Source organism: Thermobia domestica, chromosome 6 (assembly GCF_964235325.1).
Source record: "Thermobia domestica chromosome 6, izTheDome1.hap1.1, whole genome shotgun sequence".
Classification (NCBI taxonomy): Eukaryota; Metazoa; Arthropoda; class Insecta; order Zygentoma; family Lepismatidae; genus Thermobia; species Thermobia domestica.
In genome coordinates this window covers 47368131-47440219 of record NC_137459.1, presented here as the reverse complement: position 1 = coordinate 47440219, position 72089 = coordinate 47368131, and positions in this window count along the sequence as shown.

The window sequence follows — 72089 nt, the reverse complement described above, 5'->3', positions numbered from 1 at the left end:
TATTATTATTATTATTATTATTGTTGTTGTTTTATTTATCACTAATGTTGCCTACCTTTATTTGCAATGCAATGTGTTACTAAAAAGCAAATCAAATAACACTCCTCGCCATTCAGGCTCCCGAACTCGAAATACATGATTTACAGTTCTCTGTGTTAGAGGAAAGCACATTTATTATATTATTCTTTCAAATAACACGTTTAACAAGTTACTTCACTCTCAATGTGTAATTTTATATTATCACTAATAATCATCTTGTTCCGGTACGAAAAGAACCCCCTTCTACAAAAAAAAAAAAAAGCCTGACCGTAGCGAAAGGGCGTGAACCTGCTTTAGACGATTAATCGGGTCCAATATTTCAATAAGTCTCTGCACACAAATATTTCAGTAAAAGAAGAAATGTTATTCAAACTTTCTTAATACCTATTTATGGGCGAAATTTGGTTCCCTTGGAAGTTTTTAAGAGTTTGAAGGGCCACTATTTTGAACATTTTCATCTGATTATTCTGGTTAACGAACTCAACAAGATATTTCAACAATTAATGTTTGTGTCAAGTTTCGTCTCAATCCGCTGAAAATTAGGGTGGTTAATGCATTCACAAATAGCGTTATATATATATACAGATAGATAGATAAATAGACACACAAAGGAAGAGAGAAAAAGTGTTTTGCTCCCTTCTCGCACCTGTGGTGCGTCAGAGCTAAACCGGGCCCCTTTGCAAAACTTATTGAGCAGCCTAACCTAAACAGAAACCTCTTACTTGCTAACGTAGAAACGTGGTCGGGAGGTGTAAGGCATGTAGAAATTGTATTTTTAATAACCATGAGTATGGATTCGAACACTCCACTTCCATGTTTTTCTTTTTACTTTTTGCAGCTACATCGGAACGTTCAAATTTTATTCTTTACTAATTGCAAATGGCGTTTACATTCAACATATGAGGAATTTTGGTGGCATTTGTTCGGCTTTTCTTCTCTTTCAAAATTAAGACAAGAATAAAAGCAATACGCAAAGACGAAAAGTATTATCAGTACTAAACATTGCCAATAATAATTGCTACGAAAAACTAAATAGACCTCTTTTACCATCTCAGGAGCTGCATGTATTATTAACAAAAATTTTTAAAAACGTCCTCCCCGAAGATTCGAACTGGCGACCTTTGCATTTGTAAGCCAGCACCTTAACCACTACACCAAGATCACGGCGTGGTGAACGTTTAGTTGTCGGCGTATTTGTTGTATTTATGTTTTATGTTCTCACTTCGATAATTTTTACTCTTTTTTCTAAGTTTAACAGCTGTTTCTGGTTTTCTCTTTCGGCGTCGTCCTTTATTTACACTATGCACTATTCGTGTTCACAGCTTGTGCCCCTCTGCAGTGTCTTATTCAGATTAAACTTTTCTTTTTGCCCCTTAGTAAACATTTGATTGATTTAATTCTCATACTCTCCACGGATGGCGCGCAGGAATGCCAGACTCGAAAAATAGGTGTACATTTACTTTCCTGACAGATAATACCTGAATACGTTTCACTTTCAACTGGGTCCCCATTTGACTCTTCTAAAATATCGTCGCCACTATCAACATTTACACGTTTTCGTCGTTTCCTTGAAGGGTGATTTTCCATTATAAAGATGTTTTTATACCACCAAAAGCGCTTGTAGATAACAAAAGAACTCACAACACAATACGACCCAATTCTTTTGGTTCGTTCGCGCTTATAGCAATGTTGCATTATCGCATTTTATCAACTTTCGCTTTCAACTTATATAGTGTTGCCATATCTGGAAAATAAAATTACTGACAGATATAGGGCCATTCCTACCATCTCCCACCAAACCTATAGGGCCATCCTACCACACCAGTGTTTGAATTAAACTTCCGAACTAGAGGGGGATGTTTTTGATAAATATATAGAAAGAAAATACTTATTCCATGTAAAAAGATCATATTTCTGCGAGCCGGACCGGGGATTTCCCCGCCATCCCCCAACATTAATCGCTAGCAGTAATGTGAAAAAGACAGAAACAACAGAAATATCACATTTCGCAGCAATAGGGAGTCTTATTCGCTTTTCAGATCAAAAACAGAAGTTCATGTATTCGTGCGCGCCCGCGTGTATGTGTTTGTGTAGCAAAATAAAGTCCTAAATCGATGCTGTAATAAATTTCCAATTTACAAAGCTTTTCCAATTTACAAAGTAAAGAAGGCTTTAATTCTGAAAATCAACCTTGAATAATAATAAATCTCATAAAATGTCTATTGCCCCAATCACTTTTTTGTTCATTAAAGCCTTCATGTTTTGTTCATTTTTTGTTCGAGACATTAACGCTCAACTTAGAAAACTCAATAAATGTAAAATCACTAAATATACAATTACATGTAATTCATAAATGTTGCGAGACTGCTAGAAGTCTCGTCTCGCATGGTTTAGTCTCGTCTCGCGTCTCGCATAAAATTTTCAGTCTCGTCTCGTGTCTCGTCTCGCATTTGCGAGACGAGACGCGAGACGATACGAGACTTCTCGCGTCTCGCGTGCATCTCTAATTACGTGTGATGTTTCATATATATATTTGTATATGCGCCAGGGGCGCCCATAAAAGGTTTATGGCAAAAGTGCGGCATTGTTATTTTAGGGGGAGATATGAAGTAATCGAGCTTGAGCAGATGATTGTACAGTTGCAAGAGAAAAATGGAGGATTAGGCATTACGTCAGTGTCAGGGGAGAAATTACTGCCTTAAAAATGTTTAATCTGCATTTTAAAACTTTTCAGTGTACTTGATCCGAGTGACATTCCTTGATTTCTTTTATTGTCGGGGGAGGGAGCAGTACGTACATGTGAGTGGGCCCCCTAGAAAGTACTTTCCCTTCCTAGAAAGTAAAACAAACCTTCCTCTCCAGTGAGATTTCAGGGAGTGGCCCGGAGGAAAACATTCCTCCGGAGCTAAGAAATTCTTTCCCTCGGAACATATTTCCGACAATGCTTAGCGAGGGTTACTTTTTTTTTTTACGTAACTGCTTTCATCCCCATGCACTTGTAATTCAGTCCTCTCTGGATGACCTGTTCCGAAATAAGCGGTTCTCCTTGTGTAGCTAAACTGTGTGTCATTGTTGCACAAGATCTTGGGTTTGATTTTCAGTGAGTTCCCTGGTTCGATCCCAGCTCGCGCCGTGTGGACTTTGTGGTGGACAAACACCGTGCTCGTGGGTTTTCTCGGGGTTCTCCCGTTTCCTCCCACTTTATTCATTCCACCGTTTCACTCATCTCTCATTATCACCGTCTCCTTTAGCCTAACCGGCATAACCGTGGGACGTTAAACTTAAAGATTTCATTTCATTTTTTTTCACTGAGAGTCAAATGCAATCCAGTAGTTCATATTCTACTTTAAACTGTAGGTCCTATTCTAAATAGACTCGCTGCTGAAAAAGAGCATAGACAAAAATCAACCAATCTAATAAAGAGCAAGTCCTTATCCGACGAAACGTAGAGGGCCGCGGTGGCTCAGTGGTAGAGCGTTCACCTGTGGTGCTAGGGGTCCCGGGTTCGATCATAGCTCCCGCCATGTGAGCTTTGTGGTGGAGAAACACCGTGTGCGTTAGTTTTCTCGGGGTTCTCCCGTTTCCTCCCACTTTCTTCATTCCACCATTTCACTCATCTCTCATCATCACCTAACCGGCATAATCGTGGGACGTAAAACTCAAAGATTTCATTTCATTTTTTCTGTTCAGCATAAAACAAGTTCTCTAAAGGTGCTATGTATTGGCGTCCATAATGTATTTGAAAACAGGAAATTGAGAAAAGTTCCCTCCAAATATACCTGCCATCAAATTTGGTACCCTCTGGAGTGGTCCCAGATATAAGCACACGATCCAAATGTATCTTGAAAAATACTACAGAGGTTAAAAAATGAGTGTATCAAGCTTCGTTTTGATATATGGAATAGATATGGGAAATGTTGTATACCAATACGCTATGTATATACAAAACCGAACCGATGACTTGATCTATAAAGAGAACACAATATAAAAAGTATAAACGCTATACTATCTATTGAGATATCAAGAATTGTTCAACGTTTGCTTTGGAAAAGAATGTGCACTGCGGGCCATGCATGCGCTTTTTTTTTGTCATAGGTGTCCAAACTCACGAGCTCGGGCTCGCGAGCCCACTCGTCTTCAGCTGGGCTCGGGCTCAATAATTGAGCGCGAGCCCGAGCCTCAATTATATAAGTGAGAGCGAGTCCGAGTGAGAGTGAGGCCAGTCAAGAGAAGTAAGTGCAAACGCGAGCCCAGGTTGGGGAAGTGATTGCGAGCCCGAGTGAGCGCGAGTGCATTGAGAGAAGTGATCACTAGCGCGTGCTCAGTCAAGAGAAGTGAAAGAGAGTTCGAGTGAATGCAAGCCCATTCAGAATTAGTGAGCGCAAGCCATTTCGACAGAATTGAGTGCGAGCCCATGTGATCGCATGCCCAGATTGGAGATATGATAGCGAGTCTAGTTGAGAGAAGTGACCGCGACATCGATCCCGGTTGAGGGAAGTAAGCGCGAGCCCAATTGAGTGCGAGCTCAGTTGAGAGAAGTGAGCACGAGTCCGAGTGGACGGGAGCCCCTTAGGATTAGTAAGCGCAAGCCCTAACTAGTAAGATTAGAGCAAAACCATCATGAAATGTACTCTTTTTACGGCTGACGTCATTGAAAAGGAAAGTGCTAACCAAACCAAATTCACAGATCTGGCTGTGTACTAAATTCAAATTGATGGCTCCGTCCAACGAGTTTTTTTTATAACATAAAGATACAGATCCAGTATTTAAGAAACGTAACAGTTCTTCTTGTTTTGATGCTTCCATGGGTAAATATCTTGCTGATAAATATATATTCTTATCACTACGATTCCTAATCCAAACTTTGTAGAGATCATTTGGCTAGCTAAGATTCTGTTGTAAATCGGTAAATGATTTCATCACATCACGTGAGTTTAGAAACTGCAGGCAAGTAGCCATGAAGAATACTATCTCGAACGATGATGCAAAACTGATGACGTTGCATTACCATGTTCTGACTTGTACTATTGCATCATGATAAACAGTGTTGCCAGATGGTTTTGTTCTAAACAGTTACGAAACGGTTCTTTACCAATGAGTGCACAAACTTAAAAATTTGAAACCAAAATTTTCCAAACAAAAATTTCAAACATACATTTCGAAACAAAAATTTCAAACAAAAAAAATTTCAAACAAAAATTTTGAAACAAATTTTACAAACAAAAACTTGGGGAACGACAAATTTCAAACAAAAAAATGTCGAACAAAAGTTGAAACCAAAAAATTTCAAACAAAAAAAAATAAACAAGATTTTCAAACAAAATTTTAAAACGAAAAAAAAAAACAAAAATTTCCAAAAAAATTGAAACGAAAAAAAAATCATAAAAAAATTCCAAACAAAAAATTTTCAAACTAAAGAAATTACGTTTCACGGTTAACCGTCAAACTTTATCCCGTTTTAACTATTCGATTAACAAATAAACGGTTTTGATCATATTTATCAGTGAGTGTAAAATGTTGAACGAAACCAAGATTTTTAAACATTAATTGATAAATGTTAAACTAAACTTAAAACTGAATGCAGCAAAGATTTGATAATCATCAACCAGTCAGGTTACAAGAAAGATAGTGACCAGCCAATCAGATTGCACGAAAGATAGTGATCAACCAATCAAATTGCATCAACAATAACTTTGACAGTGTCAGATTACATCACCTTGTTACTAAATTTCAGTGTTGTAGCATGTATTGCCTTTAGAGTATGAGTCATAAGATTCAATAAGGTTAGCTATCAGATTTCTAAAGCTCAAGGTCAAATCAACCACCACCAATGATCTTAGACTATGAGCTGTGACTAAAGTTCAAAGTATTGTTTCAAATTTCGCGCCTCATGCTAAAATTCTGTTTATCACAATTCCCAAATTTAAAGAATACTTCTCTCGATATACCTAAGTCTTAGAATTAATCATATCATTATATGTTCAATAAGGTCAATAATGTCCGTCAATTGTTTACCTTAGTAGAGCCAACTGTTTTCTAGAAGTGTGTACTCAAACTTAAGAAGTACTATAACAAAGGAAATGAATCCCTGTACACTACCTCATAAGGTCAATCACGTGGTATATCGTATTGCTTACGTTTATCTTTGGCGGGAATAATAAAACCAATGACGTAATTTCATTTTGACAATTCTCAAATTATCCTACAAAGTTTCAATGTATCAATGTTGTGGACTGCTAATCCCATCATAGGTCAATAACAGATCACGTGACCATACTCATATTTGACAATGATTTACCCAAAGAATGATAAATCACCCAATTCTAAGAACAATTACCAATTATTAGTTTAACAATAAGAAATGTACCCCTCCCAAAATTTAAGATTGGCACACAAATACACCTCTGTCTTATGAAAATGTAATAAATCCTGTAGTTATTCAATAATAAAGCCGGTCAATAACCATTAAAATTTGAATATTTGTCCATAAGGGGGACACCAACTTGTTATTTGATAATTCCCAAATTTAAGGAATGGTTCTATGTACCACAACATTAAAAGGGAGCATAAAAATATAAAGGTAATAAACCTCTGTATACATTCATCCTTATCAGTGGGTTCATTTTAAGTCAATAATCGAACACATGGTCATACTAATTTCTGGTAATTTTTACCCATGAAAGGGAACGAAATTTATAAGAACCTATATTATTATACCAAATTGGGCAATTTCCTAACTTTAACAATGTATCTCTACCAGAAGCATCGATGTTTTCATGCCTTATAAAAGAAAATAAACCCCTGAACACATTCATATGTTCATATAAGGTAATAAAACCACATCAAAGGGGGTCAATAACCTCCGAAATTTGAGTTTTTAACAATTTTTTACCCATAAAAGGGAACAAAAATGGACCACTCAAATTTATACTAATACATATTAGGGTCCTATAGTACTATATTAAATGTTTACATTTGACAATTTCCAAAATTTAAGGTGGGGAGCCAATGTACTCCTTCAATTTTTTAACGGACGCACCAATACATCTATATCTTAAGAAATAGAAGAGACCCCTATACATGTCAATATAATCATATAAGGTAATAAGACCTCATCAAATGGGGTCAATAACCTCCGAAATTTGATTTTTGGTAGCTCTTTCTTTTCATGAAAGGGCCTGTAGAATGTTTCTGGTCTCAATTATTCCCACATAACAAGAATAACCAAATATGTAGTTGGTTCGAAATGAGTTAAAGTATCACTATTTGACCTTAAGGGGACAATCGTGATTTAAATATTCATAAATCAAAAGAGATGTGAAAGTTGAGCGTTAAAATAAATCCGATAATTCCGGCAAAAAAATTTTATATACAACCTAAAGATAGCAATAAGACTCCTTATGTAACATTTTCAAAGCTAAGAGGGTTTACGTATAAGTAGTACCTCTGACAGCCCCGCATTTCACGTCGTCAGCGCCCTTCATCCTGACAAGTGGGCAATTTACTTATCCACAATGACATTTTAGCCATTCCAGTAACATAAATATCTAAGTTTCGGTTTGGGAGATCATGCTTCGGTGAACCTTGACTATTACAATCAGCAGCTATTACGAAATTAGAACTTATTTCTGTACTAGATAATATTGGTAACTATCGCTTTCCGTCTAGAAGACGGAGGATGTATGATATCGCAGGAAATATTTGATAAATAAAACTTAGATTGTTAGTATTTAGAAGCAACATTTAAGACGATCAGTTACCTTAAATATGCTAACGCTTAACCGAGAAAACCCGACAGGCATAATCAAGTGGTCTGCGGCAATAGGCTGTGGATCGTTTGCTGTGAGTGTCGTGGATTCAAATCCCACTTCGGGCACGGGGTTTTTAACTCTTCTCGTTTACTTCTATGTCTGTGTGGTGTCGTAACGATTACAGTGTAATCCGTGCAAATCTTTCAGCAGGTTAAATAGACATAATTTGGTAAAAATTGGTTACTTTAAAAAAACAGTGGTTAGCGCGTGCCTTGGGTATCCGTGGTCATGAGTTCAATTTCCGGAGAGGCACTCAAAAATTTCGGTGTTGACCCAGCATCGTGAGGACAATCGGGAAGTTATCTGAAGTAGTGGGCTTTAGTCTAGAAAGCCGATATTAGGGACTTTGGGTGTCGTTCCGCTGACCACGCATCTCCACTTTTAGCGTAAACCAAAAGAGATGTGAAACGTAAGCCTGCTGGCAGCGAGCAAGGGACTGTCGTGCCAAGAGTTTAGTTTGTTTTAATTATCGTAAATGCTTTCTTTATTATAAAAGTTTATTCAATATTTTCTTTTCAACTAGTTTGCGAGACTCAGAGATAGTTACTTGTTTTCTCTTTAATTCATGGTCATAGTTAGCACAACTAATCACTAAGGAAAAAACAATCTTTTCAATAAATTCATCTCGCGTCCTTCGCAGCTCTAAGTTTAGTTATTTTTAGTTTTTATTTAGTTGAAGGGTGTTTTATCATTTTCCGCTTGTTTTTCCTATGTGTTTTCTATATCTACCTATGTTTCTTTGCATGGTCGTTACGCCTATAAGCACGTGTTTAGTGTGTTCGTGTAGAAAAGCGGGACTTTTTCCTGATACTTTAGAAAGTAAGAGTGCCCTATATCAGAGAATTTTATATGTATTGTAAGGGAATACATCTGTAATGAAGTCATAATTACTCAGTTTCTGCATTGTACATAGTTTCCTCATCCTCATTAATCTCTCCACCCTTGCTTGATCAATTCCAGCTCTAGTATTCTCTCTTGAGCAAGGCCCATTTAATGGTAGATGGGACCAGGGGGACTGAAGTTTCATGTAATCCCTCTTAACTGTAACATCAGCAATACTGAAAGTAGGGTTTAATTTTCACCCATTTTTAGAACATTACGTTAATTATTAGCTAAGTAATAATAATAATATGGAGCGAGCTTAGTCTAGTTGTTAGGATTCATGCTTCGCAATTGGGTAATACCTGGTTCGAATTCGGAGACTGACCATCCTGACTGAGGATTTTCCACGGATTTGACACGCCAACCAGTCTATATTTTTTTGTTGTATCTTCGAAGTGAAATATATTCATTATTACATTTGTTGATGGTTGGACTCTAGTGAGTCAGAAACTACAATTAATAAAGAGCTTATTTTGTCTATTATTCCTGCGATTGGAAGGGCCTTATTTAAATGATGTTTCATTTGCATACGAGAAAATAGTAAAGTTTATTTTCTAAGAATATAATAATTGTTTTCAATGTGAGGCTAACATTAAGTTTTGAAGAGGAGTTAAACCGAAGAATTTGTTACCATTTACATCAGTTTTCAGACAGTTAAGTTCGGTATACTCTAAAATGGGAAGAAGTGAAACTGGGAAACATTTTACTAAAGAGACTTACAGAGAAAGTGCAACATGTAAATATTGCAAGGTTAAAGTAAAATAAAGAACAAAGGTAGCACAAGTATGTTATGGAATCATTTGAAAGCATTATATTAGTGAATCCGTAAAAAGTTTGACGAATTTTAGATATTCAAATTTATCACCACAATTTCAGATGTAGGTTTGGATACGAATCAAGATCTGAGATCTGGATCTAGGTCCGGATCCGGATCTCATTGGGTCCGGAATATCTGGATCAGAAAATATATGTCCATCCCTACTTGACATGTGCAGCGTGACACGTGGAACACATGTTGGATGTTTACAAAGTTAACAACGAGTTTGTGAATTTCACATTCCAATACCAAAAGTTTCAGTTAAATATGATTAACAACAGCCACGCTAGATATGTTAATATCATGAAATGTTTATGCGGATAGCCTGTGCTGTTACTATGTATTTAAAAGTTATTTATCTTTTTCAGTTAAAATTTGATTTATTTTCTTTTTTCAGTTTGAATTTTCAACTAAGTTTGAAATTGAACCATCTATTTTTCAGTTTGATTGTTCAACACAATATATTCAAAAGTTCCTGTAACTCAGTTACCTGAGATTCATAAGATGATATTTAAATTATACTAAAGTGTTTACTAGGTAGCAGTTGCGATAAAAACAATCTACAATACAAAAATATATTCTGCATGCTTCTAATTTAATTTTCCATTACTTTTAGTCTAATTATTCAAGGTTTCTCTCAATATTTCTGAAGACATGATTTGCATACACTAAACATAGTTATATCTATGTCGCCATACAATTAATCAAAATAGAAGCGATATACATTTAGAAAAAACAAAGTTTTACCGCGTTTGTTCTTATAGTGCAATGTATGTTTTCTTTCTAAATTAAAATCTAAAATGGACATCACAAACTTCCTACTTTGTTCAATTTCCTGTTTCGAGCAGGGATAATTTAGTTTGTTTTACTCACTATTATATTGAAATATTTTATTTTCCGCAAGAGTACTCTAGTTTACAAAAGTAATTTCATTATTATTGTTGTTATATTGACAGGAATGCATCCATATTCATGAAATAATTTAATTTTATTTCTATGGAGATACAACCATTTGACTTGTTTTCTTCTTTCTTTCCTCGTGTTTGAACGTTTAGTATGGAAGGCATAAAGCCCGACATATGAAAGAACTGCTTTTAGTTCTCCGTTTAATGCAATCATATTCTCCACGGTGTTTTCGCTTTAAGCTAATGTTCACATTTCAACTCAATTTGGACATAATTAATATTGCGATAAACTTAATTGATCACTCATTGCTTTCAAGCTGATACCAAGTGAGTTTCATTTTTCTTTACCGGAACTTGGTTTGTGTTTGTGCTCAAAAGTAAGCGACTAAAAATATTCCGGACGAGTACATACATATGTAATTAAAAGATGAAAACCTTGCAAAAATTCTTTTGATAAGCATATCCCAGCTAGCAGTTCAACAATTCAGATGACATGCATGCTCTTTTAAATGCATTACGTTTTTGTTATTGTAAATCCAGATTCATTTCATTATGGGAGCTCATGTAGCTCGAATTGTATGTTAACCCTTATACGTCCTTCGATTTTTGCATACACAAGCTTCTCTGGGTCAAAATGGACCCATTCGTTTTTTTATGTTTCAAATTGTGGTTTACACCACATTTGTATACACGACTCCAAAAGTGCATTACCACTTGCAATTCTCCTTTTCCTGCAATAACAGGCAACCCATAAACCTCGGCGGTTGGGTTGGTTGCAAATTCGAAAGGCGCTGGACTAAACCTCAATTTTGTCACAAATATATCAGTGTGGCAAACTGCAAATAAGAGAATAGAACAAATTGTTAAGAATGACAATTTTATTATTGTGACGGAGTTGGATGAAATCAAAAGTTACAAAATGACTTACTTAAGCAGTTCAAAACAAGGTGAATACTAAGAAACAGATATAACAAGAAATCATTTCTCTCTTTCCCCCCTCCCCAGCCAAAAAACTCATAAAAAGAAAAAGTATTATAATATAAAGGTTTCATATAAAAGCCTAACAGCACAAAAACAAATAGCTAAACGAAAGGAAAAAAAGACAAACACAGAATAGGGGACACCAGTGGCGTAGCAGACTTGCGGCCCTCCCATGCAAGAAAAAGAAATGAGACCCTAGTTGTAAACCCCATTGTTATAATAATAATAATAATAATAATAATAATAATAATAATTATTATTATTATTATTATTATTATTATTATTATTAAAAAGTCATTTCCTTTTCAAAATCTCTGACTCTGCCTAAGAGCATGAATGCATATAGCGATCATGTGTGCACGTTTTGTCAATAAGCGGTCCCAAAGGCTAAAAGGGGTGGAAATCTCCAAGAGAGAGAAAAAAACTTTCTTCGGGTAAATTGTAGTTCAAAGTTCGAAGCAGTTGCTTTTGCACGTGACTTTTTGTTACTTTCTTCAGGGAACAGAAAAGTTCTGGCGCCTAAGAAATTATACCATATAATATTGCAAATTTGCAAGTGGATGTATTTACATTGCAATTTGTGGTAATAAAGATATTATGATTACAAAACAATATTGTAAAAAGTAAGTTTAATTTCTTCATCCATCGCAAGTCTTAGGGGTCCCTTATACCTCGCCGCCCCCCAAATATCGATATCGAAAATTTAGAATGATATATTCATGTCCATATATTCGCGATTTCGAATGTTGATATATGATAATAAAAATATCGACGATAGCGATGTATCGATATATCACAGGCCCAGGTCCGAGAAGTGATGCTTGAAATATACTGGAATCAACAATCAAATTCTAAATAAGTTCTCCATTTCCGTATTCAATGTTGAGAGGCAAGGGTGGGAACCCGAATAGAAATTTTAAGAAAAACAAATGTTAAGATAAAAGTAGGTTTTCCGCCTCCCCTTGAATACAAAAATTAACAGAAAACTATTACTGTAATTTACCTTTTACTTCTGTTTCTGATTGTTATCACAAATCAGCGACAGTACACATATTTTGCATAGTATACCAATACAATCTATAACTTTTCACAACCAAGTAAGCCGGAAGATGCATTTCCTGTGATATTAAAGTGGAATGTTCTACAAAATAGTCATAATTCATTGGTCATATTTCTATCAGTACTTTGGTACGGACTAAGAGCTACAATACTAACAGAACAAGAAATTAAAGATTTAATTCCTTTTTTTCTCTCAGACTAAAAGACTTCTGCATTTTGCTGAGATTTTCATTTTCTTAATATAAGTCCCCTATTCTGGGCTAATTCTGGCTAAAGTGGTTTCGAGGTAATCGGTAAAAGAAAGAGTAAAGATTATCGACTCTCAAATCTCGCCAGTTTGTGAGAATAGATTTCGCAGTTCATGTTGTTATTTCCTCGTTACAAAAACACTTCTAGTTGACTCTATTCATGGTAAATTACTGAACTTATAAACTTTTACAATTATTGAAAAACGAATAATTATTTTATACATAAAAAGTCGTTACAGTTCAGTAGAATGCAGTAGTAGATTGAAGTGAAATAAACTATTGTATATTTGTTGAGATGTGCAAACTGAATGTGAATAATAAGTGTTTCCCAATCTCTTGTCCAGAGGCGGATCTACGATGGACTTCTGGGGGCTCGGTGGTTGATAATACTCCTACTTAGAGCAACTTTTAAGAGCTCCAAACTCTGGAATGGGTTTAATTTATATATAAAATAAGAAAGATTCTCTTTCTGGCGCCAATCGTCATGATCGCCCCCTGGATCCGCCCCTGCTCTTGTGTAGCAGACTTTGAAGACATTTAGTTCGTGTATGCTTCTGACGATGCTGATTAGGGATGGCCACATCTGGATAATTTTTATTCTGATATTACAACGAAACTTATCCGGATTTTCAATATCCGGTTGACGGATATCAAAACGGATGAAAGATAACGGATAATATCCGGGTAACGGATGACGGATAAGATCCGGATAAAGGATGATATCCGGATGACGGATAGGGATAATATCTGGATGTCGGATAATATCCGGATAATATATAAAATTAAGATAACGGATAATATCTGGATTATACAACATTAGGATAACTGATTACATCCGGATGACGAATAAAGTATAATAACCGGATAACGTATATGGTTTTAAAAAGACATAATAGGAGAGGGAAGTATCAGTCTTTTCTTAACATGGAGTTATTAAAAGACGATCATCGGGCAGTGGTCTTTACCATTGAAAGATATTGCTTATTAAAATGTTTCCTAGTAACTTCCAATTCTCTTGTTGTTGTTGTGCGGCGCGCTGGCTCTATGGTAGAGCGCTTACTCTTATGCGTGGGGCCTTTAGGCCTACCGCTCACTGGCGACAAAACAGTTGCGCAACTATCTCGTCGCTGTCGCCTGCAGTCAGCAACTTCACGGAGACAAAACAGTTTTGTTGCCATACCCTCGCTCACTGGCGACGGCAACAGAAAAGTTGCCGAGCATTTCATATCACAATTTACATAATCGGCAATCGGAACAGTTCACATAATCGCTGGTTTCGGAGATTAAAAAAAAAAAAAACTACCGCCCATTCCAATGGTTAAATAAATAAATTTAAATAAACTTTCGAAGGTAGCGTCAACAGGGACGTTATTTCAGACTTCACTTGAGGGGGACAAGAGCACCACCGACATAAGACTTTCACGTTTTGTACTAGTATATTAGTAGACACTTGATTAAAGTATATGTATTCCTCAAACTCTTGGGGAGCAATTGCACCTCCTGCCCCCCCCCCTAAATGACGTCTCTGAACGTCAATGAGTGACAAAAATAACAGCATTGTGTAAGCTAATACGAACGGGAACAATTATTCGAATCAAAAGATAACAAGAATAACGAAAATATAAAACGACTGGAAATAACTAACAGAACGAAACTAACAAAAGCGGCAATCCGACAACACTGTACAGTAACTGTACTGTCAATGTTCTACGTATAGCCATAAAACTAAAATTAGCCTTCTTCGTTCTTCCCGCGTATTCTTCACGTTTTAAAATCGTCCATTTTTATACAGTACAGTTTTTTTTTTTTTAAATATTTGAAATGGAAAGAAACTTGAAAATGATAATTTTATCTGTATTTTTTTTTAGTTGTGGGAAATTAATGAAAGTAGTAGTGTGTAGTATGACAGCGATATGTCATTATCGAAAAATGTAGCTGCCTGTGTTGTTTTTTCTTGGCTGGAAAGCTCATTCTAGTTTCTTATAACAGCGAAACACACTTCCTTCCATAATTTCTTCTTTATATATATATTTCTTCTTTAACGCTGAGCGTTTCTCTATATCCTCAATTAAGTTTTCATAGTCTTTATCACTAAAGACATGCTAGTCACTAATCAAAGAATGTATTAGTTTCCATTGCGAACATTTCTTTACACGCGCTACACACGGAACGAACTGTTACGTGAAAAAAAACTTGTAGAAAACATTTATTTTTTACCTTTCTATTTGGAGGTACCTCGGCAACTTTTCTGTCGCCGTCGCCTCAGTGAGCGGACTCCCATAAGACTCAATGCATTTTTAAATGTTGCGCAACTGTTCCGTCGCCGAGCTGTTGCCCTGCTGTCGCCCTGCTTGGCGACACCTTGGCAACTTTTCTGTCGCTGTCGCCTCAGTGAGCGGACTCCCATAAGACTCAATGCATTTAGCCAGAGCAACAAGATAGTTGCCCGACAAAATGTTGCCAGTGAGCGGTAGGCCTTATTGTTTCGACCCCAGCCAAGTAAGTTTGCGTTGGACAAGATCGTATCCGTATGTTCTCTCAAGGTACTCACGCTTCTTGCCACTTGCATTCCAACTATTCTTCTATTATCGTTGACTTGCTTTAATCATTGTGCGCGGTGGCTCAGTGGTAGAGCGCTTCATCTCGTGCGTGGGGTCCTTAATTTTTCGAACCGCAGCCAAGTTACTTCTGTTAGCACAGGATCGTATACGTGGGTTTTCGCAGGGTATTCCCTCTTCTTCCCGCTTTTCATTCCACCAATCCCTCTATTATCACTGACTTACTTTATTCATTGGGCACGGTGGCTCAGTGGTAGAACCCTTCGTCTTCTTCTTAGGGTCCTTATTGTTCCGTTCCCCAGCCAATTAAGTTGTGTGGTAAACAGGATCGTATCCGCGGGTTTTCTCAGGGTACTCCCCCTGTTCCCACATTTCATTCCACCAATTCCTCTATTATCATTGACTTGCTTTAATCATTGGACGCGGCAGCTCAGTGGCAGAGCGCTTCCTCTGGTGCGTGGAATCTTTATTGTTTCGATCCAGGGCAAGTAAGTTTGCGGTGGACAAGATCGTATCCGTAGGTTCTCTCAAGGTACTCCCGGTTCTTGGCACTTTTCATTCCATCAATTCTTCTATTATCATTGACGTGCTGTAATAATTGGGAGCTGTGGTTCAGTGGCAGAGCGCTTCCTCTGGTGAGTGGAGTTCTTATTGTTTCGATATTCTGCCAAATAAGTTTGTGGTGGAAAAGATCATATCCCGTGGGTTTTCTCAGGGTACTCCCGCTTCTTCCCTCTTTTCATTCCACTTAATCCTCTATTATCATTGCTTTGCTTTCATCATTGGGAACGGTGGCTCAGTGGTAGAGCGCTTCCTCTCGTACATGGGGTCCCTATTGTTTCGTTCCACAGCCAAGTAAGTTGTGTGATGGACAGGACCTTACACGTGGGTTTTCTCAGGGTACTACCGCTTGTTCCCACATTACATTCAACCAATTCCTGTATTATCATTGACTTGCTTTAGTCATTGGGACGGCTGCTCAGTGGCAGAGCGCTTCCTCTGGTATGTGAGATCCTTATTGTTTCGATCCCCACCCAAGTAAATTTGTAGTGGACAAGATCGTATCCGTGGTTTTTCTCAGGGTACTACCGCTTCTTCCCACTTTTGATACCCCCAATTGATCTATTATCATTGACTTGGTTTAATCATTGGGCGAGTTGGCTCAGTGGTAAAGCGCTTCCTCTGCTGGACTAATTAAGTTTGTGGTTGACAAGATCGTATCCCTGAGTTTACTCAGGCTACTCCCGTTTCTTCCCACTGTTCATTCCACCAATTCCTCTATCATCATTGACTTGGTTTAATCATTGGGCGCTGTGGCTCAGTGGTAGAGTGCTTCCTCTGGTGGGCCAAGTAAGTTTCTGGTTTACAACATTGTATCCGTGGGTTTTGTCAGGATACTCTCGCTTCCTCCCACATTTCATTCCAACAATTCTTCTATTATCATCGACTTACTTTAATCATTAAGCAGGGTGGCTCAGGGGTAGAGCGCTTCGTCTGGTGTGCCAAGTAAGTTTGTAATGGACAAGATAGTATCTGTGGTTTCTCTCAGGGTACTCCCGATTCTTCCCATTTTTCATTCCACCAATTCCTCCATTATCAGCGACCTACCTTAAGGATAGGGCGCGGTGGCTCAGTGGTAGAGCGCTTCCTCTGGTAGACCAAGTAAGTTTCTGGTTTACAAGATTGTATCCGTGGGTTTTGTCAGGGTACTCCCGCTTCTTCCCACTTTTCAATCCAACAATTCCTCTTTTATCATTGACTTGCTTCAATCATTAAGCAGGGTGGCTCAGTGGTAGAACGTTTCATCTGGTGCGCGGGTTCCTTACTGTTTCGATCCCCTGCTTCATAAATTTCTGGTAGAGAATATCGTATCCGTGGGTTTTACCAGGGTACTCCCGCTTCCTGCCACATTCCATTCCACCAATTCCTCTAACATAATTGACTTGCTTCAATCATGGGGAGCAGTGGATCAGTGGTAGACCGCTTCCTCTGGTGGGTCAACTAAGTTTGTTGTTTACAAGATTGTATCCGTGCGTTTTGTCAGGGAACTCTCGCATCCTCCCACATTTCATTCCACAAATTCTTCTATTGTCATTGCCTTACTTTAATCATTGGACGCGGTGGCTCAGTGGTGAATCACTTCCTCTGGTGGGCCAAGTAAGTTTTGTTGTGGACGAGATCATATCCGTAGGTTTCCTCAGGATACTCCTGCTTTTTCCCACTTTTGAGTCCAGCAACTCCTCTATTACCATTGAACCGGTTTAATCATGGGACGCGTTGGATGAGTGGTAGAGCGCTTCTACTGGTGGGCTAAGCAAGATTGTGGTGGACAAGATCGTATCCGTGGATTTTGTCAGGAATTCCCGCTTCCTCCCACATTTCATTCCACCAATGTTTCTATTATTATTGAATTGGTTTAATCATTGGGCTCTCTGGCTCAGTGGTAGAGCGCTTCCTCTGGTGGGCCAAATAAGTTTGTGCTGGACAAGATAGTATCCGTGGGTTCCCTCAGGGTGCTCCCGCTTCTTCCCATTTTTCACTCCACCAATTTCTCTTTTATGTGGGGTCCTTAATGTTTCGATCTCCTGCCTGATAGATTTGTGGTGGACAATATCGTATCCGTGGGTTTTCTCAGGTTACTCCCGCTTCCTCCCACATTTCATTCCAGCAATTCTTCTACTATCATTGACTTGCTTCAATCATTGGGCGCAGTGGGTCAGTGGTAAAGCGCTTCCTCTGGTGGACCAAGTAAGTTTGTGAAAGACAAGATTGTATACGTGGGTTTTTCTGAGGGTCCGCCTGCTTCTTCCCATTTTTAATTCCACCAATTCATCTATTATCATTGACTTACATTAATCATTGAGCGCGGTGGCTCACTGGCAGAGCGCTTCCTCTGGTGGGCCAATTAAATTTGTAGTGGACAAGGTTGTATCCATGGTTTTCTTAACAGCACTTCCGCTTCTTTCCACATTTCATTCCACCAATTCCTCTATTATCATTTACTGGGTTCAATCGTTGTGCGCAGTGGCTCGACGGTAGAGCGCTTCCTTTGGTGAGCTAATTAAGTCTGAGGTGGACAAGATCGTATCTGTGAGTTTTCTCCGGGTACTCCCACTTCTTCCCACTTGTCATTCCACCAATTCCTCTATTATCATTAACTTGCTTTAATCATTGGGCGCGGTGACTCAGTGGTAGAGAGCTTCCTCTGGTTGGTCATGTAAGTTTGTTTTGGAGAAGATCGTATCCGTGGGTTTTCTCAGGGTACTCCCGCTGCTTCTCACTTTTTATTCCACCAATCTTTTCTATTATAATTGACTCTTTAATCTTTGGGCGTGGTAGCGCAATGATGGAGCCCTTTTTCTGGAGCATGGAATCTGTATTGTTTCGATTCAAGGCCTAGTAAGTTTGTGGTGAACAAGATCGTGTCCATGGGTTTTCTCAGGGTACTTCCGTTCCTCCCACATTTCATTCAACCAATTCTTCTTTCATCATTTACTTGCTTTAATCATTGGAGAGGTCTTGGCCCTTGAGCATTGCGGTGATGTCAGAAATAAGATACGGTTCCAAGCATTTGGGTTGTGATGTAAACCTTTGATGTGGTTCAATATCAGTATTGTATTACGCGAGATAAAACCATCCATACAGCTATAAATGTTGTTCTATCTTGCGCAGCCAGGTATTGAGATTGAGCCAATTCGGGAACTTATTTCTGGCGCTTTGAAGCCAGGAACCAAATTCGGACATTTCGCTGTCCTCAAACGACTAAGATCTTTCCAATGTTACCATCCGCGTCCAACAACCTCATGTTTAAAAGGGGAATAGAAATGACCCGCGTCTAAAACTTCGGGACCCAGTTTCTTGAGGTTCAAGGCTAGGGATCAATTTCTGACATCACAACTGTGCTCAACGGATCAAAATCTTTCAAATGCCGCCAACGCCGTCCAACAACTTCATGTTTAATAGAAGGGACCCGAGGCCATAACGCCAGGACCTCATTCCTTGAGCTTCTTGGCTTGGGCCTTATATCTGACATTACTACTGCACTCCAGGGTATTACTTCCAGGGCAGTGGTAATGTCAGAAATCATTAACCTAACTATGTGGGCGAGTTGGTGTCCACCCCGCTGGTCTCGTGGGTAGCACGTTACCCTTTGGTATCCCAGAGTTTTTCAATGAATGCATTTTTTACTAATTATACTAATTTTTCTTTTAAAAAAGGTGCAATCAATACGTTTGTTAATTTAATACGTAGTCACTGTTGAACAATGTTCTCAGTTTTATATCTGGCAATAAGATTACTTTTAATAAATGCCAAATTACGATTTTTATCAAGAGAAGCTGTTCTACTAACTCTGATAATAATAATAATAGTAATAATAATAATAATAATAATAATAATAAAAATAATAAAGCATTTGAATAATAAAGATATTTTTGTGCGCTTCTATGAATCTGGATATGTTGTTTTATAGTGTATAATGCAAGAAGGCTTCAAACAACAATCTGGCAAAAAGTATTTGTGTAAATGACACAAACGTCTTATCAAGTTGTTCTACAAAGTACTAAACAACTGATCTTGTTTCTGTTTGCCTTTAAACACAATGTTACGATTTACATGGCACAGACAAAAGTAAAGAGCCACGTGATATTTCGCCTAAGGGCATTTCGTTGCTAGATTGAAGACTGACATTCTGTCAATATATTGCATAGCTATCAATAAGTAACACTCGCAGGTTCATTAAAAACGTTTTGGTATAACAGGTTAATCAAACTACGTTGTTGTAGGTAAGGGATGAGACTCTGAAAGACCGATAAGTATTGGAGCTCAGAGCTGTAGCTAGAAATTTCGTTGCCCGCGGCGAAGTAGAATTCGGCGTCCCCCGACACTCACGTTACCAAGCTTTGACTTTATCAAGGCGCTTGGACAGACCATTGCAACAGCCAAAAGCGATCGTTATATATTCTTTAACAACTAAGAACTGCTCCCAAGAGGTTTATTTTAGACCTGCTGCTAAACTTGACAAAACTACCTTGTATACAAATCCATTTGAAGAATAATTATGAAAAAAGCAAGGAGTCGATTTTCCTAAGTTAGGGGGATCATGTTAACATGCATTTGGTGGACGCGAGTGGTAGCGTTGAAAGGTCCGGGGCCCCTGAGCATAGTAGTAATGGCAGAAATCAGGCCCAGGCCACGAAGCTCAAGGAATGGGGTCCTTACCTTATGGGATCGGGTCCCTTTTATTCACCTATAAAACATGAAGTTGTTGGACGGCGTTGGCGGCATTTGAAAGGATTTGATCCATTGAGCACAATTGTGATGTCAGAAATCGATCCCTAGCCTTGAACCTCAACAAAATTGGTCCCGAAGTTTCAGACGCGGGTCATTTCTATTCCCCTTTTAAACATGGGGCTGTTGGACGCGGATGGTAACATTGGAAAGATCCTAGTCGTTTGAGGACAGCATAATGCCCGAAATTGGTTCCTGCCCTCAAAACGCCAGAAATGAGTTTCCGAATTGGCTCAATCAGAGTACCTGGCTGCGCAAGATAGAAAAACATTCATAGCTGTATGGATGGTTTTATCTCGCGCAATAAAATACTGAGATTGAACCACAGCAAAGGTTTACATCAGAAAACAAATGCTTGGAACGGTATCTGATTTCTGACATCAACGCAATGCTAGAGGGACCAAGACCTCTCCAATCATTAAAGAAAGTAAATGATGATAGAAGAATTGGTTGAATGAAATGTGGGAGGAAGCGGGAGTACCCTGAGAAAACCCACGGATACGAGCTTGTTCACAACAAACTTACTCAGCAGGGAATCGAAATCTGGTCCCCATGCTCCAGAGAAAGGGCTTTACCACTGAGCTACCACGCTCAATGATTAAAACAAGTAAATGATAAAAGATGAATTGGTGGAATGAAATGTGGGATGAAACAATGTACCCTGAAAAAACCCACGGATACGATCTTGTCCAAAACAATCATAATTTGCCCACCAGAGGAAGCGCTCTCCCACTGAACCATTGCGCCCAATGATTAAAGTGAGTCAATGATAATAGAGGTATTGGTGGAATTAAATGTGGAAAGAAACGGGAGTACCCTGTCGAAACCCATGGATACGATCTTGTCCACTTCATACTTACTTAGTCCGCCAGAGGAAGTGCTCTACCACAGAACCACTGCGCCCAATGATTAAAGTAAGTCAATGATAATACAGGAATTGGTGGGGTGAAAAGTGGGAAGAAGTGGGAGTACCCTGATAAAACCCACGGATACGTTCTTGTCCACTACAAACGTACTTGGCCCACCAGAGAAAGCGCTCTATCACTGAGCCATCGCGCCCAATGATTAAAGTAACTCAATGATAATCGAGGAATTGGTGGTATGAAACATGGGATGAAGCGAAAGTACCCTGAAAAAAAAACGGATATGCTCTTGTCCAAAACAAACTTAATTTGCCCACCAGAGGAAGCGCTCTGCCACTGAACCATTTCGCCCAATGATTAAAGTAAGTCAATGATAATAAAGGAATTGGTGGAGTGAAAAGTGGGAAGAAGTGGGAGTACCGTGAGATAACCCACGGATACGATCTTGTCCATTACAAAATTACTTGGCACACCAGAGAAAGCGCTCTACCACTGAGCCCCGCGCCCAGATATTAAAACAAGTCAATGATAATAGAATAATTGGGGAATAAAATGTGGGAGCAAGCGAGAGTACCCAGACAAAACCCACAGATACGATTATATGTGGGAGGAAAACGGAGTACTCTGACAAAACCCACAGATACGATCTTGTTAACCACAAACTTACCAGCCCGGAGATCGAAACAGTAAGGACCCCATGCACCAGATGAGCGTTCCACCACTGAGCAACCGTGCCCAATGATTGAAACAAGTCAACGATAATAGAGGAATTGATGGAATGAAAAGTGGGAAGAAGCGGGAGTACCGTGAGATAACCCACGGATACGATCTTGTCCATTACAAACTTACTTGGCACACCAGAGAAGGCGCTCTACCACTGACCCCGCGCCCAGTTATTAAAACAAGTCAATGATAATAGAATAATTGGAGGAATAAAATGTGGGAGGAAGCGAGAGTACCCAGACAAAACCCACAGATACGATCTTGTAGACCACAAACTTACTTGACCCACCAGACGAAACACTCTAGCACTAAGCCACAGTGCCCAATGATTGAAGCAAGTCAATGATAATAGAGGAATTGATGGAATGAAAATTGGGAAGAAGTGGGAGTACCCTGAAAAACCCAAAGATACGATCTTTGACACCACAAACTTGCTTGACCCATTAGAGGAAGCGCTCGACCACTGAGCCACGACGCCCAGTGATTCAGGTAGGTCAAAGATAATAGAGGAATTGGTGGAACAAAAATTGGGAAAAATCGGGAGTACCCTGACGAAACCCACGGATACGATCTTTGACACCACAAACTTACTTGGCACACCAGACGAAGCGCTCTACCACTGAGCCACTGCACCCAATGATTAAAGTAAATCAATGATAATAGAGGAATTGGTGGAATGAAATGTGATAGGAAGCGAAAGTACCCTGAAAATCCCACGGATACGATCTTGTCCATGACCTCCAGAGGAAGCGTTCTACCAGTGAGCCACCACACTCAACGATTAAAACAAGTAAATGATAAGAGGGGAATTGGTGGAATTAAATGTTTAAAGAAACGGGAGTACCCTGAGAAAACCTACGGATACGATCTTGTCCACTTCAAACTTACTTAGTCCACCAGAGGAAGCGCTCTACCACTGAGCGACTGCCCCCAATGATTGAACCAAGTCAATGGTGATAGAAAAATTGGTAGAATGAGATGTGGGAGGAAGGGTGGTACTCTGAAAAAGCCACAGATACGATCTTGCCAACCACAAACTTACTAGACCGGGGATCGAAACAGTAAGGACCCCACACAACAGATGAGCGTTCTACCACTGAGCCATCGTGCCCAATGATTGAAACAAATCAACGATAATAGAGGAATTGGTGAAATGAAAAGTGGGAGGAAGTGGGAGTACCCTGAAAAAACCCAAGAATACAGTCTTGTTCACCATTAACTTATTTGGGAAACCAGAGGAAGCGCTCTACCACTGAGCCACAGCGCCCAGTGATTAAGGAAAGTCAATGATAATAGAGGAATTGGTAGAATAAAAAAGTGGGACAAATCAGGAGTACTCTGACAAACCCACGGATACAATCTTGTCAATTACAAACTTACTTGGCACACCAGACGAAGCGCTCTACCACTGAGCCACCGCGCCCAATGATTAAACAAAGTCAATGATAATAGAGAAATTGGTGGAATGGAAAGTGGGAAGAAACGGGAGTACCGTAAGTATACCCACGGATACAATATTGTCCACCACAAACGTAATTTGTCCACCAGTGGAAGCGCTCTAGCACTGAGCCACTGCGCTCAATGATTGGAGCAAGTCAATAATAATAGAAAAATTGGTGGAATGAAATGTGGGAGGAAGCGGGAGTACCCTGAATAAACCCACGGATACGATCTTGTACACCACAAACTTACTTGGCCCACCAGAGTAAACGCTCTACTAGTGAGCCATTGCGCTCAAGGATTGAGGCAAGTCAATCATAATAGAGGAATTGATAGGATGAAAAATGTGAAGAAGCGGGAGTACCCTGACTAAAAACACGGATACGATCTTCTCCACCACAAACTTTTAATTATTACAATTGTTACAATTATTACTTACAACTATTAATTACATATGTTACTGTAATAACAATATTATTATCGGTTGATAATGCTTAGCACAAATTGTAATTGTGTTGAAAGAATTAAATTAGCTTCTATTTTTTTTCGATTCTGATTAAAACTACGCTTTGGTATTACAATTATGATGTCCACTTATATTAAATAGTTACTTATTATTGGAGATAATTTATTAGTGTTATGTAGAAGGTTAACTGTGAACTACAAGGAAACTAAGCTTCCCTATTTCTTCATATTTTAATGTCAGTATTGTACACTATATCATCAGCTTTCTGATTCGAATTGATAATTCTTCATAAAGGTTAAAAATTAATTATTAGCAGTGTTGTTAGTAGTTTTTCAGCTTATATAGAAGATTCTGCCTTTATCTTGAGTTCATTTATATGACTTTTCGTGATCCAATTAACTTAAAGGTTATTTGTTTATTTCGACTTATTTTACATGACAATGTTAAAACTAGAAAGTGTCTACTAGCGCAGCGTTTCTCAACCTTTTTTTCTTTGGTGCACACTAGCGTACGTTTCAAACTTTTGCGATACCCCTGCATGTGATTTTTTCCTAGATGCAATAAAGCAAACACAAAAATACATAAAATGCATTTTTTTTAATTATTCTGGAACAACAATGAAATAGAAATCTCACAAGCAAATTAAGTAAGACGCTTGAATAAAAAACATATTAGCATAAAAGAAACTTATGACTTCTTTTTTTCTAAAGATAATTTCTTTGAAGACATTAAAAATCTCCCAACGCACCTGACATGTATTTATGACACACCAATGTGTTGCGGCACAGCGGTTGAGGAACGTTGTTCTAGCGTACCATGAAATTGAATAATGTAATTAAAAATAATTAAAAGAAAACACACACAGTAGTTTATATGTTCACTATTTATTTATTTATTTGTTTCTATATATATTGATAGTTACTTTTTGTTAATGTCCAAATTATATTAATACATTGATGCCGTTTTCCGTTCTTATTGATATTCGATTGAATGGTTGCAGCTCTAATGTTCCTTTTCAATGCCTAAATTATATAAGATAGAGTATACTGCTTAAAGAGAAACTTAGCCAAAAACACTGAGGCTAAGTGCCTATACCCTTGATTGAACCTGGGACTATGTGCACATAAAACATATGCATTATACACTTAACAAGGGGTGAGCACCTGATATTTGGTATTGTATGAATTCAAACCTTTATTGCAATGATATGGTGTTCAAAATGTTTAGTGGAAGTACTCAACTACTACGTCATACTAATCAAATGTGTTTTGGTATTATTACTAATTTTATAAATGAAGATGTAAGTCAAGCAGGAAAATAATAATAAAATAATTGAAATGATTATATTTATTATTCCGATACAGAATCTAATCTCTGGCATGGTACTTAATGTGCAAGAATTCTAAGCTGAAACAGTTGAAACGGAAATTAACTAGAATATCGTTTTGAATTCTAAGTTGTTGCCTGAAGTATTTTCAAAATTAATTAATTACAATAATTATAACCATAGATATTCGATATACAGAATGGCTATTTGTACACTAATGCATAGGTTCTAACTATTCATTTATGGAAAGAAGAAAATATATATTAGTTAACTTCTCTTTGTTCACTTCACTTACTCTCTCATTATTAACATTAAATTTTAAGATTAGCATATAAATAATTATTCTCATTTCAAGTCAAAATTTGCACGTATTCTTCCTTGATCTGGAAGAACGTTGACTGAGATGACAAGGGATGATTGTCTCCATTTTTATTGAGAATCTTGTACATCATTTCATCATAAGATCGTAAGATTTCTACCCTATACTTAACAACCAGGAAGATAATATTTGTTCATTAAGAATATACCGCTCCATCAGTTTTTTATATTCCATAGATTGCACCTTATCTTTCTCTTCTCCTCACCAACAAACCGTTTCCATAAAACTAAGTGTTGCTGCCATAATCCTTTTGGCGACAAAGCTCTCAGTACAAATTTTACCAATGTTCTGGAAGTGCACTCCTTAAAGATGTTTATACAGGGTGTTAATAAACTATACCGACCAACTGTAACAGGTGATTTCTTACATCAAAATAAAGGGAAATGTCCATATTGTGGCAGAGCCCATATTTTATCGTTAATTTTCATGTATATTTTGTGATATTCATTTTATTAAAAGATTTTATTTTTGTTTTGGTGAAGGATTAAAAACACGGAAATAATTAATGTTGGTATAAGTAATTTCACGAATGCAATTCTTAGTAAATTTACATACTTGTATTGTCAGCTCTTTAAAAACATCGTAGCACATTGTTCTCTGTCTGAGAATTCAGGAACTGAATTCTGCAAATGTGTAGACGAGAACAATTGACAGAATTCTACGATCATGCATTTGTACAATTATTGTGAACAGAAGACACATTCACGGGTATGTAGAAATTGTCAAGAATCATGAGACAAAGCATTCCAAGTGTTGCCAGTTGTTGATCGCTATGAGAAAACGACCTCGTTTTCCTCAAGAAAGGAACACACGTGTTTCTGACGTCATTCGCCACAGTCGAATTCCATGGTACGGAAGTTCAAACAAAAACGGAGGGACGAGAGGTCTCGAGACAGAAGTGCGACAGAAGGACAGGAGGCAGAAGTTCATACGGAAGCCCAGGAGTCGATCTGAGAGAAGTCTAGTTCCGATGTGACTAACCCTTAGTCACGATCCTACTACGTTTAGCGAACTAACGTTCGAGTTATACATTGAGTACCTTGGATGTGGAGTCCAATCACATCTTAATTGTCGATGACTACAGCGGAGTGTTTTACCAATTGAGGCACGAACCACGACGGAGATATCAACCCAGGCGATATCTTTCAACCGGAGACAAGTCACGGAGAGACCACCAGGGACCACCACAGAGGCACCAGATGAATTTAAACCCAGAGGTATGTGTAACTTTAAAGTCAGTGATCAACAGCTCAATGCTTGGTTTGCGTTGCTTAATCTGGCAATATTTCTAAATACCCGTAACTAGAAACATCACATTTTACACTTAGACATTTCCTATGAGAAATACAAACGTAAGAGTATGTACGTTACATTAACCTCTCGCGTAGAAGTGAAAAACGTTCCCACTCATTTCAGATGGTGAGTGGAAGGTGACTTCTTCAGTTCACTGTTTCATCCCCGTTTTTAGACACGAACTGAGGAGGTTGTCAATATGCATCCGTGGGGAAAGGTGCATAGTTTCGGAGCAAGGGTTGTCCAAAATCGTGGAAAAGCTTAACTGTGGAATGTGTATAGTGCGTACATATACCTATTTTACATATCAACTTTTTGCCCTATTTGCATATGGGATATTTAAATTTTCGTGTTATATTTACATTTATTTTTTTTAAATAAAGGATTAGGTGTGGAATCATTAATCAGATTTAAGTTTGTTTATATATATATTATTATGTTATTTATCGTGAAGTGAAGCGTATAATTAAGTATATTCAATGTTCATTTAGATATTAATTGTATGTATCATGGATTTGGATGGGAATCCATAGCTTCAGTATCTCGTTCTGGATGAACGTAGAGTTAAAAAAAAAGAATATTTTCAAAGTAGAGTCTTTGTGTGGACGCAGAAGCTAGATGTTTTGGAAGAGAACAGTGAAGCATATTATCCATCTAATTTTGCGGTTTATAGACGTACCTAGACGCATGGAGTATAGGTCAAGATATGGATTCTTATATTTAGTCTTTTCTGCGTGAGGAAGTAACGTCTCCGCTCGGTGCCGGAGAGCCCGAAAAATCTATTGTTACTTGAAGGAGCTGGAACCTAGCATGTACATGTCGAAACGGAGAATACAAAGACGTGTGACTTTTGCAAGCCACACCTCCTTCTCGCACATATTAGTATGCAGGCGTCTGTATACCAACGGACGCCTCTTGCTGGCGCAGCGAGCCCCTAATTTCAAACTATACTTGAGAAGCTATGATTCGGTGTTACTCCTGTTAACAGTCTTCACCTCCTTTGTGTAGAGATGATCCACACATAATTCTTTATATATATGTTAAACGTTCTCTTGATGTATTCGTTATGATATTTGTTTACTAAATTAGGCCATAGCTAGTTTTAGTGTTTATTATTGTAAAATAAAAGGCTTATATTGAAAAGGGTGGTAGCTCCCACAGTACGTGAATGAAATAGGATACGTAAGAGCCATACCACCATGTTCCAGCAGACGTTTTCCTGCAAAGGGACAAGACGACGGAAAGGAGAATTTTCATTTGTAACTTATTAACTATCAGATGACAGCACTTGGTATTTACAATATATGCATATTTTTACTTATAGAGTCATTTTGTACTGAGTTTCAACAAGTCGTGTGCTGAAATATATTATAAACAAGAAAAATCAGTGCTTAAAGAACCTCTCTCACCCCTCTCATACAGGTGGAAACCTTTCGAAGTCACTCACCAGGTGTCTCCCTGGGATGGACACAAGAAAGGGTAAGAGAGGACAGTCATTTTTAAAAGTTTCAAATCTTTATACAGTGCTTTTTCATTCAAATTTAATATAAAATATCAAGTAACAGGCATCATTAGAAAGCTGCATGTTTGTACTCTCAAGTGATAGCAGCAACTTTGTGGTTAGACATTACAGAAAATCACAATGATAATTAAAATGTGAAAAAGTGTGTTTTTACAAAATATGTAGGTCACAAGGGGTAGCTAAACACGCTTCTCTGATTCCCCTTACGTCTTCCTGCCCCGTCATAAGAAAACTTGGTATGTTTGGCGCGAGCCTATATTTTTGTCCTGAAATGGAAAAATATAAAAACAGTTGGCAAGGCAGAGACAAGGGAAGTTGGTTTTCAAGACGCGAAGCGACAAGGTAGTTCATAGTTTTTTGATTTCGATACGCGGAGAGACAGGATTGTTTTCTCTCGTCGCGAATAGCGAAGGTTTGCGATATAGTGCTTATCGTAACGGCGCACTTGGACAGTGTGTGTTGTGTTGTAACAAACTACAGAAATTGGTTACTTATTAACCATGAAGTGTACTAACGTGTGTTAATTCAAACACAAAACAATGTTATCAAAATTATAAGTTTCATACAGTTTTTTTTTCTGAAACTTTCATACAAAACCGGCTCTGGACGCGAGCACTTGATAAAAAAAACATTAAACTCTTTTTCGTCTAGCCAGTAAACTCTTCGCTAGCCAGACAGACTAGTACATACAGAGATATTCGTATTTATCTTCATTTATCTTCATATTTAAAGTGCTTTTCATTCTTATTGTTGTAACATTGTGTGAGCCGCGGTAATTAACTGTGCCATTACCAACCGCATCAGCGAACTCAAAAACACACTAACATGGTGCAACGAGTGTCTGTGCTATAACACGATGCAAGTGCTGATCAACAGCCAGGCCATTTAATATCGTAACCTCGAGAACTCCAGGCGAGACAGCGACAGGGGCTGCAAGATTCTCGAGACCAGCGGAGTCCATCTCATCATGCTGCTGCAGGTCCAGTAAGACGGTGAAAAGTCCACCAGAGGATTTCTACAAGCAACAGGGCATGCCAATGGGAAGAGGTGTGCCGACGTGGAATGCTGTCTTCTATGGAGGACCAAGGATGCTAACGACGACACCGAACGTAACAGAACACTAAAACTATGTGCACGAACAATATCCGGGAAAACAAAAGGCCTTAAAGTAAAAGTTCAACGTTGTAAAAAAATCGATTTAATTATATTATAAAAATTATTAGTGAGTGATATTTTGTACTGTTTTTATTTCCGTGTGCTTTTGAAAATTAAATGGTTTCTACCAGGATCTCTTTCGTCTTTCTTGGACTTCTCCAGGAGAACAAAAGGTATGTGCAAGAAATTTATAAATGTACCCTGTTTTATTTCAGCTGCTGGGAGTATGCAGAGCCTATGAGGCATGAAAGCCAGTAACTTTTTGTTGTTGTTGCGTGGGTAATCTATTTGGTGATTTCACCTGGAATTAAAACTACATATACCTTGAAATTTGGAGTCTCATGTTCACCAAAATTTAACGTAACATTTTTTTTTAAAATCTTTATTTGGCAAATTATTTTATTCTTCTTTTTAACTTTTGCTTTACCGATTAGTTGGTGTGTAAGAGGTATCTAAATTTGGGTCTTCAGCCATCTTATTAATATTAATTAATCATAATCATCTTCAACACTTTTCATATTCCTTCTCACATACCACCTCTGCACCCCACAAATGGTAGTTCATATCAGGGTAAAGTAGGTCGTACGTACCAATCCATAAATACATATTCCTTCAAAGTTCAATGAGTTCGCAAGAGATTCCCTAGAGGGCATAATTCCCAGATATGCTCCCAACAGAATTCTCAGATGTGCTTCATTTCAAGGTGTGCCCAAAATAGGCAAAAGGTAAGTGTTGACAGCAGTAAAAACGGAATACTTCGGCGGGAAATTGGAAGTGTTAGAGACCGTCAGCACTACGGTATCTCGCGTTAAGAATAACGCGTGCTGCTATGAAGTTTGTCACGATATATTACACGTTTATTTTACATATAAGCGTGAAAAAACACGCCGCAGCACGCACTATTTCAAATACTAGGGACAGTTGGGCTGACGGTCTCTAACACTTCCGATTTACCGCCGAAGTATTCTGTGTTTACTGTTGTAAAGGCTTACAAAATCCCTACTTTGGAAGCATGTTGAAATCAGAGAATGTTTGAGAATTTTGTTGGGAGCATGTCTAGAAATTATGCCCTCTAGAGAAACCCTTGAGCACCCCTGCACATTAATGGAATGTACATTTTTGGATGGTGTATGCATGATTTTCTTTACGTTGATATGGATCGAAACTCCATGATATCTCGAATTCGAAATAGTGCGTGTTGAAATTTTGCTTTTCCACGATTTTGGACAGCCCTAGCTCTGAAACTATGCACTTTTCCGCAAAGGTTCATATGTAGTTTTTTTCTTGTTTTGATGTAAGGAGTCACCTGTTACAGTTTATCGGTATAGTTCATTAACACCCTGTATATATGTTATATAATTAAAAAACAATGATTGTTTCATGGATATTATTCCCTCTTTCATCTTAATTTGTTGTATTGCAACTACTTTCACTCAAAAATCTGATTTGTGATACAAAAGAAATCGCAATCAGAAACGAACTAAATAAAAATAAATGAAATTGAGCAAATGTTCAATAAAGGAATTAATATATTTTTCAACCTCACCTCCAAAATGTTTATCCTCTTATTGCTTATTGATCTGCAGTTATGTTTACACTGATGCTATCTGTACAAGCCTGCCTATCACTGCCTGCAATTTGAGCTACGAAGTATCTAATCTGTGGGCTAAAGTGAATTGTTATTCATTTAGTACCAAGCACATAATTATGCACAGTAATGACGATGCTGGATAATTGTTCATCAATTCGGGAGCCAAGAACAGTTATATATGCTCATAATCATGCATTTCTGTTTAATTCTCTCTTTGTCCCTTGGATTTCATGATTGTGTGACTCATTCAATCATATTATTTTAGCCACACTCGACGTGTGAATGTTGTAACCTTTGTATTCTTGTATCTGATACACATGATATTAACCTATACTTACGTTAATAAATCGTGAATCAATGTAAGGACTATAATTTAATATTAAGACAAATGGCTGAAAGTGAGATAATGTTTATTCTTGTTCTTATTGTACTATTAATGTCTAATGACTGAAATGTCGTGGTAATATTTTTAATGTAAACCACAAGAGGGATTGCCACAGGGATTTTTAGTCGATAGCAAAACTTAAGTACTTTAATATGAATTTGTATTATCATGTAAGATAATTTCAGTTTCCATATATGGTGTCTATTGTGTGTGCTTGATGATTAATACGACAGTCTTTTGAAGGTATAATATATCAGGAATAAATATTAAGGACTTCCTTTTTCCTTCTTAGTAAATTTGCATGCCCCTAGTGTGTTACATTAATCCTACAGACACAGATATTTCTGTGCTACAAAATCTCTGTTTAAGATTATCCCACTTCTCTCCAAGTATTTTTGCTTTCGTGACTTGTGTTAGCCCAAGTAAAATCGTGTAGTTTCTACTCTCATAAAACATGTTTATTGTATTATAAGATAGACTTTGTCGCACAACTAATATTTAAATGTGAGAAAACTATAATTTACTGTAGTAACATTGATGTACAGAATTCTGTAAAGGATACTTCAGAGAAAATATGTTGTTATTGCTGTTTTATGGTCATATCTTCACATATAGAATGTAAATAATGCGTTTAATTACTGTCTTACATAAATTCATCTTCTGAATGGTTTGTGTTGTCTCCAGCTGCATGAATTGTGAGGTTATGTTTGATGTCTTATTTATGTTGTGATCAAACATATTCTCATTTATTTAAAAAAAGAAAAAAACGAAGTTACTTTATTGAATGAAAGAGAGATGTTTAGAAAGGCTTTAATAACGATAGAGCATACCCACTGGCCATGGCTTATGTGTAACTCATTGACGTAATAAGGAATGATGATTCACAACCAAGTAATTAGCAACTAATTTAATTTAAATCTCCACCAACCGTAAGCTGTGTTCAAAAAGCAGAATATAACTGAGCCCGTTCTCGCTTTATCCTTGAGCAACTTTCGGTTGGTTGTAGATTGCCTCGACTATTGTTTCTGCACACGTATAAATTTTATATTATCACAGCTTAAACATCGCTTTTGTTATAGTAGTGGCAAATTATAGCTTTCTAAACAAACATTATTATTTCTTCTCTTCTTCTCAGAAACTGTATTTTCTTGTGAATGTTTGATTTCCCAATGTGTAGTCGTTTTATTCGTGTTCAGTGTAGTTGTTTGTATATCTATTTATTATCTTAGTAAGATTTAAACATCAAAGGGGAATAATACGTTAGTCCTAAACAATAATTGTAAGGACAATTATAATTTTGATGGGCGAATATGAGCAATGTGTTTAATGGGAGTAATTCAACGATTAAGTTAATTGTTAGCTCTTAAAATATAAATGAGAACTGACGATTTTTACTAAAGTGATACTTCTTATATATGATACAAACATAACATGTAAGATTTACATATAAAAAGTGGTAGCAAGAAATTACATGTATTGTTATTATCAGTATTATTAGACATAAACTCCGGAAGGTTGTGAAAAAGTAGATGAACATTGTGTAAGTAGTTGAGATCTTTTTACACATTTATAAAATTTTAAATCAGTTCTAAAAAATGTATTGAAATTAATGTAACTATAGATATGAAAACCTTATTTTATCGGAAATTTGCCTGCGAACATAGAATCCAATATGATATGTTTGTAATTTGACTTTACATATTTTGATTTTGAACTCAATAGTATATTAAGGAAACAGCCAATTGATTAGTTGTTTCACGTGAAAAATCAGTCTAGTAGGTCTAACAGACTTCACGTTTTTATACAAAATTTTATTAGGATAATTGAGATACTTTACTGTCAACTTCATACGATTTATTTGTGTAGTAATGAAGTTTTAGCCGCTTGTTCAATTGATATTGTTACGCGAGACCTATACGCAAGCTCTATAAGAAATTTAGTGATGATAAAAGTAGTGTACGCTTATGTGCGCGTTATTTGAACCTTACCTTGAGAAGAAATAAATATAATGTGAAATAAAATTATTATGTGCATTATTTTTTCTGTATTGTACAAAAGAAATAAGTAGTTAATGGTAACCGCACTAAACTTTCTTGCTCTAAATTTTTAAAGTAAGTAATATCATGCTGCAACTATTGAGAAAACATTTATTTACGAATTGCTTTATGAAAAATCATATATGTTTTATTTTATGTTTGTTAATGAAATATTTATTTATGAAATAGAAACAAAATCAACTCAACACTTTTTTACAAAATTGTTCGTAAATAAACTCACCTCAAGGGTAAACTACCTCTTGCGCATTATTTCATGACTAATGAATTACGTCATGTTATAATTTTGATGTAACTTTTATTCATGAAATATGAACAAAATTAAGTGAGCAGTTTTTGAAACAATCGTCCTGAAAAAATCACCCCTGGGGGTAAACTATTTCTTAAAATTTTTAAATGAAACACTGTATTCAGTGTTGTAGGTTTGTTTGTGAGATTTTTATTTATGAAATATGAACAACATTCCATAAGCAGTTTTTTTTTTTTAAGAAAATCGTTCATATAGAATTGTCACCCAAGAGTAAACTATATATTGAGAACTTTTTCATTCAAAATGATTTATGTCCTATTATAGTATTAATTAAGAAATACTTATTTATCATATAAATACAAAATAAAGTTCAATTTCACAGAAAATTATTCAGAAAGAGCTAACCCTCAAGAGTAGAATTCCTCTAATGATTTTTAAGTGAAAAATGGCTTATAGTGGGTCTGTTAATGGAACATTTACTTATGAAATATGAACAAAATTGCCTGAATCGTTTTGGAGAAAATCGTTCGAAAAGAAGTCCCTCCTTAGAGTAAACTACCTCTACTAGATTGAGGGGCGGCTCTAGGATATTTTATACCCTAGGCAAAAAACATCCCTGCATCCCCATATTCTCCTTCTCCGCCAAGCCCAAACCAAACTGAAGTCTTGTCACCCCTGACATTTCCACCACATCATCACATTTTTACCATTTGTTTAAGCATTATATAAAATAAAGCTTACTCCCAATGCTCTATGGTATTAATAAGCCAATTATTTTTTTGAAACGTTTTTATTGCTGTAGCATTTGGAATGAAATTTTGCTAATATAACCACAGTGCAATAGGAAATTACAAGTTTTATTGAAATGTATACCATGCTGAAAATATAAAACAAAAGATGGCTGTAATTCTTTCTAAAAATATTCCATAGAAAACGTGATTAATGACTGCAATCTGTCCAAAAAAAATATTTTTTGCCTGTTTAAGGAAATCAAAAGTTAAGAGGTGTACTCTAAACAGCTTTGTGTTTTAAACAATTATACGTTAATAACTAGTTTAAAGTAGTAATAAAAAGTTTATTCTTACATACATTTTGTGATTGGAGTAGATTTACCTAGATTCAACAAATAACATAGAAAAATCAGTTCTGTTTGCAACAGTGTGAAAAACAACATAAAGTTCGGTGATGTTGGGATAGTACATATTAATATTTACATAAGTCTGTCAGTCACTGTTTGAGATAAATTGATAAACAGTAGCATTTATATCCTTAACGGTACTTGCCTTGCTTACTCCTCCACTAGGACTGTCGGACTGTTCTTGAAAACTCACTTTCGATAGAAATTGTGGCTAGACCTACTAGTCTTTCCTGCACATTGTAGAAGGAAGAAATATTTTAATAAGTTTTAGTTTGGATACTTTTTTCTGCACTAGCCACGGACACTGGCAACGTGAGCAAAATACGAAGAGCTGTACTTACGTTAGGAAATCCACTTTAAAGATTATGGTGGTAAATATAGCTTACAAGGGACATCACCCAATTGTCCGCCTCCGATTTCAATGAAATTTTTATTGCTGATAGAGGACATGTATTCATTACTTGTGATGACAGAAATTTTTGCCATCGTGCATGTTTTCTATTTTTTAATAATTTTTAAAAGGTTGTGATGTGGTTAATAGAGATTACTGCAGAAGTCCCTTACTACCCTTTGTAAACGGAGTGTTAATGAAAGAACAACCATGTAGATACGTATAGGGCCTAGGGGGAAGTCGTATGGTACGTATGACCTTGACGGCAGCCATCTTGAAATCCGCCATTTTGAATTAAGGTCAAGTTTTTTAAATGGGAATAGGGTAATATGATACATAATTTCAGGCTAGAATTTAATCAGAATGACAAAGGTGAAGTTAGTTTTAAGATGCGCTCATTTGGTAAAAAGTTACAGGCATATTAATTGTTTATACTTACTATGTGCGTAAGTCCCTTATCTCCGCTTCTAACCCGCGTATTAATGATAATAAGTGGATAAAGGTTTCGGTAATACACATTATGTCTGAGGGAAGTGGTACGATAAGGGTATCATTGACGGCAGCTATCTTGAAATCCGCCATTTTGAATTAAAGTGAAGTTTTGAAAACTGAAAACCATAGCATGTGGCACCAAATTTTAATAGTAAATTTTCCCCAAAAGCCAATGGTATGCTTATTTTTGTTCTATAGTTAACCAGTATGAATTTATGACTCTACTAATGTGCACGAAACGTCCATTATTTGATCTTTCAAACTGGCAACACTCCTAATTTTCACCGCATGTTTTAAGATTCCAACTGGTACTTTGCAATTGTTTCCATGGTTCATGTTTTCTAAATTTATTACATTTTTTAAGAGTTGCGATTTGTCAGCTCATGAATAGTGTTGGGATAAGCATCCAGCAATCTTTCTGAATTTTGAAGACTTGCCATGTAATTATTAATTTCATAGGCAATGTAATTATTTATTTCCTATACCTGCAATTCAAAAACTCGTTTACTGACATGAATCAACGCAGAACGAAATAACTCCAACTTTGCATTCAGGTAATACCGGAGACGTAGCTTATAATGGATAGTAGATGAGACGAGAAATAAGTTGAAAATTCACTTCAAAAAAGGAAACGAAATATAATTGTTGTGTAAATAAATGGTCTTTTGTTTTGTTTTATATTTATTTGTTTATTGTATATTTATTTATTTATTTATTTATTTATTTTCTATGGCAATATTTTAGCTAGTCAGACAAAAAAGTCATTCGTTTTCTAGTGATTGTTGTCGATGGTTCATATTTGTAAGATTTATAATCAGTATTGATCGGGAACTCGATTAAGTTACACCTTTTTGTAAACAAGTTACCAGTTTTCATATTTTGTTCATGGTACAAACAGTGTGTTGGGAACAGTGATATTATGCCTGTTTGATATATTCTATCATTGCTGCTGTTCCTTTAAAGTTGTAAAGTTGTATTTATTAAAAAAAATACTGTTTGTCGTTTGCGCAACATGTAGGCTATATTTCATGATAATTGTGAGTTCGTGTTACACAAATTTCTTATAATTTCATTTGTATTTCTTTACATCACATAGGTCCATAGGTTCCTCATGTACTCTGGGATAAAATAAATAATTACACTGCCTAGGAAATTAATAATTACATGGCAAGTCTTCAAAATTCAGAAAGATTGCTGGATGCTTATCCCAACACTATTCATGAACTGACAAATCGCAACTCTTAAAAAAAATGTAATAAATTTAGAAAATATGAGCCATGGAAACAATTGCAAAGTGCCAGTTGGAATCTTAAAACATGCGATGAAAATTAGGAGTGTTGCCAATTTGGAAGATCGAATAATGGACGTTTCGTGCACATTAGAAGAGTCATAAATTCATACTAGTTAACTATAGAACAAAAATAAGCATACCATTGGCTTTTGGGGAAAATTTACTATTAAAATGAGGTGCCACATGCTATGGTTTTCAGTTTTCAAAACTTCACTTTAATTCAAAATGGCGGATTTCAAGATGGCTGTCGTCAAGATACCCTTATTGTACTACTTCCCTCTAGGCATAATATGTATTACCGAAACCTTTATCCACTTATTATCATTAATACGCGGGTTAGAAGTGGAGATAAGGGACTTACGTACATAGTAAGTATAAACAATTAATATGCCTGTAACTTTTCACCAAACGACCGCATCTTAAAACTAACTTCAACATTGTCTTTCTGATTAAATTTTAGCCCGAAATTATGTATCATATTACCCTATTCCCATTTAAAAAACTTGACCTTAATTCAAAATGGCGGATTTCAAGATGGCTGCCGTCAAGGTCATACGTACCATACGACTTCCCCCTAGGCCCTATACGTATCTACATGGTTGTTCTTTCATTAACACTCCGTTTACAAAGGGTAGTAAGGGACTTCTGCACTAATCTCTATTAACCACATCACAACCTTTTAAAAATTATTAAAAAATAGAAAACATGCACGATGGCAAAAATTTCTGTCATCACAAGTAATGAATACATGTCCTCTATCAGCAACAAAAATTTCATTAAAATCGGAGCCGGACAATTGGGTGATGTCCCTTGTTAGTACTTCTTCATGGGCTTAATACTGAGTCATTAAGATAATGATAAATTCCTCTGAGCTCAGAACAAGCACTATAGCATCAATATCACACTCCTTCACAACTTTTTTGATTTTCAGTTGTTAAGGACTTTTCCAAGTTTTCACACAACAGTTTGACCTATATTGCGTTTTTGTTTTTAAGATCATGAAAGTTGTACAAATTCCGAAGACAAAACGTACATCATTTAACTGGGAAAATCATTCTTTGACTGCATCCATAGCCGTGTCTCAAACAGCAAAATAAAAATAAATCTTAAGAAACTAGTTGGGACATTGGCAGAGGAGGAATTTTATTATGAGGGACATGCTAGAGGATATGGTGGATTTTTTTCGCGGGGTCAGCTACATTTGCCGATTCATCTATTGATTAGCAATCAAACATTATCTTCTTATTTCCAATGCGGATCTTCTCTTTCTCAAAAAGTGGTTCTATTCCAACTTCTTCTGCCACTTCACCAGTATCAACTAGAGTTCCCTCGAATTCCAAATCACTGCTAACACTGATTAAATACTGTTCTTTTCATGTGACTAATTGCTTTTTGGAGTGATAAATCCATTTCTTGTAGTATGTTACTTGCTAAATTGAAGTGAAACAAAATGTTGTGCCATGTGACAAGAGCAAATACAAACTTGAAGTCTAAGAGGTTTTTAAGTAACCCAAGTGTTTCTTCTTTTGTTCTAATCCTACTGGAGCCTGTAAGAGAAGTATCTTTAGATATTTTGTCCAAAGCATCACATACTTGACAACTGATAACACAGAGAGCAGGGGCGTCATTTCAGGTTTCACTTGAGGGGCAGAAGAGCACCACCAACATAAGACTTTCATGTTTTTTACATGCGTAGTAGTAGACAATCCATTAAAGTATGTTTATTCCTCAAACACTTGGGGGCAATTGACCCCTCCTGCCCCTCTTAAATGATGCCCCTGTCGCAAAGGCTTAAGTTCATCAATTCTACTGGATCATCGTGTATCACTCAGTAGTTATGGCACGTGACGGCGTAAAATCTCCCATTGACGTGTCTATGCTGAAAAGAACACACAAATTAGTTGGATTACATCAAAAAAGATGATTACTTCCAAGCAGCATGAAGCTGCGTCATTGACCACGAGGTTTAGAGTATGCGAGCAACATGGAACATAGAATGCACATGGATTAATATCCAAGTGTCCCTTTCTGAACACTACTCGCCTTTCCTTTCATATTATTGCCACTGTCGTAACCTTGTCCTCAAATATTTTCAACAGTTAATGACACAACTTTCAACTTTTCAAAAATTTCCTCAGTCATAGACGCTCCAGTACTTTCATTGCAGGGCCATAAATCCCAAAAAGTGCTCTTTTACGAAAACTTGATTGACTTCAGATTCGTTTTTTGACGTTACCTTAAAAGATATATATTTATACGAATCAAATGATCACAGTCATTTACTCTGTGTGACTAACGTCTGGGGTGTAGTCCAATATGATGGGAAAATATTTAGCTTTTTAACTGGGGAAAAGTCTCTCTATTTATGACACTAGCTAACAAATGTATCAATTCATTTTTTATATTTTCCCAGGTAATGAGTATGTCTTTTATCATCACTTCCGATTCTTCGTAGATGCTGAATTTCTTCGTTGAGTTGCCAAATTGAAGATTTTTTTTAAAAAAATTAATTTGTTTATTTCAACAGATACTCAGATACAGCATAACGAGTGCCATTTAGGCAGGGAAACATGACAAACACGTGTTAGCAATAGAAAAAAATAAAAATAATAAAATACAAAACAAAGGTGGTGGAGATTCTTAATTCATTAGTTATTTTAAATTTGTGCAATTATTCTCTTTAAAAAATATCCACGTCAGTTGTTATTTGATTATATAATTTTGGTGCCCTGAGAAAGAAGGACCTTTGAATAATCGACAGTCTAGTGCGGGAAAGGTGGAAGAAGTGGGTATTTGGTGCTACACGGGTAGTAATGTAGAGGGATAATTTGTGAAGTAGGGCTTCAGACCTTAAGTTGATATTTACTATCTTATGTAGAAACTTTAGGTCAGTGATATTTCTGCGAGCATCCGGAGTCTGGATAACAATTCAGATAATGCAGATCTTCTGAGTGAAATGTGGGAACACGGAAACGTACTATAGCCAGATAGATGTTTCCCCGCTCCATATAGATGAGCAGTAATCGATCTTGGGTGATTCGACTTTTCATTAACTTCCTCTTCCTAAATGTATAGGACGCTGGAACATGTACATTTTGACTAATGTTGATAAACCTCACGTAAAAAATTGCCTGCCGATCCGCCCCTAAAGATTTCCGCCCTAGGCAGCCGATTGGGTTGTCTATATTGTAAAGTTTTGTCCCATATAGGTATATGTAGAGCATTTAATAAAAAGTGTGTCCGGAATCGATCTCCCACTACCAGTTTTATTATAAAACTTCTCCACTATAAAAGCATTTTTGCAAAATACTACACTAATAATTTCTCTAATATACAGGATTAGTTATAGGTTGTCTTTTAACCGTAAGGTTGCAGACAGGATCTCTACAGAGCCCCGTATCAGGCTAAGCAGAGTGTAATTAAGGAACCACTGCTCCGTAGCAAGGAGAGGCGGTTCAAGTGGCCAACAGAGCCCCGTAGCAGGCTATGCGGCTGAGGTTAGGATTCCCAGACAGAGCTCCGTAGCAGGCTAAGCCAGGAGATAAGATAGGCGTATCCCGTAGCAGACTAGAGTCCTGGGGTTAGATTACTCCAGAAGTACCGTAGCAGACTAGAGGAGGGTCACCAGAAAACCGGTACTGAATTGCCTTTGTCCATCCAATTTATAGAGTTCTTTGGGTGACGGTGGCGCTGCTGCTCCGATGTTGTCTTCTGCTCCGTCGGAGGGGCTAGAAGCCGTCTTCTGCAAGTGATTGTAGATCCATTTGGTGTGAAGTTTTCTTGCCGAATCACGTGCTGATGTTTGTAAACACTGATATGTAGAATTGTTTGTTTGCAACATCACATGGGATATTACACCCCCTGGCTTGTTTAAAAAATAAGCCGAAGGGCTATTTTTCTAGATGTGAGGGTTGGCAACACTGAGATATCACAAATATCACTGAAAACATTAACGACACTGGTAACATTGAAAAAATAGTTTCACTCTTCAGAGCACTAGAAGGTAGCGAAAGAAAGCACCAAGCAGTTGTTCCCTAATCACAGGCAGGATCGGTGCATTTTTTATGTCACCTCATTTCCCTCGAGGTAGGGCTGTTTTTAGCTTTGGCTTTAATATATATATATATATATATATATATATATATATATATATATATATATATATATATTCACTTACAGTGAGGGATTTTGGAGTGTGTAGGCTCGGTCGCTCTTTAGTTGGATGAATTGTATTAAATTTGTCCATTAGAAATTAAGGAGATATTTCTAAGCGAGATCTCTTGGATATTTTTGGTATTGAGCAAATACGGATATATAATATATATTAAATGATAAGAATTACAAGTACTAAAAAGTTGCTATTAAGACAGAGATATAAAGATAATTTATATTGGGAGGTTCGTTATGCGAACGATGTGATTTCTTGGTCACCCGGTATAAGGTGTAAATTTTCTAAAATATTTGCACTAAAGATATGTATTTCAATAAAATAATCCAATTTTAAATGCCGATGATGATGACAATGATGGTCCAGAATACTTGGTCATCTTGTATAATGTAAGATAGGTCCTGACTTGTTGAACATCGTGTATAATATTTATGTTGCATAATGCCAGTCACACTATCTAGTTCACAGTGGAAAAAGAAAAAAATCAAGGTATTGTAAAATTATAGATTAGCTGTCCTTGTAAAGATCAGTTGCCTTTTAAATGCGGAAATGCAAATGTCAGCATTCTTTCAATCAGTTGGAGAATAATGAATCAGCTTTTTCATAAAAGAAATGGGAAATGTTTGTATCGCTATGAAAAGTGTTTTTATCTGTCTGAAGTGTTGTCTTCGTATTTTCTTCTTCCTAGTGGTGTGTTTTAATTTTTTAAAGTAAGAAGTGAGAATGATTGAAATGTTTTACGCTATTCAATGTTCTTTTCCAATTGAGTTAAATAATTTAGTTGCGTTTATGTTCTCTTCTTATTATCCTTCTTTTCATACTGCCAATTGAAAGAAGAGGAATATGTAAAATATTAGATATTCCAGATCATATAGTATATCTTGCGCTCTGCTCTGGCTATTATATATATTTTAATTATTATTTTTAATTAAAAGTCTTCGCTCGTGTAAAAAATAAAAGAGGTTATTTATTCTTGCTCAATGTTCTCCTTATCTTCATAATATGGCTTAATTCTGTCTACTGAAATCTCGTGTATTGTTGGACGATATGAGTCTGGAAATTTGATCTTATAAAGATTAGGATTAACTCTTTCGATGATTTCTAAATGTCCTAGCTGAGAAGGATTCTGGTATTCCAATTTGCCGATTGGGAAAAAAATACAAGTACTTTCTGGCCCTTATCAAAATTAGTTTGTTGATGTTTACAGTCGAAATATATTTTATGTTTGTTATAACTTGCAATTAAATTATCCTGTACGATTCCACGTATCTTATTCAGGTATTCTTTGTCGATACATAGCGTCGGAGTAGGTGCTAGCGCAATATCAGAGATGGTCCTACGTTCATATCTGTGCATAAGAAAAAAAACTTGAATATTTAGTTCCAGTTTGTACAAATGTATTAATTGCGAATGTTATATACGGAATTAGTTTTGGCCAACGATTATGATTTTCCTGTACAAAAAATTTAAGAGCGTTCTGTATGATTTTGTGGAATGTTTCCACTACACCCCCAGTCTTGTGGTCATACGCTGGAAAAAATTTAAATTCTAAGTTTTATAACTTCGCTAGGTTCTGCAGCCTCTTAACGTTATGTACAGGGTGTCTGTCCAAATACAGGTATGAAACAGCTCCATATTATAGAATAATGTCAAATATAAGAAATTGTTCAATTTCTCCTGGTGTAATATTGTCTACAACCCTGGTATCGCACAGACAGTATCGCGTAGACATTTCAATGGCAACTAGTATATGTTTGAATCTTCCTACTGCGATTGGAATTTTTCCAATTGAATCATACTGCCACGCTGTCGCAATCGGTTCATGAGGATGTTGAAGCAATTGGCCCGCCGGCTTAACTGGTAACTTCTTGATACTTTGGCAGAGATTGCATGTCTTTATTCTATTTTCTATGTAAGCTTTCATATTAGGAAATTAATATTTTCTGAGTGCCGATTGGTATGTCTTAGTATACCCAAAATGTGGTGCCATTGGGTTGTTATGGATAGCCTCAAACCATTAGCCTAGTAAAGATTATGGTACGCAAAGTAAATACAGCAGTCCTAATTGAGGGTGTTTCTGAGTCCTATATAACAGTCCACTTTTAAGAGAAAAGTATTTCACCGCTCGGAGTGTAGATAACTTGTTAGATTCTTATTTTCCAATACAGTAATGATGTCTGAAAATGAAGGGTTCTTCCTTTGTTCATCTGCTAAATTGGGTAACATAATGGACTGGTTAATTTGAAAAGTGTGCTCTAAAAAGTGCAAAGCAAAAACTCTAGCGTCGTCTGTGTAGAAGAAGTTATCAAGTTCTTGATTCTTGTCCTGTTCTATAGCTTACCTTGTCTTCTAAGCGGCTAAAAATGTCTGCAGGATGCTGCTGACTTTTAATGTGTTGAATTTCAAAATTGTAATCCGCCAAGAATATTTTATAACGACTAAATTTCCCGACATTGTCCGGTTGGGTATTGAGTACGCTGGAACATGTACATTTTGACTAATGTTGATAAACCTCACGTAAAAAATTGCCTGCCGATCCGCCCCTAAAGATTTCCGCCCTAGGCAGCCGATTGGGTTGTCTATATTGTAAAGTTTTGTCCCATATAGGTATATGTAGAGCATTTAATAAAAAGTGTGTCCGGAATCGATCTCCCACTACCAGTTTTATTATAAAACTTCTCCACTATAAAAGCATTTTTGCAAAATACTACACTAATAATTTCTCTAATATACAGGATTAGTTATAGGTTGTCTTTTAACCGTAAGGTTGCAGACAGGATCTCTACAGAGCCCCGTATCAGGCTAAGCAGAGTGTAATTAAGGAACCACTGCTCCGTAGCAAGGAGAGGCGGTTCAAGTGGCCAACAGAGCCCCGTAGCAGGCTATGCGGCTGAGGTTAGGATTCCCAGACAGAGCTCCGTAGCAGGCTAAGCCAGGAGATAAGATAGGCGTATCCCGTAGCAGACTAGAGTCCTGGGGTTAGATTACTCCAGAAGTACCGTAGCAGACTAGAGGAGGGTCACCAGAAAACCGGTACTGAATTGCCTTTGTCCATCCAATTTATAGAGTTCTTTGGGTGACGGTGGCGCTGCTGCTCCGATGTTGTCTTCTGCTCCGTCGGAGGGGCTAGAAGCCGTCTTCTGCAAGTGATTGTAGATCCATTTGGTGTGAAGTTTTCTTGCCGAATCACGTGCTGATGTTTGTAAACACTGATATGTAGAATTGTTTGTTTGCAACATCACATGGGATATTACACCCCCTGGCTTGTTTAAAAAATAAGCCGAAGGGCTATTTTTCTAGATGTGAGGGTTGGCAACACTGAGGTATCACAAATATCACTGAAAACATTAACGACACTGGTAACATTGAAAAAATAGTTTCACTCTTCAGAGCACTAGAAGGTAGCGAAAGAAAGCACCAAACAGTTGTTCCCTAATCACAGGCAGGATCGGTGCATTTTTTATGTCACCTCATTTCCCTCGAGGTAGGGCTGTTTTTAGCTTTGGCTTTAATATATATATATATATATATATATATATATATATATATATATATATATATATATATATATATATATTCACTTACAGTGAGGGATTTTGGAGTGTGTAGGCTCGGTCGCTCTTTAGTTGGATGAATTGTATTAAATTTGTCCATTAGAAATTAAGGAGATATTTCTAAGCGAGATCTCTTGGATATTTTTGGTATTGAGCAAATACGGATATATAATATATATTAAATGATAAGAATTACAAGTACTAAAAAGTTGCTATTAAGACAGAGATATAAAGATAATTTATATTGGGAGGTTCGTTATGCGAACGATGTGATTTCTTGGTCACCCGGTATAAGGTGTAAATTTTCTAAAATATTTGCACTAAAGATATGTATTTCAATAAAATAATCCAATTTTAAATGCCGATGATGATGACAATGATGGTCCAGAATACTTGGTCATCTTGTATAATGTAAGATAGGTCCTGACTTGTTGAACATCGTGTATAATATTTATGTTGCATAATGCCAGTCACACTATCTAGTTCACAGTGGAAAAAGAAAAAAATCAAGGTATTGTAAAATTATAGGTTAGCTGTCCTTGTAAAGATCAGTTGCCTTTTAAATGCGGAAATGCAAATGTCAGCATTCTTTCAATCAGTTGGAGAATAATGAATCAGCTTTTTCATAAAAGAAATGGGAAATGTTTGTATCGCTATGAAAAGTGTTTTTACCTGTCTGAAGTGTTGTCTTCGTATTTTCTTCTTCCTAGTGGTGTGTTTTAATTTTTTAAAGTAAGAAGTGAGAATGATTGAAATGTTTTACGCTATTCAATGTTCTTTTCCAATTGAGTTAAATAATTTAGTTGCGTTTATGTTCTCTTCTTATTATCCTTCTTTTCATACTGCCAATTGAAAGAAGAGGAATATGTAAAATATTAGATATTCCAGATCATATAGTATATCTTGCGCTCTGCTCTGGCTATTATATATATTTTAATTATTATTTTTAATTAAAAGTTCGCTCGTGTAAAAAATAAAAGAGGTTATTTATTCTTGCTCAATGTTCTCCTTATCTTCATAATATGGCTTAATTCTGTCTACTGAAATCTCGTGTATTGTTGGACGATATGAGTCTGGAAATTTGATCTTATAAAGATTAGGATTAACTCTTTCGATGATTTCTAAATGTCCTAGCTGAGAAGGATTCTGGTATTCCAATTTGCCGATTGGGAAAAAAATACAAGTACTTTCTGGCCCTTATCAAAATTAGTTTGTTGATGTTTACGGTCGAAATATATTTTATGTTTGTTATAACATGCAATTAAATTATCCTGTACGATTCCACGTATCTTATTCAGGTATTCTTTGTCGATACATAGCGTCGGAGTAGGTGCTAGCGCAATATCATAGATGGTCCTACGTTCATATCTGTGCATAAGAAAAAAACTTGAATATTTAGTTCCAGCTTGTACAAATGTATTAATTGCGAATGTTATATACGGAATTAGTTTTGGCCAACGATTTTGATTTTCCTGTACAAAAAATTTAAGAGCGTTCTGTATGATTTTGTGGAATGTTTCCACTACACCCCCAGTCTTTTGGTCATACGCTGGAAAAAATTTAAATTCTAAGTTTTATAACTTCGCTAGGTTCTGCAGCCTCTTAACGTTATGTACAGGGTGTCTGTCCAAATACAGGTATGAAACAGCTCCATATTATAGAATAATGTCAAATATAAGAAATTGTTCAATTTCTCCTGGTGTAATATTGTCTACAACCCTGGTATCGCACAGACAGTATCGCGTAGACATTTCAATGGCAACTAGTATATGTTTGAATCTTCCTACTGCGATTGGAATTTTTCCAATTGAATCATACTGCCACGCTGTCGCAATCGGTTCATGAGGATGTTGAAGCAATTGGCCCGCCGGCTTAACTGGTAACTTCTTGATACTTTGGCAGAGATTGCATGTCTTTATTCTATTTTCTATGTAAGCTTTCATATTAGGAAATTAATATTTTCTGAGTGCCGATTGGTATGTCTTAGTATACCCAAAATGTGGTGCCATTGGGTTGTTATGGATAGCCTCAAACCATTAGCTTAGTAAAGATCATGGTACGCAAAGTAAATACAGCAGTCCTAATTGAGGGTGTTTCTGAGTCCTATATAACAGTCCACTTTTAAGAGAAAAGTATTTCACCGCTCGGAGTGTAGATAACTTGTTAGATTCTTATTTTCCAATACAGTAATGATGTCTGAAAATGAAGGGTTCTTCCTTTGTTCATCTGCTAAATTGGGTAACATAATGGACTGGTTAATTTGAAAGGTGTGCTCTAAAAAGTGCAAAGCAAAAACTCTAGCGTCGTCTGTGTAGAAGAAGTTATCAAGTTCTTGATTCTCGTCCTGTTCTATAGCTTACCTTGTCTTCTAAGCGGCTAAAAATGTCTGCAGGACGCTGCTGACTTTTAATGTGTTGAATTTCAAAATTGTAATCCGCCAAGAATATTTTATAACGACTAAATTTCCCGACATTGTCCGGTTGGGTATTGAGTGAAGCCAAATATTTAGCATCTATAAATAATTTAAATGTTCTATACAATAAGAAATATCGAAATTTTCGAAGAACGTATATCAGTGCATATAGTTCTTTCTACCATGTTGAGGCTTTTCTCTCGCTTTTGGTAAGATGACGAATACAGTACATACGATTAAACGAGAATGGTGCACTTTGTTTATTTTTCATCTACCATCTCGTTTTTCTAAAATGAACTGTTGTACAGATGATACAATTTATGATCTTATCAAGAAGAAAGAACGTAATATTTACGTGTATGTGGTCCCAGGTTTGATTACCGGTGGAAGAAAACAAAACAGTAATTTCACATTTTTCACATTGGTGAACTATCCGTATGATTTAGCATAAAGAGCAAAGCCATCGGACGTTTAACTAAAATCATTAATTTCATATGTAGTAGTTTACGTTACGTCGGAAAAATGAAATGAAATCTTTGAATTTTACGTCCCACGATTATGCCGGTTAGGCTAAAGGAGACGGTGATGATGAGTAATGAATGAAATGGTGGAATGAAGAAAGTGGGAGGAAACGGGAGAACCCCGAGAAAACTAACGCACACGGTGTTTCTCCACCACAAAGGTCACTTGGCGGGAGCTATGATCGAACCCGGGACCCCTAGCACCACAGGTGAACGCTCTACCACTGAGCCACCGCGGCCCTCTACGTTTCGTCGGATAAGGGTTATATTTACTAGATACTGGAGTAGGATCTAGGTGGATTTGGTAAACCTTATAAGGTAATTAGGATACAGGTTGTAAGTATTCAGGTCAAAAAAGAACGAAGTTTTAGGTAGAATTGAATTACTTCAAAAGAAAAAATTCTAATTGCCTAATTCTAATTAGAAAAATTTCTAATTCTAAAAGAAGTCAATTTTTGCGAGAACAGAATGGGACAACTGCATAGTGTGTAACCTCATCAAGGATTGCTAAAAGCTGACAATGAATGGAAATAGTAGTTTATACTTCTGAACCAACTCTGCATCTAATCTACCTTGGCTCTGTCCAGTTTCATAATTCTTAGGGCTGTCAAAGCAATTCCCTCGGCAAGGATACCTAGCAAATGTATAAATTCTCTAATATAATAAAGAGAGGGCACGTTGGCTCAGAGGTAGAACGCTCACATCTAGTGTGAGGGGCACTGTTTCGATCCCCAGCCACGCACGTTTGTGCTGGACAACATTGTGTCGGTGGTTCTCTCAGGGTTCTGCCCTTTCCTCCCATATTCTGATTTTAACAATTACTTAATAGCCATTCATTTTCATGGATTAATCCGTTTTCTGTAGTCTAAGGAGTAGGGCCATACTGGCCAGGCGGGAAACCGGAAAATTTCCTTGTGCGCCCTGGACGGTGAATTTTTAGTGGGCCCTCCGCCTCGTATTGTAACTAGCGGTATATGAACAAAAAGGCACACGTCGAGTACCGGCAATACAGTCAGCTAATCCAAGACCAGCGTTGCTAGCCCATGATGTTGCGGAAACAGCTTTCACATTTTTCGTAATTCAAAACTTGAAAGATTCCTGATTTCTCACTCTGCTTGACACTTTTGCTAATATTGAAGTATTAAGCTAAATTGGAATCACAAATAATGCCATAACTTGAAATTAAATAATAATTTACTCTTTACAGCACCTTGTTTCCCGTATAGAAAATATAAGGGCCTGATTAAGACAATTAGGGCCCTGGAGCGGAAAATAAAAGGGAACCGCACCAAAACTTTCATGTTGGCCCTCTCTCAACGTGTTCAAAAGAATCCATGAATTATATACGAGTGGCTTATGGCATGTTTTTTAAAACTTTTATGGTGAAAATGTTTTCAGTAAGTTTAAAAATTTTTTGGGATCCCATTGGTCGCTGTCAATCAGAGCCGTAGCTAGAGATTTCGGCGCTCGAGATGAAGTAGAATTCGACGCTCTCCTCCCCTACACTCACCTCACCACGCTTAGTGTTCTTTTACAGATAAGAGCTTTTTTTAAAGAGGCTTATATTAGTTTCGTTAAACTAAAAAAAAAAAAAAAACTACCTTTTGTTGTATGCAAATCCAACTGGTGTACAGTTATAGAAATTTACAACTATTTACAACGTTTCATACTATCGATAATAAATGAAATTTCAATGCATTATGATCTATGTGCTTTTAAAATGTTCGAAATGGGTGACACCATTATTTCTAGTAATAATTGTAAACTTTTCAAATTTTAATCTGTATGTAACCACACAAATAGCATTTTAAATTTCGATTCTTTTACGGTAAAAAAAAATTTTGTGAAACATAACGGAAATTCAGAAGGAACCTTCTTTGCGAATTTCTCAATATTGATCATGGAGATGAAGAATATGTATAATGTATCTTTTTAAAATACAAATGTGGTTTGGTTGCTACATATGTTTGAAATTTTAGCAATTACTTGAAAGTTCTGAATTTAAGGCTACTTATTATTAAATAACATGTTGAAAATACACTAAGTCATACACACATATGTTAATATATATATCCTGGCGATAGAAGCAGTTGATGGTGAAATCATACCAATAGATTCCTTCAAATTGGAAGCATTTCATGCCAATGGAATAAAAAAAAGATCGCTGGTAGTGACCAGTCTTTGAAAAAAAAACGGAATGCGTTGGGTTAAGTTCTGACTCCATAAGCCCCTATTCTACAGTTGCATCAAGTTCGAAAATGTTATTATCCCCCCCCCCCCTTGCTTACCTTTATTTCTAATATTCTCGCACAAACAGCAGCTTGCGGCCTTCTATATCACATTGTCAATTACAAATCATATATAGTGACTTTCTTTAAGTAATAAGTAAAAGTTTGTTGCGACTTCTTGAAACGTTTGCGTTGCAAGGAAAGCGAAGATGATTAAAAAAATTTTTTTTCCTTTGCAATCCCACAATATTGAGTTAATAGGGCGTCAAAACTTTTTCCTTTCCAACAATTTTTCTTTCTTCTTGTTCGTTCGGCACCCTCTTGCTATCAGGGCACGGGGCTACGGCCTCGCTCGCCCACCTCCCTAGCTACGATTCTGCTGTTAGTACAGGATAATGGAGAAGTATCGCATTTGTATAAAGTATAAATTACGTGTAGGGATGCACGCGAGACGAGACGAGACGAGAAATGGAAAAGTCTCGTCTCGTCTCGCAGCCTCAAATGTTGGTCTCGTCTCGCGTCTCGTCTCGTCTCGCAAATGTGATGTCGCGTCTCGTATAAAATTTTGAGTCTCGTCTCGCGTCTCGCGCGAGACTTTCTCGCATGGTCTCACAGTCTCGCATATATTCTGGGTCAAAATTTTGCAATGTGTTATTATATGGCTGTTAATGAATAATGATGTGATATTCTGTCCGAAGGCAGGTATTTGACCTAAAAGTCCCTTGGCAAGGTGAATCCATGGTGGTTTGCCATTGCTTTCCATGGGATGAATGTTCATAACATCCTAAGGAGACGGAAACTAGAGTTCAACATGGTATCCGAACTTGTGTCCATTCCGCTCCAAATTAAAAGAAAAGTTGTGCTGGAATTTGATTGCTGGACCATTAATTTTCGCATAGCATAATTTACAGCAAAACCAGCATAAATTGTTGCTGCATCCAACATTGTTTTCCAGCTTAGAGTTCTCAGCAATATGCCATGCGGGCAGGGGCGGACTGGCAACCATAGGGCCCACCCTGCTAAACTGAAATGAGGGCCCACTATATAAAAATGTAAAAAAAATGTACTTGGCATTTTTCATATGTATTACATATAAAAGTCCATCTTCGAACCTATAAATAGTATCCCATATATTCATACAAAAGCAAAACATTAATTACAAAAAATCTGAAGTAGGAACATTTTAATAGTAACTCATACAGTGTGTAATTGGCATTATCATTTTTTATTGTAAACACACACAATACCGGAATTGGTGCTTTCAGTTATTTATATAGTGCTATTGTTTTTTATGTAATGAATTTAAACCATTTATTTAAACAAATGAATGTCATGTTTTAGAAAACCCAAAATATATACATGTGCAATAAGTAAAAACTAATCTCAAGTCAACTTTGAAACATAAATAATTAAAGCACTGACAGAAATAATGTTTCTTTCCTCATAAATCAGTTCTAATATCAAATTGGTTGAAATTTTCTACTGAATTGCATACTGTAACCTATTATAATATAATATTAATATGAATGCCAGAAATGTATCCTAATATTAATATCTTCATCATGCCCCAGTTACACTCACAATTTCAAATATCTACCTAATTCTTTGGAGCTAGATACAAGATCGTCAATCACTTTGTCGTAATCAAACGTATATGATCTTTCTATGTATAAAAGAATAAAGTCTTCCAACAAATCTTGTCCAAGCGATGAACGCAACCGATTTTTGATCACTTTCATAATCGAGAAAATTCTTTCACATGATACTTGGGTACACGATAGAGTTAGAACATACTTACACGCTTTATACAACGATGGATATAATGGACCATAAAGATTTAATTCGTGAAGCAGGTGCAGTGCACAAACTAGACACACTTTACACTGCCTTGCAGGTTTGCATTTCCATTCATCTTCCTCCTCACTCTCAGTTTCATTATCTTCCTCTTCTTCATTTTTCTCTTTTTCACTACTATGAGCATATTGCTCACTGCCATGCTCATTTCTTAAAATATCCTGCTTTTTACATATTGGTGGATTATAGTCCCTATATTGACGAGCAAATTGGAGCAGTTCCTCTGTCTTCCACGACAAACGACACGTAACTAGTGTTCCAATAATTGAATTGCTGCTATCGGATTTGCTCTTCGATGTAATATACAAATAAAACACGAGCAGTGAGCAGCAACTTCATAGTAATTGTTTGAGGTTTGTATAAAACAATCGTTGATAGTGGCGACTAATTTCTTTTCGCTTTACCGCACTGAAAAAAAAAGAAAACTGAACCGATTTCTTTCTTCGAAGCTTGGTCTGAGGACAATGCAGTTCAAAAGCGTTCCGGCTCCACCTCCACTTTACCCAATAACAATATCTACGAAACTACTGTTTCTTTAAAACATCGTCACTCGCCGGCTTGTAAAAGGACCGGAGTAGGCAATGGTATCCAAATCCAATAACAGCCTGAAATCTACTGTGTTTCTTATATTTAAAAAAGTAGTAGTTAACGTGCTCGTTTTTAACAGCTGCTGTATCACAAACCCCACAATGTTTTAGGGCCTGATTGTCTCACAGACGGAACCTTTTCAAGTCGATAAACGTGAAGAAGAATAAGGCCTGTTCATGAAAGTTTAACTTTACGTCTTTTTTATGCAAAACACAAGTTTGCGGGAGTTACCCTGCCATATTTTTGATGATGGTAGGTTTAATTGAGCACATCTTTTAAAATTTGGTGGAGGGGGCCCACCTGTTTGGGAGGCCCACCCTGCATCTGCAGGGTAGCAGGGTGGACCAGTCCGCCCCTGCATGCGGGCACATTTTAGCCCCGAAAAAAAGTCGCCAATGTAATTAGGATATAAAGAATATAACGTTTTCGTATCTGTTTTTTGGAACTCATTGAACCAAACCCGGATCCTTTTAATATATCTATATGTAAATTTCTTCGTCTTTATTTAACCGGATTTCAACCTTGTCTTTGCCTGCTTCTAGTCCGAGGAATGCTCTAACGTCACAATATCCAAAATTGACACGGATAGATCCCTTAGAATAGGTTTGAACTTTCTTTTCAGAAAGTTTAAACTCTCTAGCATTAAATTTGTGGAAGCAGCAGAGAAAATATAAAAATACATTACTTGTGTAGGAGAACAGCGCTGCCATCTATTGTCGCCTATCTCCCTTTACACCAGCCACCAAGGAATAACATTACTAGTGTCAACGGACTTGTGGATAACATATACTAATATACTAAACTAAATAACTGATATACAACATAATTATGTTATATACTAATAACAATTATATCAATGGCTGGAGTGCCGCGGGGAATAGTGATAATTAATTTTCAACACTTTAGACACTGTCAAGTATGCTATGCACTTACCTTAGTTTCCTTCTTCTGAGGGAAATATGTTGTTATATCCTCCTTCCTGCAGCTACTCTTCTGATCTTTGTTGCTGTCGGGGTAGAGAATCGCGTACTCTTTCTTGTGAATATTTTGCAAGTGTTTCTTCACCCCGTTATATTACGAGAATGCATTTTCAATTCTATCTTCTTTGGCTTACATAATTTACAAATAGCCAACTCAGCATTCGTCGCAATTTCAAAGTAATCCTGGAACTTACTTTTACGCCCTGCTGTTTCGGATGGATCAAGACTCGAACTTGCAGAAACAGTATTATCTGTCAGGAAAGTAAATGTACACCTATTTTTCGAGTCTGGCATTCCTGCGCTCCATCCGTGGAGAGTATGAGAATTAAATCAATCAAATGTTTACTGAGGGGCAAAAAGAAAAGTTTAATCTGAATAAGACACTGCAGAGGGGCACAAGCTGTGAATACGAATAGTGCATAGTGTAAATAAAGGACGACACCGAAAGAGAAAGCCAGAAACAGCTGTTAAACTTAGAAAAAAGAGTAAAAATTATCGAAGTGAGAACATAAAACATAAATACAACAAATACGCCGACAACTAAACATTCACCACGCCGTGATCTTGGTGTAGTGATTAAGGTGCTGGCTTACAAATGCAAAGGTCGCCAGTTCGAATCTTCGGTGAAGACGTTTTTAAAAATTTTTGTTAATAATACATGCAGCTCGTGAGAGATGGTAAAAGAGGTCGTATTTAGTTTTTTGTAGCAATTATTATTGGTAATGTTTAGTACTGATAATACTTTTTGTCTTTGCGTATTGCTTTTATTCTTGTCTTAATTTTGAAAGAGAAGAAAAGCCGAACAAATGCCACCAAAATTCCTCATATTTTGAATGTAAACGCCATTTGCAATTAGTAAAGAATAAAATTTGAACGTTCCGATGTAGCTGCAAAAAGTAAAAAGAAAATCATGGAAGTGGAGTGTTCGAATCCATACTCATGGTTATTAAAAATACAATTTCTACATACCTTACACCTCCCGACCACGTTTCTACGTTAGCAAGTAAGAGGTTTCTGTTTAGGTTAGGCTGCTCAATAAGTTTTGCAAAGGGGCCCGGTTTAGCTCTGACGCACCACAGGTGCGAGAAGGGAGCAAAACACTTTTTCTCTCTTCCTCTGTGTGTCTATTTATCTATCTATCTGTGTATATATATATAACGCTATTTGTGAATGCATTAACCACCCTAATTTTCAGCGGATTGAGACGAAACTTGACACAAACATTAATTGTTGAAATATCTTGATGAGTTCGTTAACCAGAATAATCAGATGAAAATGTTCAAAATAGTGGCCCTTCAAACTCTTAAAAACTTCCAAGGGAACCAAATTTCGCCCATAAATAGGTATTCAGAAAGTTTGAATAACATTTCTTCTTTTACTGAAATATTTGTGTGCAGAGACTTATTGAAATATTGGACCCGATTAATCGTCTAAAGCAGGTTCACGCCCTTTCGCTACGGTCAGGCTTTTTTTTTTAGAAGGGGGTTCCTTTCGTACCGGAACAAGATGATTATTAGTGATAATATAAAATTACACATTGAGAGTGAAGTAACTTGTTAAACGTGTTATTTGAAAGAATAATATAATAAATGTGCTTTCATCTAACACAGAGAACTGTAAATCATGTATTTCGAGTTCGGGAGCCTGAATGGCGAGGAGTGTTATTTGATTTGCTTTTTAGTAACACATTGCATTGCAAATAAAGGTAGGCAACATTAGTGGTAAGTAAAACAATAATAATAATGAATAATAATAATAATAATAATAATAATAATAATAATAATAATAATAATAATAATAATAATAATAATAGGTGTTGTTTGTAGCAAGTCAAAATCTTTTTCAATTCTTCTTCAAACGAAATGATTGTAACGCCATATCTCCCTTACAAACAAAATATTAGCAATTTATATCGAGAGAACGGGAAATTGTAGAGTGATGGGAGCAACGTTGGACAGTATGCACTCATAGTACTCAGAAAAATAAGCGATTTCGATGCAAAATGAACGAAGAGTCACTGTCATGGGTAGTCATGGAGCCACGGCAGAGCCCTCTTTAGGCAAAATGTCGATAACTTATGTCGAGAGAACAGGAGGCGTTAGTGAGATGGGACCAACGTTGGACACCGTGGACCCATAAGGCTCATTGAAAAAATTAGGGGGGCTAGCCAGCATTACTTATTTCCACATAATAATATAAAATTATATTGTCGAAATACACACACGAGTTAGCTAGTAATATTTCATATTATTATTATTATTATTATTATGTACAGTGTCTTTTCATTACGTGTGCATGTTTGACATGAAGCGAAAGAGAAGATCCATCATTCGTAGGAAGAATAAGAGTAGTCAGTTACTTTAACTGTGAACGACAGCGAAAAATACGAAAAGAGTGATTACCTGTAGTGAAAACAAACAATACTTTCTCTCAAATGGATAAAAAATCAAGCCGAGATAGATTCGAACTCGCATGGACGGCGCAAAAAGCCAGTGTTTTGTCCAGTTTTTCTTTTAATTGACTCACGGAACGTGTTTCAGTAACTTACTTATTGCTAATTTTACTTGCTTCACTGGTTTAACTTGCTTTTTCTAATAACTTACAACGACAGGGACAAGAACACAGAAACACCAAGGACAGTTAAAAAATCAGAGAGGCTCTCCCGCCGGGAATCGAACCCGGGACCCCATACACCATACATCCGGCGCACGTGCTAGCCACTAGACCAGCGAGGAGGGCACTGCTCACTCCCTGTGTCGTTAGGGATTACGACCACTGTATTGCCAGGTATCACTTCTGTGGGGTGTATCCTATGATCACATGTTTCTTCTTTGCTGGAAGAGTTAAACCTACATTATATGTAATACATGAGGTATTTAGGCCTACATACTCTTCATATAATGTAGTAAAAGGGTTATGCTGGGAATAAGAAAAAGAAGATTCCTTGGACAAAACGGAAACTATTGGCATCAGAAATATTTATCTACGAGGCATGCACAGTAGTATATTTCAGAATAGTTACTGTTTAGTTCAGTAAACGAAGAAAGGGGTATAAAAAAGCAATTATGTCTCGTCAACGAAATCGACCAACGAAATCGAAATTGACAGAGGCGGAAGCAGATGTGTAGTAATACAACAACTTTGTTAAATTGATAATTGGTTCTTTATTCTGTAGTAGATCGTATCACAACTATACGGGAGAGCAGAAAAAGACTTACTAACGCTGTCATATAGAAAGCTTTAGTAACACGATCATACAGACACAAATGGCTGTAACTGTGAGTACTACAACTTGGATTTAACGAAAGCCGTTTAGATATTCAGTGGTTTGCAGGGTTGTATAAGACACAAAAAGATAAGACACAATACAATTCTTCATACCTCAGCTTCCGGTAACTAGATACATGCAATTTCTGGTTAGATACTGAAACTGCTGTCGGATTTTAATACATGACGTATTACAGGATACAAAATGCTTTGCATTACATGTTTGTTTGTAGACAGCTACTAGCTTAGTGTTCTGAAAGGTTGTGTATAAACTAGAGATAGCCAATTCCGGAATTATTACTTTCCGGACTCCCGAAGGTCAAACCGGACAAATTCCGGAATTCGGAAAATTCCGATTTTGGAATAATTCCGGAATTTGGAAAAATCCGGCATTTATAAATTTCTGATTTTGTTAACATTCCGGAATTCCGAAAAATCCGATTTTTTCGAAATCCGGAGTTTTCTCAATTCCGGAATATTCTAAATTCCGGATTGTTTCCGACTTCCGGAATTCTTCTGAATTTCGGAGTTTAACTGAATTCCATAATTTTCCGAAATCCGAAAAGTGAAAGTCCCGCTTCCGAAAAATGAATTTATTCTGGTTAATATGAATCGTGGCGAGAATAAGTCTTTGACCAGGTAATGGCGACTGCTTTGAAAGAAATGGGGTGTATGAGAATTCAATTTGTCATATTTGTAGTTTCGTGTGGAGAAAAAAACAAACTTGTGAACCAGCGGCTTAAGAACAACTCAAGTTATTAATGTAAACTTTTCCGACTTCATAAAAGAAATACGAAAGACATTTTGAATCGAAGAAATATAACATACAAGTTTGCAAGCGGAGACAAAGAAACCTAACGTAACCAGACTAAAAATGAATCTTTTACCGCGTAGCGATCGCGGTTCAGTTGTCATGGTGCTTGTGCGAATGGCGATTGATCGGCGATAACATACGTTTTATTATATTCAGATATTTGAATACTCGGATGTTTCCAATACTTGAACTATCAAATCTTCAGGAATAATAATAATAATAATAATAATAATAATAATAATAATAATAATAATAACCTAATAATAATTATTATTATCTCGTAGAAGGTTAAAAGCTAGGAGCTAATTATCGCTCAGGTCATACCATTACAAGCAGAAACGTGACATTTGGAAAGAATATTTTGGTTTGGTTTAATGTTGCTCACGAGAAGAGGAGTTTTTCATCTCGTTTCTAAAACAAATAAAATAACGTGAGAATTAACATTTTACATTCGAGACGGGTCAAGGCTAACTCAAAATTTTCGTCTCTCTTTGGAGATGAGAATCGAGACGAGACGAAAAGTATGGTAAACATTTCCCGTCTTGTCTCGATTCTCGAAATAGTGTATGTCCATTCTTTAAGTAACAATTGCTCTGTAGACTGAATCTCATAGGCTATTTCGTTACATTTTATTTCAGAGCTCATTGAATTATGCTCTGTGTAGGTATTTTGTAGCAAAGCTTTTATATTTGCCTCTGCATATTCTAAAAATTAGTTTATTATATGCCTTACTGTTGCGTGATATTCAGTTATATTTATTACAGTTATTTCCTTAAAACATACAGTAGAATACTTTCTACATGAAACTTCAATGGAACGTTGCAGTTTAAAATTTTGGTAGTTGCAGAGGTGTGTCTTGAAGGTACGGAACCCTTTCCCCGAAATCTCTACTTTTAAGTAAGATTTGCCAAATTTCAACGGCAAGTTTAAAACTTTTATTATTATTATTATTATTATTATTATTATTATTATTATTATTATTATTATTATTATTATTATATCAACACCTTGTATAATCTTTAAAAGATATACGGTTTGTATCTGAATAATAAAAACTAATTGACTGTCGATCTCGGTCGTCGAGAAGTCTTCAGGAGGGAAGGACAGCGGTCACGCTCTGGGTTTGAGTTCCGAAGAGGCAAGTATTCGGGCTCGAGCCAAAAATTGTTAAAAGTTATAGGCTTCAGCCAAACATGTTCAAAACAGCTGGGACCGGGTTTAGGCTTCTCAACGGCCCGAGCGGCTCGGCTTACAGCTCATTCACTTTGAACCGAACCGAGAAGTGAGCCAAGCCAACAGCTCACCCAACCGAGCCGATTTGAGCCATCGGCTTAGTTGAGCTGGATCTAAACGTGCCGATGGACTAGTTTCAACTTAGCTGGCTTGAACCGGTTTACATGATCCGAGTAGAGGACCCATCCCAACCGAGAAAGCTCGAGCCATTGGCTCAATTGAGCTGAGTCGATGGTTCGTTCCAACTGAGCCGGCTCGGGTCATCGGCTTATCCCAACCGAGCCGACTCGAGCTGTTCGCTCAGTTGATACGAGCCGAGCCGGTTGATATCACTACCCGAGTTGGTCTTCTGCTTGGGCTCAAGAATTCGACAGTGAAGGTCTCAGCCTTGATTTTAAGAACTACCGTATATACTTATATTGGTGACTACGACATTTGAGGCTGTCTCGTAATAATAATAAAAAAAAACTCTTGTCTTCTCGTTATCTAGACGAGACGAGATACACTAAAATTGCCCCACGAGATGCACTAAAATTACGAGACGAGACGCACCCCTGTCGTGAGCAACACTAAAAGTATTCCACATTACTGCTTACATTTCTCATGGCTTTCGCTTTCCATTCTAATCAGATCATTATTTCAAAACGAGTTAAAACGAGCTCAACGAGCGAGCGAGCCAAAATCAAACTCGACTCAACTCGAAATTCGCCCTCGAAAACAGTTGACCTTGATCGCTACGCGGTAAACGATTTGTCTATAGTCTGATTACGTTAGTTTTCTTTGTCTCCGCTTGCAAACTTGTATGTTATATTTCTTCGATTCAAAATGTCTTTCGTATTTCTTTTATGATGTCGGAAAAGTTTCCATTAATAACTTGAGTTTTTCTTAAACCGTTGGTTCACAAGTTTGGTTTTTCTCCACACGAAACTACAAATATGACAGATTGAATTGAATTGAATACACCCCATTTCTTTCAAAGCAGTCGCCTTTACCTGGTCAAAGACTTATTTCCGCCACGATTCATATTAACAAAAATAAATTCATTTTTCGGAAGCGTAACTTTCACTTTCCGGATTTCGGAAAATTATGGAATTCAGTTAAACTCCCTAATGTTCTTTTCCTTATTCCCAGCATGACCCTTTTATTACATTATATGAAGAGCATGTAGGCCTAAATAGCTCATGTATTACATACAATGTAGGTTTAACTCTTCCAGCAAAGAAGAAACATGTGATCATAGTATACAACCCACAGAAGTGATACCTGGCAATACAGTGGTCCTAATCCCTAACGACACAGGGAGCAAGCGGTGTCATCCCCGCTGGTCTAGTGGCTAGCACGTGCGCCGAATGTATGGTGTATGGGGTCCCGGGTTCGATTCCCGGCAGGAGAGCCTCTCTGATTTTTTAACTGTCCTCGGTGTTTCTGTGTTCGTGTCCCTGTTGTTGTAAGTTATTAGAAAAAGCAAGTTAAACGAGTGATGCAAGTGAAATTATCAATAAGTAAGTTACTGAAACACGTTCCGTGAGTCAATTAAAAGAAAAACTGAACAAAACACTGGCTTTTTGCGCCGTCCATGCGAGTTCGAATCTATCTCGGCTTGATTTTTTATCCATTTGAGAGAAAGTATTGTTTGTTTTCGCTACAGGTAGCCACTCTTTTCGTATTTTTCTCCGTCGTTCACAGTTAAAGTAACTGACTATTCTTATTTTTTCTTCGAATGATGCATCTTCTCTTTGGCTTCATGCCAAACATGCACACGTAATGAAAAACGCTGTTGATAATAATAATAATAATAATAATAATATGAAATATTACTAGCTAACTCGTGTGTGTATTTCGACAATATAATTTTATATTATTATGTAGAAGTAAGTAAGGCTGGCTGGCGCCCGCCCTCTTAATTTTTTTCGATGCGCCTTATGGGTCCACGGTGTCCAACGTTGGTCCCATCTCACTATCACCTCCTGTTCTCTCGATATAAGTTATTGACATTTTGCCTAAAGAGGGCTCTGCCGTGGCCCCATGACTACCCATGACAATGACTCTTCGTTCATTTTGCATTGAAATCGCTTATTTTTCTGAGTACTATGAGTGCATACTGTCCAACGTTGCTCCCATCACTCTACAATTTCCCGTTCTCTCGATATAAGTTGCTAATATTTTGTTTGTAAGGGAGATATGGCGTTACAATCATTTCGTTTGAAGAAGAATTGAAAAAGATTTTGCCTTGCTACAAACAACACCTATTATTATTATTATTATTATTATTATTATTATTATTATTATTATTATTATTATTATTATTATTGTTGTTGTTGTTTTACTTATCACTAATGTTGCCTACCTTTATTTGCAATGCAATGTGTTACTAAAAAGCAAATCAAATAACACTCCTCGCCATTCAGGCTCCCGAACTCGAAATACATGATTTACAGTTCTCTGTGTTAGAGGAAAGCACATTTATTATATTATTCTTTCAAATAACACGTTTAACAAGTTACTTCACTCTCAATGTGTAATTTTATATTATCACTAATAATCATCTTGTTCCGGTACGAAAAGAACCCCCTTCTACAAAAAAAAAAAAAAAAAAGCCTGACCGTAGCGAAAGGGCGTGAACCTGCTTTAGACGATTAATCGGGTCCAATATTTCAATAAGTCTCTGCACACAAATATTTCAGTAAAAGAAGAAATGTTATTCAAACTTTCTTAATACCTATTTATGGGCGAAATTTGGTTCCCTTGGAAGTTTTTAAGAGTTTGAAGGGCCACTATTTTGAACATTTTCATCTGATTATTCTGGTTAACGAACTCAACAAGATATTTCAACAATTAATGTTTGTGTCAAGTTTCGTCTCAATCCGCTGAAAATTAGGGTGGTTAATGCATTCACAAATAGCGTTATATATATATACAGATAGATAGATAAATAGACACACAAAGGAAGAGAGAAAAAGTGTTTTGCTCCCTTCTCGCACCTGTGGTGCGTCAGAGCTAAACCGGGCCCCTTTGCAAAACTTATTGAGCAGCCTAACCTAAACAGAAACCTCTTACTTGCTAACGTAGAAACGTGGTCGGGAGGTGTAAGGCATGTAGAAATTGTATTTTTAATAACCATGAGTATGGATTCGAACACTCCACTTCCATGTTTTTCTTTTTACTTTTTGCAGCTACATCGGAACGTTCAAATTTTATTCTTTACTAATTGCAAATGGCGTTTACATTCAACATATGAGGAATTTTGGTGGCATTTGTTCGGCTTTTCTTCTCTTTCAAAATTAAGACAAGAATAAAAGCAATACGCAAAGACGAAAAGTATTATCAGTACTAAACATTGCCAATAATAATTGCTACGAAAAACTAAATAGACCTCTTTTACCATCTCAGGAGCTGCATGTATTATTAACAAAAATTTTTAAAAACGTCCTCCCCGAAGATTCGAACTGGCGACCTTTGCATTTGTAAGCCAGCACCTTAACCACTACACCAAGATCACGGCGTGGTGAACGTTTAGTTGTCGGCGTATTTGTTGTATTTATGTTTTATGTTCTCACTTCGATAATTTTTACTCTTTTTTCTAAGTTTAACAGCTGTTTCTGGTTTTCTCTTTCGGCGTCGTCCTTTATTTACACTATGCACTATTCGTGTTCACAGCTTGTGCCCCTCTGCAGTGTCTTATTCAGATTAAACTTTTCTTTTTGCCCCTTAGTAAACATTTGATTGATTTAATTCTCATACTCTCCACGGATGGCGCGCAGGAATGCCAGACTCGAAAAATAGGTGTACATTTACTTTCCTGACAGATAATACCTGAATACGTTTCACTTTCAACTGGGTCCCCATTTGACTCTTCTAAAATATCGTCGCCACTATCAACATTTACACGTTTTCGTCGTTTCCTTGAAGGGTGATTTTCCATTATAAAGATGTTTTTATACCACCAAAAGCGCTTGTAGATAACAAAAGAACTCACAACACAATACGACCCAATTCTTTTGGTTCGTTCGCGCTTATAGCAATGTTGCATTATCGCATTTTATCAACTTTCGCTTTCAACTTATATAGTGTTGCCATATCTGGAAAATAAAATTACTGACAGATATAGGGCCATTCCTACCATCTCCCACCAAACCTATAGGGCCATCCTACCACACCAGTGTTTGAATTAAACTTCCGAACTAGAGGGGGATGTTTTTGATAAATATATAGAAAGAAAATACTTATTCCATGTAAAAAGATCATATTTCTGCGAGCCGGACCGGGGATTTCCCCGCCATCCCCCAACATTAATCGCTAGCAGTAATGTGAAAAAGACAGAAACAACAGAAATATCACATTTCGCAGCAATAGGGAGTCTTATTCGCTTTTCAGATCAAAAACAGAAGTTCATGTATTCGTGCGCGCCCGCGTGTATGTGTTTGTGTAGCAAAATAAAGTCCTAAATCGATGCTGTAATAAATTTCCAATTTACAAAGCTTTTCCAATTTACAAAGTAAAGAAGGCTTTAATTCTGAAAATCAACCTTGAATAATAATAAATCTCATAAAATGTCTATTGCCCCAATCACTTTTTTGTTCATTAAAGCCTTCATGTTTTGTTCATTTTTTGTTCGAGACATTAACGCTCAACTTAGAAAACTCAATAAATGTAAAATCACTAAATATACAATTACATGTAATTCATAAATGTTGCGAGACTGCTAGAAGTCTCGTCTCGCATGGTTTAGTCTCGTCTCGCGTCTCGCATAAAATTTTCAGTCTCGTCTCGTGTCTCGTCTCGCATTTGCGAGACGAGACGCGAGACGATACGAGACTTCTCGCGTCTCGCGTGCATCTCTAATTACGTGTGATGTTTCATATATATATTTGTATATGCGCCAGGGGCGCCCATAAAAGGTTTATGGCAAAAGTGCGGCATTGTTATTTTAGGGGGAGATATGAAGTAATCGAGCTTGAGCAGATGATTGTACAGTTGCAAGAGAAAAATGGAGGATTAGGCATTACGTCAGTGTCAGGGGAGAAATTACTGCCTTAAAAATGTTTAATCTGCATTTTAAAACTTTTCAGTGTACTTGATCCGAGTGACATTCCTTGATTTCTTTTATTGTCGGGGGAGGGAGCAGTACGTACATGTGAGTGGGCCCCCTAGAAAGTACTTTCCCTTCCTAGAAAGTAAAACAAACCTTCCTCTCCAGTGAGATTTCAGGGAGTGGCCCGGAGGAAAACATTCCTCCGGAGCTAAGAAATTCTTTCCCTCGGAACATATTTCCGACAATGCTTAGCGAGGGTTACTTTTTTTTTTTTTACGTAACTGCTTTCATCCCCATGCACTTGTAATTCAGTCCTCTCTGGATGACCTGTTCCGAAATAAGCGGTTCTCCTTGTGTAGCTAAACTGTGTGTCATTGTTGCACAAGATCTTGGGTTTGATTTTCAGTGAGTTCCCTGGTTCGATCCCAGCTCGCGCCGTGTGGACTTTGTGGTGGACAAACACCGTGCTCGTGGGTTTTCTCGGGGTTCTCCCGTTTCCTCCCACTTTATTCATTCCACCGTTTCACTCATCTCTCATTATCACCGTCTCCTTTAGCCTAACCGGCATAACCGTGGGACGTTAAACTTAAAGATTTCATTTCATTTTTTTTCACTGAGAGTCAAATGCAATCCAGTAGTTCATATTCTACTTTAAACTGTAGGTCCTATTCTAAATAGACTCGCTGCTGAAAAAGAGCATAGACAAAAATCAACCAATCTAATAAAGAGCAAGTCCTTATCCGACGAAACGTAGAGGGCCGCGGTGGCTCAGTGGTAGAGCGTTCACCTGTGGTGCTAGGGGTCCCGGGTTCGATCATAGCTCCCGCCATGTGAGCTTTGTGGTGGAGAAACACCGTGTGCGTTAGTTTTCTCGGGGTTCTCCCGTTTCCTCCCACTTTCTTCATTCCACCATTTCACTCATCTCTCATCATCACCTAACCGGCATAATCGTGGGACGTAAAACTCAAAGATTTCATTTCATTTTTTCTGTTCAGCATAAAACAAGTTCTCTAAAGGTGCTATGTATTGGCGTCCATAATGTATTTGAAAACAGGAAATTGAGAAAAGTTCCCTCCAAATATACCTGCCATCAAATTTGGTACCCTCTGGAGTGGTCCCAGATATAAGCACACGATCCAAATGTATCTTGAAAAATACTACAGAGGTTAAAAAATGAGTGTATCAAGCTTCGTTTTGATATATGGAATAGATATGGGAAATGTTGTATACCAATACGCTATGTATATACAAAACCGAACCGATGACTTGATCTATAAAGAGAACACAATATAAAAAGTATAAACGCTATACTATCTATTGAGATATCAAGAATTGTTCAACGTTTGCTTTGGAAAAGAATGTGCACTGCGGGCCATGCATGCGCTTTTTTTTGTCATAGGTGTCCAAACTCACGAGCTCGGGCTCGCGAGCCCACTCGTCTTCAGCTGGGCTCGGGCTCAATAATTGAGCGCGAGCCCGAGCCTCAATTATATAAGTGAGAGCGAGTCCGAGTGAGAGTGAGGCCAGTCAAGAGAAGTAAGTGCAAACGCGAGCCCAGGTTGGGGAAGTGATTGCGAGCCCGAGTGAGCGCGAGTGCATTGAGAGAAGTGATCACTAGCGCGTGCTCAGTCAAGAGAAGTGAAAGAGAGTTCGAGTGAATGCAAGCCCATTCAGAATTAGTGAGCGCAAGCCATTTCGACAGAATTGAGTGCGAGCCCATGTGATCGCATGCCCAGATTGGAGATATGATAGCGAGTCTAGTTGAGAGAAGTGACCGCGACATCGATCCCGGTTGAGGGAAGTAAGCGCGAGCCCAATTGAGTGCGAGCTCAGTTGAGAGAAGTGAGCACGAGTCCGAGTGGACGGGAGCCCCTTAGGATTAGTAAGCGCAAGCCCTAACTAGTAAGATTAGAGCAAAACCATCATGAAATGTACTCTTTTTACGGCTGACGTCATTGAAAAGGAAAGTGCTAACCAAACCAAATTCACAGATCTGGCTGTGTACTAAATTCAAATTGATGGCTCCGTCCAACGAGTTTTTTTTATAACATAAAGATACAGATCCAGTATTTAAGAAACGTAACAGTTCTTCTTGTTTTGATGCTTCCATGGGTAAATATCTTGCTGATAAATATATATTCTTATCACTACGATTCCTAATCCAAACTTTGTAGAGATCATTTGGCTAGCTAAGATTCTGTTGTAAATCGGTAAATGATTTCATCACATCACGTGAGTTTAGAAACTGCAGGCAAGTAGCCATGAAGAATACTATCTCGAACGATGATGCAAAACTGATGACGTTGCATTACCATGTTCTGACTTGTACTATTGCATCATGATAAACAGTGTTGCCAGATGGTTTTGTTCTAAACAGTTACGAAACGGTTCTTTACCAATGAGTGCACAAACTTAAAAATTTGAAACCAAAATTTTCCAAACAAAAATTTCAAACATACATTTCGAAACAAAAATTTCAAACAAAAAAAAATTTCAAACAAAAATTTTGAAACAAATTTTACAAACAAAAACTTGGGGAACGACAAATTTCAAACAAAAAAATGTCGAACAAAAGTTGAAACCAAAAAATTTCAAACAAAAAAAAATAAACAAGATTTTCAAACAAAATTTTAAAACGAAAAAAAAAAAACAAAAATTTCCAAAAAAATTGAAACGAAAAAAAAATCATAAAAAAATTCCAAACAAAAAATTTTCAAACTAAAGAAATTACGTTTCACGGTTAACCGTCAAACTTTATCCCGTTTTAACTATTCGATTAACAAATAAACGGTTTTGATCATATTTATCAGTGAGTGTAAAATGTTGAACGAAACCAAGATTTTTAAACATTAATTGATAAATGTTAAACTAAACTTAAAACTGAATGCAGCAAAGATTTGATAATCATCAACCAGTCAGGTTGCAAGAAAGATAGTGACCAGCCAATCAGATTGCACGAAAGATAGTGATCAACCAATCAAATTGCATCAACAATAACTTTGACAGTGTCAGATTACATCACCTTGTTACTAAATTTCAGTGTTGTAGCATGTATTGCCTTTAGAGTATGAGTCATAAGATTCAATAAGGTTAGCTATCAGATTTCTAAAGCTCAAGGTCAAATCAACCACCACCAATGATCTTAGACTATGAGCTGTGACTAAAGTTCAAAGTATTGTTTCAAATTTCGCGCCTCATGCTAAAATTCTGTTTATCACAATTCCCAAATTTAAAGAATACTTCTCTCGATATACCTAAGTCTTAGAATTAATCATATCATTATATGTTCAATAAGGTCAATAATGTCCGTCAATTGTTTACCTTAGTAGAGCCAACTGTTTTCTAGAAGTGTGTACTCAAACTTAAGAAGTACTATAACAAAGGAAATGAATCCCTGTACACTACCTCATAAGGTCAATCACGTGGTATATCGTATTGCTTACGTTTATCTTTGGCGGGAATAATAAAACCAATGACGTAATTTCATTTTGACAATTCTCAAATTATCCTACAAAGTTTCAATGTATCAATGTTGTGGACTGCTAATCCCATCATAGGTCAATAACAGATCACGTGACCATACTCATATTTGACAATGATTTACCCAAAGAATGATAAATCACCCAATTCTAAGAACAATTACCAATTATTAGTTTAACAATAAGAAATGTACCCCTCCCAAAATTTAAGATTGGCACACAAATACACCTCTGTCTTATGAAAATGTAATAAATCCTGTAGTTATTCAATAATAAAGCCGGTCAATAACCATTAAAATTTGAATATTTGTCCATAAGGGGGACACCAACTTGTTATTTGATAATTCCCAAATTTAAGGAATGGTTCTATGTACCACAACATTAAAAGGGAGCATAAAAATATAAAGGTAATAAACCTCTGTATACATTCATCCTTATCAGTGGGTTCATTTTAAGTCAATAATCGAACACATGGTCATACTAATTTCTGGTAATTTTTACCCATGAAAGGGAACGAAATTTATAAGAACCTATATTATTATACCAAATTGGGCAATTTCCTAACTTTAACAATGTATCTCTACCAGAAGCATCGATGTTTTCATGCCTTATAAAAGAAAATAAACCCCTGAACACATTCATATGTTCATATAAGGTAATAAAACCACATCAAAGGGGGTCAATAACCTCCGAAATTTGAGTTTTTAACAATTTTTTACCCATAAAAGGGAACAAAAATGGACCACTCAAATTTATACTAATACATATTAGGGTCCTATAGTACTATATTAAATGTTTACATTTGACAATTTCCAAAATTTAAGGTGGGGAGCCAATGTACTCCTTCAATTTTTTAACGGACGCACCAATACATCTATATCTTAAGAAATAGAAGAGACCCCTATACATGTCAATATAATCATATAAGGTAATAAGACCTCATCAAATGGGGTCAATAACCTCCGAAATTTGATTTTTGGTAGCTCTTTCTTTTCATGAAAGGGCCTGTAGAATGTTTCTGGTCTCAATTATTCCCACATAACAAGAATAACCAAATATGTAGTTGGTTCGAAATGAGTTAAAGTATCACTATTTGACCTTAAGGGGACAATCGTGATTTAAATATTCATAAATCAAAAGAGATGTGAAAGTTGAGCGTTAAAATAAATCCGATAATTCCGGCAAAAAAATTTTATATACAACCTAAAGATAGCAATAAGACTCCTTATGTAACATTTTCAAAGCTAAGAGGGTTTACGTATAAGTAGTACCTCTGACAGCCCCGCATTTCACGTCGTCAGCGCCCTTCATCCTGACAAGTGGGCAATTTACTTATCCACAATGACATTTTAGCCATTCCAGTAACATAAATATCTAAGTTTCGGTTTGGGAGATCATGCTTCGGTGAACCTTGACTATTACAATCAGCAGCTATTACGAAATTAGAACTTATTTCTGTACTAGATAATATTGGTAACTATCGCTTTCCGTCTAGAAGACGGAGGATGTATGATATCGCAGGAAATATTTGATAAATAAAACTTAGATTGTTAGTATTTAGAAGCAACATTTAAGACGATCAGTTACCTTAAATATGCTAACGCTTAACCGAGAAAACCCGACAGGCATAATCAAGTGGTCTGCGGCAATAGGCTGTGGATCGTTTGCTGTGAGTGTCGTGGATTCAAATCCCACTTCGGGCACGGGGTTTTTAACTCTTCTCGTTTACTTCTATGTCTGTGTGGTGTCGTAACGATTACAGTGTAATCCGTGCAAATCTTTCAGCAGGTTAAATAGACATAATTTGGTAAAAATTGGTTACTTTAAAAAAACAGTGGTTAGCGCGTGCCTTGGGTATCCGTGGTCATGAGTTCAATTTCCGGAGAGGCACTCAAAAATTTCGGTGTTGACCCAGCATCGTGAGGACAATCGGGAAGTTATCTGAAGTAGCGGGCTTTAGTCTAGAAAGCCGATATTAGGGACTTTGGGTGTCGTTCCGCTGACCACGCATCTCCACTTTTAGCGTAAACCAAAAGAGATGTGAAACGTAAGCCTGCTGGCAGCGAGCAAGGGACTGTCGTGCCAAGAGTTTAGTTTGTTTTAATTATCGTAAATGCTTTCTTTATTATAAAAGTTTATTCAATATTTTCTTTTCAACTAGTTTGCGAGACTCAGAGATAGTTACTTGTTTTCTCTTTAATTCATGGTCATAGTTAGCACAACTAATCACTAAGGAAAAAACAATCTTTTCAATAAATTCATCTCGCGTCCTTCGCAGCTCTAAGTTTAGTTATTTTTAGTTTTTATTTAGTTGAAGGGTGTTTTATCATTTTCCGCTTGTTTTTCCTATGTGTTTTCTATATCTACCTATGTTTCTTTGCATGGTCGTTACGCCTATAAGCACGTGTTTAGTGTGTTCGTGTAGAAAAGCGGGACTTTTTCCTGATACTTTAGAAAGTAAGAGTGCCCTGTATCAGAGAATTTTATATGTATTGTAAGGGAATACATCTGTAATGAAGTCATAATTACTCAGTTTCTGCATTGTACATAGTTTCCTCATCCTCATTAATCTCTCCACCCTTGCTTGATCAATTCCAGCTCTAGTATTCTCTCTTGAGCAAGGCCCATTTAATGGTAGATGGGACCAGGGGGACTGAAGTTTCATGTAATCCCTCTTAACTGTAACATCAGCAATACTGAAAGTAGGGTTTAATTTTCACCCATTTTTAGAACATTACGTTAATTATTAGCTAAGTAATAATAATAATATGGAGCGAGCTTAGTCTAGTTGTTAGGATTCATGCTTCGCAATTGGGTAATACCTGGTTCGAATTCGGAGACTGACCATCCTGACTGAGGATTTTCCACGGATTTGACACGCCAACCAGTCTATATTTTTTTGTTGTATCTTCGAAGTGAAATATATTCATTATTACATTTGTTGATGGTTGGACTCTAGTGAGTCAGAAACTACAATTAATAAAGAGCTTATTTTGTCTATTATTCCTGCGATTGGAAGGGCCTTATTTAAATGATGTTTCATTTGCATACGAGAAAATAGTAAAGTTTATTTTCTAAGAATATAATAATTGTTTTCAATGTGAGGCTAACATTAAGTTTTGAAGAGGAGTTAAACCGAAGAATTTGTTACCATTTACATCAGTTTTCAGACAGTTAAGTTCGGTATACTCTAAAATGGGAAGAAGTGAAACTGGGAAACATTTTACTAAAGAGACTTACAGAGAAAGTGCAACATGTAAATATTGCAAGGTTAAAGTAAAATAAAGAACAAAGGTAGCACAAGTATGTTATGGAATCATTTGAAAGCATTATATTAGTGAATCCGTAAAAAGTTTGACGAATTTTAGATATTCAAATTTATCACCACAATTTCAGATGTAGGTTTGGATACGAATCAAGATCTGAGATCTGGATCTAGGTCCGGATCCGGATCTCATTGGGTCCGGAATATCTGGATCAGAAAATATATGTCCATCCCTACTTGACATGTGCAGCGTGACACGTGGAACACATGTTGGATGTTTACAAAGTTAACAACGAGTTTGTGAATTTCACATTCCAATACCAAAAGTTTCAGTTAAATATGATTAACAACAGCCACGCTAGATATGTTAATATCATGAAATGTTTATGCGGATAGCCTGTGCTGTTACTATGTATTTAAAAGTTATTTATCTTTTTCAGTTAAAATTTGATTTATTTTCTTTTTTCAGTTTGAATTTTCAACTAAGTTTGAAATTGAACCATCTATTTTTCAGTTTGATTGTTCAACACAATATATTCAAAAGTTCCTGTAACTCAGTTACCTGAGATTCATAAGATGATATTTAAATTATACTAAAGTGTTTACTAGGTAGCAGTTGCGATAAAAACAATCTACAATACAAAAATATATTCTGCATGCTTCTAATTTAATTTTCCATTACTTTTAGTCTAATTATTCAAGGTTTCTCTCAATATTTCTGAAGACATGATTTGCATACACTAAACATAGTTATATCTATGTCGCCATACAATTAATCAAAATAGAAGCGATATACATTTAGAAAAAACAAAGTTTTACCGCGTTTGTTCTTATAGTGCAATGTATGTTTTCTTTCTAAATTAAAATCTAAAATGGACATCACAAACTTCCTACTTTGTTCAATTTCCTGTTTCGAGCAGGGATAATTTAGTTTGTTTTACTCACTATTATATTGAAATATTTTATTTTCCGCAAGAGTACTCTAGTTTACAAAAGTAATTTCATTATTATTGTTGTTATATTGACAGGAATGCATCCATATTCATGAAATAATTTAATTTTATTTCTATGGAGATACAACCATTTGACTTGTTTTCTTCTTTCTTTCCTCGTGTTTGAACGTTTAGTATGGAAGGCATAAAGCCCGACATATGAAAGAACTGCTTTTAGTTCTCCGTTTAATGCAATCATATTCTCCACGGTGTTTTCGCTTTAAGCTAATGTTCACATTTCAACTCAATTTGGACATAATTAATATTGCGATAAACTTAATTGATCACTCATTGCTTTCAAGCTGATACCAAGTGAGTTTCATTTTTCTTTACCGGAACTTGGTTTGTGTTT